The 71,657-nt window shown below is 34.5% G+C and overlaps 4 protein-coding genes and 1 long non-coding RNA gene across 7 annotated transcripts; 3 read left to right on the top strand and 2 right to left on the bottom strand.

Annotated features, from left to right (window-relative positions):
* Positions 1–15,126: 15,126 nt before the first annotated feature.
* LOC112759193 (uncharacterized) lies at positions 15,127–18,470 on the bottom strand. Of its 2 annotated transcripts, none has more exons than XM_072219610.1 (13): positions 18,111–18,470; positions 17,850–17,992; positions 17,654–17,758; positions 17,435–17,518; positions 17,224–17,339; positions 17,043–17,144; positions 16,847–16,960; positions 16,583–16,642; positions 16,395–16,461; positions 16,189–16,242; positions 16,031–16,105; positions 15,908–15,943; positions 15,127–15,318 (listed from the first exon to the last, which is right to left on the bottom strand). In XM_072219610.1, the coding sequence occupies exons 1-13, from the start codon at positions 18,256–18,258 to the stop codon at positions 15,205–15,207; spliced, it is 1,218 nt and encodes a 405-aa protein (XP_072075711.1). In that variant the 5' UTR covers positions 18,259–18,470; the 3' UTR covers positions 15,127–15,204. The 2 variants fall into 2 exon arrangements, with proteins under 2 accessions (XP_072075711.1, XP_025663795.2); XM_025808010.3 differs by having other exon boundaries at positions 17,850–17,948; positions 18,121–18,470.
* Positions 18,471–39,027: 20,557 nt separating this feature from the next.
* Positions 39,028–46,531, top strand: LOC112755186 (SAGA-associated factor 29 homolog A). Of its 2 annotated transcripts, none has more exons than XM_025803120.3 (10): positions 39,028–39,654; positions 41,251–41,372; positions 41,824–41,917; positions 42,149–42,222; positions 43,229–43,305; positions 43,454–43,539; positions 44,379–44,432; positions 44,908–45,061; positions 45,251–45,264; positions 46,072–46,531. In XM_025803120.3, the coding sequence occupies exons 2-10, from the start codon at positions 41,252–41,254 to the stop codon at positions 46,172–46,174; spliced, it is 777 nt and encodes a 258-aa protein (XP_025658905.1). In that variant the 5' UTR covers positions 39,028–39,654; position 41,251; the 3' UTR covers positions 46,175–46,531. The 2 variants fall into 2 exon arrangements, with proteins under 2 accessions (XP_025658905.1, XP_025658903.1); XM_025803118.3 differs by having other exon boundaries at positions 45,201–45,264.
* A 534-nt stretch (positions 46,532–47,065) lies between these two features.
* Positions 47,066–49,195, top strand: LOC140180385 (uncharacterized). The gene is made up of 2 exons (XR_011874581.1): positions 47,066–47,221; positions 47,301–49,195. It is a non-coding gene; the product is annotated as an uncharacterized lncRNA (long non-coding RNA).
* A 5,924-nt stretch (positions 49,196–55,119) lies between these two features.
* LOC112755185 (protein SIEVE ELEMENT OCCLUSION B) lies at positions 55,120–58,656 on the bottom strand. Its single transcript, XM_025803115.3, has 7 exons — positions 57,933–58,656; positions 57,703–57,795; positions 57,114–57,568; positions 56,929–57,038; positions 56,700–56,842; positions 56,088–56,597; positions 55,120–56,010 (listed from the first exon to the last, which is right to left on the bottom strand). The coding sequence occupies exons 1-7, from the start codon at positions 58,143–58,145 to the stop codon at positions 55,333–55,335; spliced, it is 2,202 nt and encodes a 733-aa protein (XP_025658900.1). The 5' UTR covers positions 58,146–58,656; the 3' UTR covers positions 55,120–55,332.
* Positions 58,657–62,345: 3,689 nt separating this feature from the next.
* On the top strand, positions 62,346–71,097 carry LOC112755183 (SAGA-associated factor 29 homolog B). Its single transcript, XM_072220725.1, has 11 exons — positions 62,346–62,675; positions 63,688–63,731; positions 63,777–63,914; positions 64,146–64,219; positions 67,279–67,284; positions 67,865–67,941; positions 68,090–68,175; positions 69,015–69,068; positions 69,588–69,741; positions 69,927–69,940; positions 70,744–71,097. Exons 1-11 carry the CDS (start codon positions 62,346–62,348, stop codon positions 70,844–70,846), a joined length of 1,080 nt encoding a protein of 359 aa, XP_072076826.1. The 3' UTR covers positions 70,847–71,097.
* The last annotated feature ends 560 nt before the right edge of the window (positions 71,098–71,657 follow it).

The following is a 71,657-nucleotide window of genomic DNA, read 5'->3' as shown; positions in this document are numbered from 1 at the left end:
TCTGCTTGCAGTATGAACTCTTTCATAGCAAACCCATTTAATCTTTATTAAGTTTCTTTTGTGTTCAAGTTTCTTGATATTTTTATATTGATCTCCGAAGGTCCGTCGGTCATATTCTCCACATATGTTTGATGATGTTGTTGGAGAGAAGAAAGTTTTCAAGGTTGCAATTAATTCTGCAGTTGATCGAGATTACTCCGGGTACTTTAAAATTGTAAATATCTTTAGTCATAATTCGAAACCAGCTGCAACCAATAATTATATCAAAAGTATGATTCCTCACCCTATGTTAGAACATGTTCATGCAATTTTTTATTTTTTTTTCTGAATCTATGCGTCGGATACTTATTCTAATCAAATTATTCCAGGCAAGGCTTCACAGTCCCATTTTTCCACCAATCTATGACACCTATTTACAGTATGCAACTGGGGAAGATTATAAGACTCAAGTAGTGTGTGATAATTCTATTCAATCAGAAACAATTGAAGATATTATTACTGATCTTATTTCACCCAATCGCTGCTATTCTGATGCTGAGAACGTATATTTTTTCCTTATTTGCAATAAAATCTCTTAGATCATTCGTTTTTATTATTCTTGTTATATGATATGCTGAAAAGTTAGTAAATGATAGTTTTGTAAATTATTTGAAATTTGAAATGCTGTAATAATTTTTTCTTTGCTGGCAGGGTGGTTTCGTTTTTATTCTGGGAACTATATCATCTGTTTTGAAGAATCATAAGTGGTGGGTCTCAACTTGTTTATGTGGTTCTCTTGTGTCAGCTAATAAAAATATTTTATCATGTGATCTATGTCAGCTTCAATGCATTGATGCTGTCCCAAGGTGTTTTGTTCTTTAATTTTATTTTGTTTTGGCAACTAATTATTATTTCACTGTTTACTAAAATTTTCCTTGTTTTCTCATAGTTTTCAAGATTCTGCTTAAAGATTGTAGTGTCTCATACAAATGGCAACAATATATTTGTTCTTAAAGATCGTGAGGTCGTGCAAATAATAAAGACAAGATACTCGAGCTTTTTGGATAATCACCCAGAGTGGAATTAGGTTATCATCCAATTGTGGTTTTAATTAGTATATACATATAGATATAGTTGTTTGTATATTTTGACATTCCTAACGAAAAGATAAACTATTATTACACTATTTGTTAACTATTTTGTATTTTTTTTAGGGATCTTATTGCAAAGTTGTTCCATTGAAACTCATTTCAAGTCTTTTGCACAAAAAAGTTGTATTCATGGTTGATGCTAGGCCTGTGGGTTATGAGATGAATCGATCTGTGTATATTGTTCAACAAATTTGGGATGATGCCTCTGTTATTAATGTTTTTGAAGCTGCTGCTGTGATGAATGAGCATAAGGTCTGTTGTATAGTTTTTATAATTTGTTCAATTATTAGTATTTAAAAATATCAATAACTGAGAGGATTTCAATTTTGTTCAGATTCATGTTCTGGTTGATTCTATACGTGAAGTTGAAGATGCTTTCAGCCAATGTGAAAGTGATCATGAGCCTGTGGAGGGTCTGCATGCTTTTTAGTTTAATATGTTCAGATATTACTTTAAAATGTTATTTGATTTGTAATACTTAGTATGTTTTGAATTCTAATGTGGATATAACTATGATATTTATGTATTTAATGAAATTTCTTTTTAATTACAACAAAAGAAAATATGCGTTTATTTTATCAATTTCAAATGAATCGGTGGAATGATTAATTAATTATTAATCAGTACCCAAAAAAAAAAGAAAAAATCATAATCTGCCAAAAAGATATAGATCCTGGTTAATAGAATGGTTTTCATTGCCATTTTTAAATGTATTCAAGCAAAGGTTAAATTTAATTGTTACTAAAAATATATATGTTGTCTTCATTTAAAAATTTATAACATTTGAAATTGAAATTTAAATATGAAGTTAACCTTCATTGTTGCTGGTTTTATTTCCTTTTAATTACAATAATATTGAATTAATCTTATCCACTATAATAATGTTGGAATGTTCAGTTTTGGTTTATTTTGGTTTACTTACCTTGTTCGCTGCTGAATGGGTTGAAACATCAGAACTCATGTTCCTCGTAACTTTCTCCTTCTTTACCGAGACCTTAGCCCTACCTTTCTCTTTTCTCCTTTTGCTAGCTGTTGCCACTCTCGCCTTCCTGCCTTGATCTTCTCTGTGGGTGTTGTCATCCCGATTCTTCCGTCACCACCGTCAACCCAGTTTTCTTTATCCCATCCAATTCATGTTTCTGGATCCTTTCTTGGATTATCCTAGTTTTCTCTCTCTATGTACATTGTGCATCAAGGTTACCGACTTCGATCGACGTTTTTTTGTCTCGAACGACCTCTCAGAACAGTATTGGTATCATCATCGTATTTTTTATGATTTGTTTGCTTTTGTTTCAAATAGAATTCTAATTTACTAATTTTTATACTATAATCTGTTGGTAGATGAAGATGTATAAGAGATCAATTGAGAATACAGCTGGTTTTGGATCTAAAATTGCAACCCAGTTCTACTGAAAATGAAAATGGGGTCAGAAAATTTGCAAGAAAGTTAAGTTAAATAATTTTTCTTCTGATCTATTTGTGTATAAACTATGTTCAATTGTGATCGGTTTTTTCATTTTGCTCACCAACTTTTTGGGTGATTTCGTTTCTTTGTGAGTTTTTTCGGGTACTGAAGGAAACAAGGGATTCAAGTGGGAAGCATGCAAGGGACTATACCGTTTACACAGGGGCTCTTGGGACAGCATACTTCTTTCTCCTTTGTAGATTTTTTTTCCTGTTTGGTCTGAAGAAAATGGTGTCATTAAAATCTATGCTGATAAGAATCAAACTAGGATGTCAAGATTTCTTCAATTGAAATATCTCCAAAGCCTGTTGTTATTGGGAGCTCTACTATCTTTAAAAGCGAAGAATTTGAAAAAGGGATGCCCTTTTTTTGTGTTCATTTCTGTGTTAGGTTAAAAACAAAATTATCGAAGGGGAAAAAAGTGATTAGTTGAATTTGAATTAGTGTGGGTTGGTCTCAAATTTATCTTTTTTTTTTGTGTAGTTTTTACTTTGTTTTTCAGCTCTTTTGGAGTTTCAGCTGAGCTCTTCGGCATGATTCATAAAAGTTTCTAGCTTTTATTTTATTTTTATTTGGGTCAATCTAGATCATGTGTTCTATTTAACTACTCATATTGATGGGGAACAGTATAATTATATAGTCAAAGATAGCATGAATCAATAGGTATGGTTTGTTTATAGATAGATAGATACATGTATATAGATTCATAAATAGGTTGATATGACATAGCTATATATAGAGGTATGAGTATATGTAATTTAATTAGGTATGGACACATTAAATGTCATATGTCAATCAATCAATCAATCAATCTATCCAAGGACTTCAAGAGAAACGTATTTTACAAGCTTTGCCTTACAAGCTTGCTCATTTCTCTGCTATAAGTAGTGATGAGGTGATGGAGTATTGTGTTGATCTCTCAAAAGCTATCACTTGTTCCTTATTTGCCTTTCTTGTTTTGCATTCCCTTCCATTGAGATAAGACTCAGATCCAACACAGTTTTCTGTTGCCAAGATTTTTCTTTTTATTTTTTTCATCTACATTCTTTCATCTCTACTATTTATTATAAGATGAGTCTTACTATTGATGCTCTTGGGAAAATCTCTCCATGGAAGGAAGCTTGGAGTATTGAGGCTAAGATCTTGACCATTTGGGAAGATGCTAGGATTGTTAATGAAAATATGCAGAAACTCTTACATATGGTCTTGATGGATAAGCAGATGAATATGTGTGTGTGTGTGTTTGTGTGTGTGTATGTTCTATCAATAACTCACTTTTTAGTTAACTAAATTCTGTTTTTTAAAATTGTGTATGTGATAATTTTTAGCATGTAATATGTCATGGTATAATATTTATAAAGGCTGAGATGATTTTTTTCTTTTTTATTTTTCAGCACCACAAGATCCAAGCAACTGTTAAGGATGATTTGATCACAACTTTTATTCATAAGTTAAAAGAAGGAGATGTATTCATTATTTTCGACTTTAAAGTGATACCTAATGGTGGATTGGTTAGGGTTACAAGACACCGGTTTCGCATCCTTTTCAAGTGTAGTACCTTTGTTGTTGCAGCTTCAAGTACAGTCATACCTAACCCTAGTTTAAGTCTAACTTCTATGGACCAGATTCTTCAAAAGCGCATTGATTATGAGTACTTAATAGGTAAGTTTCACTTTTTCAAATATGAACCATTATAAAGGTGTTTTAAATTGAAATTAATAAGAATTCAAGGAAATGTCTCATGGTATTCTATCTGAGGGTTTAATCTTGTCTTCTATAATTTTACTAAACAGATTTTGTCGGGGTCCTTTGCGGATTGAAAAAGAGAAGGGATGTTGAGTGTAATGGAAATATATTGAAAGTTATGATCCTTGAAGTTTTTGTTGATGGGTATCGATTATCTTTCTATTTCTGATCCTTTTTTTAAATTACCTTATGCCTCTTTTTCTTGTTTTTTTACTGCTATTGAATTATTCTATTGTTGTCCATCCTTTCCTATAATCATTACCCAGAAAGAAAATCTCCTGCAATCTTGTTGGTGATTGTTCTGCTCATATAGACATGAATAGTTTGAAAAGGTATCAGAGACCACTTGCTGTAATTCTGCAATCTTTCAAGATCAAAGTCAATGGAGGTGAAGAGTTGTCCATGTTGGACATGTCTCAGTTTGATTTGTTTAAATATTTTTTTTCGAATGAATAGTTTCTTTATGAATTAATTTCTTCTTATTGTCTTTTGTGATTTGTAGATAAAGTCAGTCTCTAAAATGTGATCAATATTTCTCAGGTTTCCATCAATCCTGATATGCAAAAAACTATGAATTTTCTGAATCAGTTAGTTGTATTCAAATCTCCTTAACTTTTGTCTCTCTAAACTCAAAATTTGCGCCTTCCTCTCTCTCTCTCTCTCTCTCTCTCTCTCTCTCTCTCTCTCTCTCTCTCCCTCTATAACTGTCTTGTTGAAATTCTTTTATCCTAATATTAATTAATTTTTTTACATAGATACGGTATTGCAAGCCACCATTTCAGTAGACTCCGTAGTAATGATGTTGGGGATTTAGTATCTGTAATTGATGATGAATCTTTTGATTAGAAACTAATACGAACTATTGATAATCTTAAGGGAAACAATGAGGTGCGCACTATTAGTTTTTTAACATCTTTTAGTGCTATGTAGGAAATACCCGTGTTAATTGATTTTTGAATATTGTAGATATGCCTTACCTATTCAATTCATTAATTTTTTTTTAATAGGATGGACAATTCTTTGTGGTTGGAAAAATTAAGGAGATTGTTGAAGATCCAGAGTGGTGGGTCTTTTTTTGTGTTTACGGTCATCCTATTGTAGGTGATGATAATGTGTTCCATTGTCAGCTGTGGAGCAGAGAGGTCTAGCATTTTATGATCAGGTAAATCGAGCTTATGAGTTACAAATTTTCTTTCGTGTGTTCTAATTCAATAATATAAGTAGCCTTCATGTATCAGCCTCTTCTTAGACTCACAAATAGGTGAATCTCATATTTACTTTCTTTGTTATAGTTACAAGATTAAGATACTTGTTGAAGACAGGACTTCTTGTGGAATGTTTGTCTTGTTAGACAGTGCAGTCACTAAGCTATTAGGGAGAACCTGTTCTGATGTCTTTTTGTTGTTAGAAGATGAAATGGATGTATGGTTTATCCACTTAAATTTTATTGCTATATACTCTATGAATAACTATTTCTTATACTTCAATTTCGTCCGCTAATTAGTGATCACTTTTCAATATCTATGACAGAGAATTGAGCACCAGTACTATCCACAATTTTTTCATCAACTCATTGGAAAAGAAATTGTTTTCAAAGTTCAAGCAAAGAGGATTAGTACTCAGGGTTATTGCGGTACCTTTAAAGTCATTAATGTCATTAGTGATGCACGTTTTTTCAACAAACTTCACGCTGACCAGTGCATCAAGGTTGGTACTCTTTCTTTATGTTAGATATGAATTGGAGGAATCGTTTTTAGATATAGTTTGTTGATCCCCAGTTTCTAATTCTTTGGCTGTTGTTTTGAATGGTATCCTTTACATGCCAACATGATTTTGCCTCATACTTTAAAAAGTTAGTTGTGTTTTATAATTCATGTTTTCCTTCCAAATTTTAAGGATGTTAGTTCTGATTTGGCCTTTAGCCCAATATTTGAAGACTTCTCTCAGTATGGATAGCTTGGAAGTTATACCAACCAAGTCATCTTTGGTGTTCCAATACAAGTGCATACCATTAAAGAGATGCTTGCTGACATTCTTTGTGCTAAAATATATTCTTCTGCATAAAAAAATGTTAGTATTTATGTTTATGTTTTCAGCCATCTGAACTGTATTTCAACATGTGTAGTATGATAAAACATGTTTCATAATATACGAATTACTGTTTTTCTATAGGATCAGATTTGTTTTTTGATCGGTGAGATTATTGATGTGCTGAAACATCAGAAATGGTGGTACTGCTGCTGTTTGTGTAATGCACCCGTTTGTCATGTTGGGAATGTATTTTATTGTTATCTGTGTAGAGTTGAGTGTGTTGATGCCATACGAAGGTATCTATCTTATCTCTCAGAGTTGTTGGTACCAGTTTTATTTTTCCTTTTATTTCATCTTCTGCACATGTTTCTTAGTGTATATCTTTCTTTTGTTTACATTATGTAGGTATCGCATCAAAATTATTGTTTTCCATTCAAATGGCAGCAATATTTTCATACTTGAGGATGATGAGGTGATACAAATACTCAAAAAGAGTTGTTCAAACTTTTTGATAGACGAAAGAAATTCCTCCTAAGTAATCATTTTGGTTTTAATTTCATTTAATTGTCCTTCTTTTCAGTTTAGTATTTATGGTTCAGGTATGTGAATTTTGCTAATCTACCTTTTCTTTTTTTTTCTTAGTCAACGGATGATTACACTATTCCGAATAGCATGATTTCTCAGTTGATGAACAAGAAAATTGTCTTCATAGTGGATCCTAGACCTGTTGAATATGAATTGAATATATCTATTCACGTTGTTCGTGCAATATGTGATGATATTGATATTGTGAAGTTTTTGGAGGACTCCACCCGTGATAATCAACAACAGGTGATAATATTATTATGTAAATATGATGTTGAGTTAGTCCACTTTGTTTCTGATCGAGTCAACCTGAATTGGCTATATTGTTTTGTGTTTTTCATGTGTCATGTGTTAAGAGTTACTGATGTTATTCCTCTGTTGTTCGATTTAGAAATTTGATCTGGATCCCTTTGTTCCTCATTTTTTTTTCGAATTTAAGAATCCAGTTGAGTTTCATTCCAATGCAAGCATTCAATGTTCATCGAGCTCAAGTCCTCTAGTGGGTCAGGTTTCACCGATTTCTGTTCTCAACTGGAATTGTTGGGTATTTCTTGACCTAATGCACTTTGATTCTTTATCTCTTAGTAAACTATGTGAACAGTAATACATATATGCATACATATGTATCATTTAAATTTTTTTCTTTATTTGTTTAATATTTGTTTTATTAGTCTTCAAAGTTTGATCATACCTGATTTTTTTCTCATCTCATTTTTTTTGGCTTCTGTATTCGTTGTTCTTATATGTTGCTGTGTTCTCTATAGACGGTTAACCATGATTTTCATGCAAGAATTTCGTCCTCACAAGGTTCCAATTTATTTGGGAATCATCAGCCTCTCACTATTAGGGAAGAGCTTCGGAGTGCCTTTGGTCAATGTGAAAATACTGTTGAGCCTGTTGAAAGGATGGATAAGTGTAGTGGCTAATCATCAGTTTCATTACAATATATATAGATATCTATAATATAATTCCAAGTCTGTAAAGAATTGTCAGTACTTTGGTTAGTTCTGTTAAGTAGTTGGAAAATTGGTAAAGTATGTTGTGAATAGATCTATTTTGATATGTAATGTGAACTGATTCCCAGAGTTGTGATGTTTATGAAACTTATTGTTCTCTTTCGTATACTTAAATTTCTCTGTGTGAGTATGTTTCTCTGTGTTTTTGAATAAAGCATGATTATTATATATAGACATGTGCTTTGTTTGGTGTGTGTATATATATATATATATATATATATTGTTTTCTTACAAGTTATTAAAATGTATGCAATAATTTAAATAATGAACCCCAAAATCATTAAAAAAAATGTACTTTTTTCAAGCGTGTTATAATTTGTCTTTATTTTTTGGGATAAGTACGATTTTGGTCCCTAACGTTGAGGGCCAGAATCGAAATCGTCCCTCTTGTAATTTTCGAATTAAAATCGTCATTAAAGTTTTTTTCGTATTAAAATCGTCTTTTTTATTTTTTTTGAACAAAAATACCCTCACCACTACCAACATAATTACTTCCTCCACCACCACCACCACCAACACCACAACCTCCACCAACACCAACATACACCACCACCAGCACCACCAATACCACCACCAACGCCGCCGCCGTCCCCCTCTCCCTCCCCGCCTCCCCTTCCCAGCACCCCCACCCCCACCCCGCGTCACCCCCCCTCCCTGTTTTCCCTTCCCCTCCCACCCCGCGGTCACCCCCCCTCTCTGTCTCCCCTTCCCAGCACCGCCACCCCCCTCCCCGTCTTCCCTTCCCAGCACCCCCACCCCCACCCCGTGTCACCCCCTCCCCGTTTTCCCTTCCCCCCACCCCGCGGTCACCCCCCTCTCCGTCTCCCCTTCCCAGCACCCCCCCACTCCCACCCCGTGTCACCCCTCCCCGTCTTCCCTTCCCAGCACCCCCACCCCCACCCCGCGTCACCCCCCCTCCCCGCCTCCCCTTCCCCCCACCCCAAACAGAAACAGAGAAACAGAAACTCAAGTAACAAATTAACAAATTCAAAACAGAGAAACACAAAGCCAAATCAGAAATTCAAAGCACAAAGAAGAGATCTGGACAGAAGAGAGGCAGCGGCGGGACGGCGAGACTGCGGCGGCGGGACGGCGGCTTACCTTCCCCCTTCATCGTCATCATCATCAGAGTTCTGGAGGAGGCGGCGGCGGCGACCACGGAGGCTCCCTGGCGCCGTCCCCCTTCCCCCTTCCCCTCTTCTCTTCCCCTCCCCTCCCCTCCCCCTTCGTATACCATTTTCTTCTTCCACCCCCAACGCGTTTTTACGCGTTTTCTTTTTTATTTTATTTTATAATTTTTATTATTAAAATAGGAATAGGGGTAGTTTAGGAATAAAACAAAAAATTTTATTAAAAAGGACGATTTTAATACGAAAAAAAATTTTAATGACGATTTTAATTCGAAAATTACAAGAGGGACGATTTCGATTCTGGCCCTCAACGTTAGGGACCAAAATCGTACTTATCCTTTATTTTTTCTTCCCTTTTTTATATAAAGAAAGTTATTTTTCACTGTTAATAGGATATAAATTCAAACATTTTAAATAATTATCACTCTTACATACATTATTTGAATGAGTTTTAAAAAAGAAATTTTTTTTTGAAAACAAGGTATATAGGTTCAGCCCAGATATTTTGATAACAAACAAAATTTTCTAAAAATAGTAAAAAATAAATTTATTTGAATCAATATTAAATAAAATAAGTTTCAATTTTTTTTTCTTGCTAATATTATAGTAGATTTAGAATTATAGTTTGTTTTGGGCAATCTTTCAGATCTTTGAATTTCAATTTTAATACTTTATATGAAACTAGCTGTGCCTTCTTTTTAATTCTGAATACTTTTTTGTTTGTCTTTTCTAGTGCTACATTTTGGTCTTGATCCCTTGAATTTTCACTATAGTACTTAAGGAAATTAGAAACTGCTTTGACAATAAATTCTGGACATATTTGCTTTGAAATATAGTATTTTTCTTTCGATTGTCTGCAAAAGTATTCATTGGTCTCACTTTGGACTTATGTCAATCATAGGCTCATATGGATCTATTCTGCGGTACAAGAGCATTGAACGTTTGAAGCCTATTGAAAAACATTCACTTCTCGGTGCCAGTGGGGAAATAAGTGATTTTCGGGAGATTCTACGCTAACTTGATGAACTTATGTGAGCATTTTTCCCCCAAAGCAAAAATTGTTACGGAGTATGCACTGGAATTTCAAATTAGGGAAAAATAGAAGGTCTTCTTGATTAAATGATTTAGGTCTCTCTTCGCCACTTTCAAACCCTAACGCTTTGGCTCATCCACACTCTTGCGGGGATCACTCTCGAGCTTCAATAGAGCCACCTCAATGTCACTGTAAGTTCACGCGCTTTCTCTCTCTGCCTCAAAACCCTAGCCTTTCTCTCTCTCTAGGAACCTTTTATTATCCCCCTTCTTTTATGGCTCAATTTTTTTTTTTGCAAATCTATGGTTGATTCTGTCGCATTCTGCGTTGGGCGTGATTTTGGCAGCTCGTGCAGTCGTTTTTGTGTGTGGTGTGGTGAATTTGAATGCTGATTTTGGCAGCTCGTGCAGTCGTTTTGGGGTAAATTTGAGATTTTGGAGTGATTTTTGGTTTCGGGATGAGATTAGTTGAGGGGTAAGTTGGGGAAAGGGGGTAGTAATTGAGAGATTTTTGTCTGTTCTGCTTCCTCTCATTTTGGTTAGAAGTGGGATATTTTTTAAGAGTTAAGTGAAATTGTGCATAAGATTACATTCTTGGGTTTGGTTGTGGTTTCCTTTTCTCTGTCTCTTAGTTTTTGATTAGGTGTCTCTTAGGTATAATTGTATGCTTCTTGGGTTTCTGATGTACATGGAGGAGAGTTTGAATTATTGGCATCCCGATTGAAGTTAAGCTTCAGCACTTTCATATAGCTATAACTTCGATATGTACTGTAAAGAAAATGAAGGAGAAAGCTTTTTTAATGCAGATATTTTAAAGTAAGTAGATTATAAGGTTATGTGTAATGAGTGGGTTTTTTCTTCCCTTTAAATTTGATTTCCCGTGGATATGGATTCCTTGTGAGTTATTAATCTAGAAGAAATGAATCCGAGTGATGGATTTTAGTGCAGAACCTCAAAATGAAGTGTATGGATATCTCTAGAACTTATTGGGACAATTTTGAGACACTGAATGCTTAGAAGTTCGTGGATGAATGCAATCTTTGGGGTGGTTACTGGTTATGTATTTGCAACAAATGGTGGGTTTTGATTATTATGTATTTACAATCTTTGATTTTTTTGGTTCTGATTGTTAGTTAATTATGTGTTTTGAGAATCAATTTTATGCTTATTAGTTTATAGGAATTCATCATTAACATTAATTAAAACTATGTTAGTATATTTTCTAAGTTCTTCTTCTGATTTGATACATGATAAATAGATCACTCCCAATTTGGATTGCAGAATAGTTCAAGTACTGCTACAGGATGGGAACGAACGAATGGCACATCGAAAGAAGATCTAGCTTTGAAACTAAGTCGACTTCCATCGACGTTTTCTGTCCCAAACGACCTCTCAGAACAATATTGGTATCATCATTGTGTTTTCTATGATTTGTTTTATTTTGTTTCAAATAAATGCTAATTTACTAATTTTTATACTGTAATCTCTTGGTAGATGAAGATGTATAAGAGACCAATTGAGAATGTTGCTGGTTTTGGATCTGAAAAAGCATGTAGGAAGGTGTTTGGCCTCTGTGATATTAAACATCATAGGTCAACTGGTTTACTCATGCACCAAGAATCATAAGGCTGAATGGCGATGCATGCCTATAGAGAAGATCCAAACAGGTATACTGCTGAGCATTAGAGAAGATCTTTTCTTTGCTGCTTTTTCAATTTCATTGAAGTTTGATCTACTTTTCTATTCAATATATTTCACATTAACTTGTGAAAATTTTAATGTCAATTAAATATCGATGTTATGCCATCTATAATTTTTTTTTTTAATTCTTTCTTAGATATTTTTCATGTTGTAATTTAATTTTATTGGCTTTTCATTTATATGTAGGCCACATTTCATAATTTTTCGTAATCTCTAAAATATGTTGTATAGTAGTTTTCTAAAGTGGTTTCTTGAGTATTTTTCATAAATATACTTTTAATTTGTTGCCTTTTATTTTTTTTTTTGGTATACTTAGTTAGTTGGTTTCTTGGTTAAAAGTCTCAATCTTAACCTCTAATGATATCATTATGTGCTAATAAGAGGTTTTTAGCAACCCAAGAATATTGGCCCAATGCAAAAGAACGGATTTTCAGATTTCTCCTTTTCAATAACCAGGTAACCAAATATATTCTGGAATATTATATCATGCATGTTAACCGATTAAAGAGGTGGGTTAAATCTTTAACTTCGAATGCTTTGTTTTTAATTTATATTCAGTTAGTGGTCTTTTCTACTTTCCTCCTTTTGATAGTTTCTTTTGCCTGTTAGTTAACTTTGATTAGCTAACTCTGACTTCTTGATCTTTCTAATCTGAAATGAGTCTAGACTACAACAACTCTAAAAATATTAATTTTGATAAATTATCAATGTACATTCAAAATAAATAAAGATAATATTTACTAATCATACATATAATGATAGTGAATTTGAAAATCCAACATTTATTAATACGTGAAAACATGATTGGATGTTTATGTAGGTGTTTTGGTTTCAGAATCCATCAAGATAACAGCAATTTCTTTTTCATTATTTCTTTCAAAACTTCAGTATTTTTTCCTCGACATTCAAAAAGACCTGATATGTGTTTCTTACTTAGTTACCTATTTTTGTGATGCTCATTATAATGTCAGTTCATTTAGGTGATTATTGTTCTCTTTTGTTGCTCAGTTGGTAATAATGGTAGATTTAAATGTATATATACCTCTCTTTGCTAAATGATTATGTAATATTATGTGATCCATTTTTAGCATGCTTTGTTAGACATGAATTAACTTTAGGGAAAAAATTGAATATAGGGTGAGAGAGCTCTTCCCCCAACTTTTGTTTCAACTCATGGCGAAGAATTAGGGACAATGTTCTATGTCATTGATGAGCTAGATAATTGTTTAGTGCTGGAAGTGAGAAGAAACAATGGTCAGTTGCTTATAACTGACACCTCATTTGAACAGATTAGATCTTTCTATTTTATCAATAGAGGGGCATCTGTTCAATTTAGATATGTTGGTTTCGGAATTTTTTTTATTTCATCGTGGAATCACAAGAACCAGCCCATCCAAATTCGCCTTGATCCTGACTCATATGTGCCTGAGCTAATGGACCCAGAGACACTTGATAACGTATCAAGAGTGTTCCACATAAAGTATACTAGGATTGATGAGGGCCCATCACCTGATGTGATGGTTCTATCTGGGTCTGAACCATCTGATGATGAGTTTTCATCATATGGTGATGAAAACAATGCTGAAGATGGGACATTGGAAGGGGATAATCCGCATAATCCCATAGATTTGTGTGGTGCAAGCACTTTATCAATGGAGGTCAACGAACAAAGTAATGAGACAAACGAATTTATCTGACCATGGGTAATGCTAAATGTAATTTTTTTTGCTTGTGTTTTCGATTTTAATATCATGTTATAGATCGGTATTTTTTAATGTGGTGACTAACATGTGTAAAATATCCTGAATCAGATACACTCCAGATGTTTATTATCAAAAGACCATCACAAATTCGGATCTGGGTCAATCTAGACTGGTAAGTTGATCTTAAAAGAGTGATTTCTTTATTTTTTTTCTTCCAAACTTATTAAATATTCTTCCTAAATCTGTTATTCATTGGGTATGAAAATACTATGTTTATCTTAACTATGAATTATTCATTGCAGTATCTGTCTTCGAAATTTCTTCATATCTCAAACTATCAAGAGATGGTTCGATTTGGATGATCACTGGTCCACATTCCAATGTAGAGAAGAATGTGTTCTTTTTCCACTTACTCAAGAGTAGAGGAAGAGATGGAGAATGGAAGTTTAGGGTCGGGTGGAATGAATGTTGTAGAGTATACAATTTAAAGGATGGGGACAACATTACCTTGAAACTCGACTCGCTACCTAACCGCCAGATAGAGTTGTCGATTCAACGATGTTAGGCCTCCTATGTATAACTCTGTTTGATAGATATTTTGAAGTATATGTTAAACTGTTTTCGACATATTTTGTTTTTTGATTAATGAACAAATTTATATATGTTATAAATATTTTCTTTTGCTGTCAATAGATATCTTGACAATCTATGTTTTTAAGATTATCCATAAACTACATCTCTCTTGGACTCTTTTTATCTTTTTTTTAGTGTCTAATAATTTTTAATATATTTTATTATCTTAGAAAACATGTTATACTATTTATTGACATATTGAATAATTGTTGTATTCTATTGTGATATTTTAATGTAGTGATAATTTTATTATTATCCAAATTTAATACAACATATGTGTCTTTATAGAATATATTTTAGTTATATTCTTAGTATTTTCCTTTTAAAAACCTTTAAATTACATGAACTTCGTGCAATGCACGGGTTATCACGCTAGTGTAACAAGAATATATGTAATATATATAGTTTAATCTTCATAGTTAACCCCAATTGAAATTATGACAAATTTATAAATTAATATTTTAGCCAAAATTTAACGGTAGTCAATGAATTCTTTTTTTTTAATTTCATTTGCAAATTTTAGCCATAATTTTAACTGTGCTAATTACTATTATATTGTGTCTAGCTAAAAGCCTCCACAATTTTAAAAATCGTTGCTAAAAAAATAACCGTCACAAACTATAAAACTAACGATCCGATTAATCGTAGTCCTATATTAGTGGCTAATTTATGTTAGTCACGATTTTATAAAATTTTAACAATATATAACTAAATGCCAATTTTACTGGCTTTGTAGAATACATTATGAAATTTGCTTGTCTATCTACAGATGAATGTATGATCAATTCTTTGATTTTTGTTCATGGATAATGCGTGAAAATAAACGAAGTCTTGAAAAGCCCGAATGTATACCAAAATGTTGCGTCCTATTTACATGAAAGAACGCAGTCACACATCTATGGAGCATGCAGGAATTATGTCTCGTAAAAAGGTATTTAATAAAAAGAATGGAATAAAAACGTGACTTCTAGTTCTATGTAATATTGTAATTTTCGAAGCTACTTTTCTTTTGCACAGTCATCCCCTATGTCCCTAACTACCTGTCGTGTTCCGTGGAATAATTCCCATTGCCTGAAAATAATCTCTCTCTGCATTAGCCATACGATCTTGAAACAATGTCCATTCTTTATGACACCTTTCTCTCACCTGATGCAAAATAATAATAATAATAATAAAGATTTAATTAGTGACACGAGTTAACTTTATTAATACGTTTATTATGAATTTTGCTAACGTGTATTTTAAAGATATATGTTAAACATATTATAAAAGAAAACATTTTATAAAAATTAATTTTTTTATGTTTTTAATATATTAAATATATCAAAATCATTAAAAAAGTTTTGTTATTATATTTTTAAAATGTGGCCTAAGAACACAAATTAGTTAAATTCAAAAACATTTTAATCTTACATGTTAGCAATACCCCCAATAATAAAAACCGATAACTCAATAAATATTCTCTCTTAATGCATATCTATAAAGATGTAGCATGAATGCCAAGATGTTTCAAATTTCGATGCATATAAGTTTAAACATTTGCATAAATAAAATTTTGTCCATTCATATAAGACATATATGAATGTAAAACAATAAAGAAAAGAAAAATAAAATTTTGTCCATTCATATAAGTTTAAACATCTGCATAAATAAAAAAAAATGGAAAAAGTTTTACAAACACAGACGTATATGAATGATCATAATCCAATTGTGGTAGGAAGACATGCATACATACCCCTTCCCATGGTGCTCTACCATCTTCTGCGTGCCCCTATTGAAGAAAACAAAGAAAGGACCACTTAATCCATGTAAAAGCAAGTGTTGTGATTTGGAAGAAACATTTTAAAGCTTCATTCACCTGGTTCCCTAGAGATGGAACACTTTGATGGACAATCCACTGAGTATCAACAACTCCAATATTCTCATGAGGAATCTGCAACCAAGCACAACAATACTTAATTTTCACCCAAAAATTCATATCAAACAAACACAAACTAGCTTGCTAGCAATAATAACCTTAACGCATCGTCTTAGAGCAAAATCAAGGCCCCATCCATGAATTAGATCATTCTGCGGCACATAATACACGGAGAATAATAGATAATAAGTACTAGTACTACCACTGTTAAAAGCGTAATTATCATTATTTGATATAATTTTATAGTGATAGTAAGTAAGTAATATAATCTATGCTTATATAGATACAAAACTTAGACATAAACCTGTATCATATGCCATACACAACGCCATGCATCTGAAGAAAAGACAGGAGCCATAATCTCCACAAATCTGATAAGCATTTAAAGAATCAAAAGAAAGAATGAGGATATATATATATATATATATATATATATATATATGCAAGATGGAGAATGGAAGAGAAGAAAAGTTGCGTATTGGCTTTGCTTACCCAGCACAAGGTGGCAAATGTGGATCACTACATTGCCACCACCCGCCATCATCAACCATCCTACACCATAGTTTCAGGGGAGAAAGAATAATTAATAGTTTAGCATCACGCTTAATGAACCAAAGGTAAAGAAATATGGTTTTCACAAAGTAGTATAACTGATTTATTTAACTCACATGTAGGCAACTTCATTGCCTTTGTTATTGAGGATGATAAAGAAGACAGAGGAAACATATCTAATATAAAAAAAGGTTTTCCACTTACTTGTGGACTTCACCTTCATCCTTTTTCTTTGTCATCTGCCATGTAAAACTACTAATTGGATCTAGACCGGGCTGTGATATCTCCAAGTTATGTTTCTTAACCATTTTTAAGTACCTGGAACAATAATGAAACTCAAATTTACGAAATTGTCACTAATACCTATAGTAACATACAAGATGAGTTTCTTGAGACTTACTCCTCTGCATCAAAATGTTCCAAACCTAAGTCCTCATCCCAAATAAAGATATATTCATAAGGAGCCACGATGTGAGGATGCAAAAAACGTTTTGCGTACCACCTTGAAACAAATTTTAAGGTTGTTCATATAAAAAATGAGTTTATAAGAGGTAAAGATCCATAATGCATCCTTTACCAACCATTTAGTTTGCTTGATTGCAGAGATATGGACAGCTCTCTTTGCCCATTCAAATTCATCCCACTCACTAGCCCGCCCATCATAGTGAAACAATACAATTGTGAAGTTTGAAGAGAACTGTGATAATCAAAGAGAGGCACCAAAAGCAATGGTTAGTGGATGAGCACAGATTACAATACATATTGATGATGGAAGGGAGAAACTGAAATTACCTTTTGCACTGCAGCATTAATGTTGTATCTTTGATTATATCCAACAGTGAAGGTTACAAGATACTTTGGCTTGACAATTAGGTCCTGCAAGTGCCACCTCCATCAAAAAGAGAGTCAGATAGGCGAAGATAAAACTGTCAATAGCTCATATTGTCATATATATGAGTGTGAAGCATTTTCCTTTTGTTTTTCACAAAATGTGCATATAAGTATACACACCTCACTGGGTTGGCCCCATAATCGACGAAGAAAGAAATCTGACTGAGGTTTGATTATACCAGGAGGAAGCCTTTCAGCTCCTCGAGGATTTGTAGCTACCCAGATCTGCATCAGAGTCAAAATTATTTACCTTATCAGTGCAATGCTGGTGCCTATAGTTTCCAACATAAGTGTACCATCATCAGTAGAACCATACCTTTGTATCACTTATGTTGTGATGCGCATGCAACATGCTTTTGTTTCCCTTCAATGAAGCCCATGCATCCCAGATTGATTTGGTTGGAAATCCCGTGTACTTATCATTAACATATGTAAGATCAAGGCATGGAAAGAGAGTACATAGATGACAAAAATCATCTAATAAAATTTAGAACTTATGTGCAAAATTCATTACATTAATTTAATAATATAGTTTGTGTATATAGATATAGAGAGAGAGTGAGAGAGAGAGACAGAGTGGGAGTCACCTTAACTAATGATACAGTTGGAAAAGATACTCCTAGAGAAAATCCAAAAACAATTCCAACTAAAGCTGCTAAAGTAAGCCTCATTGTCTCGTTAATATTTCCACTACCACCAAAAAAAAAAGCAAAAGAAAACATCATACATATATATATATATAATGCAAGGTACTATTCCAATCATGTTTAATTTCTCCTCCCTCTTTCTTTTTTACCCTTTCAAGGAAAAAAATCCATTACATATATAAGCATATCATATCACGTTAATACAGAATTTACACCCAAAAAATATAATGCAGACAGTATAACCTGAACTCGTGACATTAAAGTTACACAGACAATTCAAATTGTTAAGACAGAAAAAAAATTACAAAGAATATTCATTCCATGTGAAAAATAATGGAAGTCTTACCTTCTCATGGGAGTTCCCATATTATCATTCACTGTCTTCTATGGCATCTACCATTAAGTATCTCTCATTTTGGGGTTGAATCTGTATATGGTGTCTTATATACCCTTGAAATTAAAATACATGTCAAAAACATGAGAAACCCAACTTGATTATCACTCATGACATCCATAGCCATATGATATCTATAACACAGTGAAGCTGCTGATGAATTTGCAGCATTAATCCCTCACCTGAATCTACTAAGCTAGAACATTTATAGTGCTCCAAAATTATTAAAACGACAAAAAATTCTCAATTACTAGTAGCTCTTCACGGTAGCAAGGGCAGATTAAACATTGAATAGCTAAATATTCAGAATACTAATACATTTGTTATTATAAAGTGTAGTACTGTTATGATGAGTATTCTATTACTGTGTGTAAAAGAAAATTGTGCAAACATTATTGTTCATACATAAATAGCATGTGCATGGGAAAAAAAACCCTCTTTCGTTCTTAGACTTGGCTGAAGAATTTAAAAGTGCAAAACACGGTACACGAGTAGGGTAAGCGAATATATATGCATGACTTTGATCACAGATATCAAAAGAAACCATACACTAGTCACATTGCTTGAATTGAAAAAAAATTAAAAAAATAAATTAAAATAAAATTGTTGCATAGATCATAAACGTGATGACAGAAAAGAAATTATGATCATATTACGAATATATAAAAAAGAAACACACACACACAAACATAAGCGAAATGCAACATACCGCAAGGGATTCTTGCACGTAATTTGGTGTTGTCACGAAAGCTACGTGGAGAGAGAATTAAGAAAAGGATAAAATAAAGAAGGAGTATTCTAAATGGTTAATTAACAATGCAATTAGGATTATATGGTGATTTGAGGGGTTGCAGGTGATTGGGATTGGTTGGAGACGCAAAAATGCTTGCTTTCATTGTTTTTGTTTCTCACAGTGGACAGTGTCGGCGTGCATGAACGAATGCTTAGTCGATGAGGCCGAAGATAGAAAATAATGTAACGTGAGAAGTGTGTGTGCGCGCTTTTATCAGTTTATGGATCAAATGGAACGTACTGTGTTGTGGAGTTGAACCCTTTTTAGGGTGGGCCAACACTACAACAATAGGCCCCGCCTAACTCAATTGAAATTCACAATATTAATTATTATCTCATCATATGGATATGGCTTTGTTCGCCTTTCAAATTATGGGATAGGAAAAATTTGGCCCCTAACACTGCCACAATGGTCCCCAATCTTTTAATTACTTTCTTATAAAATTAAAAAAAATAGTCTTTAATTTTTCTTAAAAATAATATATTTAAGAGATTAAATTGTCTCAAATTCTAAAAGATAAAATATTAAGTTATAACTCAAATGATACAGTCTCATTTTTTCATTAACTAAATTGACAGTTCTTACAAAATAAGTTATAAAATAGTGTTAATAGACATTAAACTAGTACCTCATGGAATAAGAGTGATAAGTTTACCGTCCTTCTCTCTCTCAAATGCAAATTTGATTAAATTATATTTATAAATTAAAAAAATTATTAATTACAATATATTTTTTCATCCATTTTTATAATCTCTAAATCTCCGTACAATAAAAACTTGAAGTGCAAAAGTTTAATTAGATACAAAACTATAAAAACAAAACTAAAAAGAAAAACTTATGAAAAAAAGAAAAAAATAGAAATTTATATAATTATATGATTATTTAACTATGATCAGATAAAAAACTAGTGATTTAATGGTGAAACTAATGACCAATTATATAATTTCGCTCTTTCTTTTTTGCTTTTTCCTTTACTTATAGGTAGAGAGAAGTTATTATATACATTATATAACTATAAACACTATAGAAAAATCACTCAAAATCATCGGATTTTACATAATATTCGACTGAAATAATTATTAAGTTGGTATGTGCTTTGAGTCTCGTAGTCTTAAAAGGATTTAAAGACATAATATCTAAGATTTTAGGTTAGTGTATGATCAAATTTAAATCAACATTTAATTTGGAACACTTAAAAAAATATCTATTTGTACACTTATTCAAATAGTAATAAAAACTCTCAAATTTTATTAATGAAAGGTACGAGACTCCACATTTGAGAGTTTGAGACTAGAAAAAATAGGAATCATACTTCAGAGAGTGAGAAAATGATTTTATTGCCAAAGAATCAATTACATGAGTGTATATAGTTGGATTTGGTTTACTTGTTGTACTAGTCACAATACTAACTATTATTAGTTACAACTGATATCTATTCTTATTAACAACAATTAGTTTTTAACTAATTCTCTTTCATCCTCCCTCAAACTCAGGCTGCTAAAACTTTTTAATCTGCGTTTGTCTCTAAATTCCAAAAACTTATTCGAAGAAATAGCTTTGGACCTTTGGTCATAATATCTACAACTTGCAAATCACCTGGAATATGTTCCACTCAAAGAGTCCCCTTGGCAACATGGTCTCTAAGAAAATAGAGATCCATTTCAAAGTATTTTGAATGAGAATGCTGAACTGGATTGGCTGCCAGGAGTATTGCTTCTTGATTGTCTTAGTGAATCACTAGTACTAGTAGACTTATGTTGATTTCAAGCAAAAGCTTCTTGATTGTCAATAGTTCAGTGGCAAGGCTAAAAACTCCTTTGTATTTAGCTTCGGTGCTAGAGCGAAAGATCGAAGTTTACTTTTTTGATGACCAAGAAATGAGACTCGGACCCATATAGATACAGAAACCTGCCGTGAATTCTTTGTCTTCCATATTAGACACACAGTCCGAGTCGGTATACCCTAAAATGATAAAATCTGAGGCCTTTTGGAGATGTAGTCCTAAGGTACTAGTGCTCTATAAATACCGTAGAATGCGTTTGACAGCTCTCCAATAAACTTCAGTTAGCGCTTGCATAAATTGACACACTTTAATTTGTTAATTGCAAATGCCAATTCAGACTGAGTAATAGTGATATATTACAGACTGCGAACGATGAATCTATAGAGGCTAGGATTCTCAAAAGATGCACCATTGGTGGAGGTTAATCTAAGATTTAATGTCATAGGTGTTGGTAATGTCTTACAATCTTCTCAACCAGCTTTCTTTATCACATCAAGAATATACTTAGATTGTGTGAGTAAGAGAGCATCAAGGTTTGGCCTCCCTTCAATCCATAAGAAATAATGAAGATCCCCTAAATCTTTGAGTGAAAAGCAAGCATTTAAGCTTTTAACCAAGTCTGAAATTGTAGCAGCTGAGCTATCCGTTACGATAATGTCATCCACATAGACAAGCAAGAAAATTGTGGAGTTACCTTTGGTTCTGTGAAAAAAGAGAAACATCTGATTTGGTAGCTGTAAAACCAAGGCTGATAAGAGAGCTAGTGAGCTTAGTGAACCATGCTCTGGGTGCTTGCTTCAACCCATACAGGGATCAAGTTAGTTTGCACACCATTTTATCATTTCCAGCTTTATATCCAAATCAAGTTAGTTTTCACACCATTTTATCATTTCCAGCTTCATATCCAAATAGCTGCTTCATGTAAACTTCTTTCTGCAACTCCCCATTCAAAAATACATTATTAACATCAATTTGCTTGATTAGCCAACCCTTTGACAAGGCGAAAGTCAACAAAATTCTAATTGTTATTAGATGAATCATAGGACTGAATGTCTCTTTGAAGTCAAAATCAGGCCTTTGGTGACAGCCAAGAGCAACGAGCCTTGCTTTGTACTTGTTAATAAAGCCATCCGGGTGATCTTTCATTTTAAACACCCACTTATTTCTGATTGCTCGACGGTTTGGAGGAAGCTCAACAATGTTCCAAGTGTTATTTCTCATCAATGCTGCATATTCTTCATTCATGACTTATTTCCAATGAGGAATGATCAGTGCTTCCTTTGGTAACTTTGGTTTAAGAGGTTATATGATGCAAGTGAAGGTGTTGGGTTTGCTGTTCCCAATCTTTGACCTTGGTCGCATTGGGTGTGTGTTGGTTGTGGGATGAAAAATTAAAGGAAAAGAGGTAGTAATTGGATCAGGGTTGATTGTGGATGAATCTAATGTTGGAGTTTCATGGGTTTGTGGCTGGTCTACAATGGTTGTTGCTGGTTTGGATAGTAGTGTAGGTGTAGGTGGATGGAGTTATGTAGTTGGTGTAAGAATTGGGGGTAAGGGCTGTATTAATAGAATTGAAGGCACTGAATGATGTTGTATTGGAACTGCCGGAGTGAAGCCATAACTCTTGTCTTTGAAGGAAAATACTCTTTCTTTAAACACAACATTTCTCGTGATGATGATCTTGCCTGACTTGGTGAGGCACTTGAATCCCTTATAATGTGGGGATGGTCCTAGGTAAACATAGGCCTCTGATCGGAATTCTAACTTGTCTTTGTTGTACGGCCTCGTGTGAGGGAAGCATAGGCAACCGAATACCTTAAGCATTGATTAAGATAGAGCTTTTCCAAACAGTCTCTGGGATGGTGAGTCAAAATTCAGAACTGAAGTGGGGAGTAAATTAATAAGCTGAGCAGCTGTCACAAATGCCTCTCCCCAAAATTTCTTGGGAAGACCAGCTTCAGCCAAAAGTGTCAACCCTATTGTGGTAATATGCTTATGTTTGCGCTCTGATGTGTTGTTCTGTAAGAACTCGGTTTTCGGTAAACAGATTTTCTGGCCATTTTAAAATTTATTTCGCAAAATTATAAACCACAGCCTAATAAGAAATAGTGAGGCTGGCCCAATAGTAAAAAAAAAACAAAATTAAAGAAAAAATAATAAATTAAATAGAAAAAGAACATTAATAAGGTCAAAATTGATTTTATGAGGGTAATTAATCCCTCTAAGTCAAGTTTGACTAGTAAATAATAAATATTAGTTTACCATTAGTTTATTTTCCTCACTAGAGACTTTTTGAGCCGGAAATTCACTTTTAGTGACGGTTTTGCGTGCGCCAAGAAAAATTCTTGTAACCAAAAACTTCGAAACCAGTGGCAAAAATAATTTCTACCTTAGTAATTGTGTCCCATGATTAATATTAGCCATCTATTCATGATTTATTTCTTTAAAAATAAATCTTAGCCATTAACTATTTTACCACACGGTAAAATTTACTCCAAACCGAATTTCTGACTAGTATTCCGCAAACGACTCTTAGAGGTCCAAAAAAATCTTCTTACTTGCCACCCAAGTAACTTGTCTCTCCTTCTCAGCCTCTGAACTGAGACTATCTCAGCCTTTCATCCCTCTCTGTTATATTTTTAACCTTGAGTAACTAACTGTGGTTAACTGTGGATAAGCTCGACACGCAAGTGCAGACCAAGCTTCCTCGTTTTCACGCCCCTTATTCATTGAAGCCCAGCCCTTGACTACGAAAATTTCAGCCACTTTTATCATCATAAATTTAGCAAGACTTTGATTTTTTATTTAAGGAAGCATTGACCACAAAATTCACAAAATACTTTACACATTTTTAGACTCTTTTGACCGAATTCTTGAGAGAGAAAGAGAGAAAATTCTTGCACCTATTATCTGCGCCCCAGCCCATATTTCAACTCTCATTCCATTTTTCTTAATGTGTTCTTTAAGGACTCAAACCATACAAGCACAAACTCTTGCCCGTTTTCCCTAATCCTTGCGTTTATATCAAAATTTCAGCTAGGTAAACTCTTGTTCTTTCTCCTTTTCTTTTCTTTTTTAAAAATGGTAGCCATGATGAATTCTTACTCTCCTCCATGTACAGAGAACTCCTCTAAAAGCACTCATGGAGCACACCTAAGGAGTTAGAGAGATTCGAGCTCAAAGTGATTAAATTTCGACGTTTTTGCGACACTTTCGGCCAAAATAAAATTGCACCATCACCAGCTGTGCTTCTGCCACTGTGTGCATATTTTCTAGTATGTGAAAGGTTTAATAACTGAATTACATAAGAGATGCAAATTGGCGAGATCTTCTTTAAATTTCTAGCCTTGGGACTAGCGAGCAGTAGTAGCATTACCGAAGGGTTAGAGCGACTTTTTTTACTTCCACATAGCACTTCCGTATTTCTTCAGCTGCCAAGGATCACCACCAGTAGTTATAATAGTAGCAGTGGTGGTAGTAGTCTTTGCCATCACTTTGTATAGACTTTTAGAGGGTTAGGTGCTTTTGTAAATACCTATATAAAGAAGTTAGAACGGGTCCCAGACTAGAGTGACTCTTGTGAGTCGAGGCCTATTAGTATAAATATGGAGTCTGTAAATATTTTCATGAATAAGAAACGACGTAACACGATGTGAATTATGATGTACTAAATGAGCCTTCGGGCATATATGTATGATATTACTATATTTTCTGTATTTTCTATGTTTCATGTATATATTATCTATTTATCTAATACCTATTTCGTTATATCTATATATCTGACACGCGATCTCGACTAGTGCTATAGGCTCATATGTATATATTTAATATAAGGTCTAGAGTCTTTAAGAAAAGCCCTGAAGTAGCGCCTGGTGGCTAGCATCAGTCATGACATGTTGGAAGTTGGGTCGTTACAAATTGTATCAAAGCAGGTCGTCCTTGGTAGAGCCTGGGGATGGACTGACCATGCTTCACCACATGCTCTGCTTGTGTATTTTCATGCTACTAGGGTACCTCTAATGATACATTTTGCATGATGGTCTGAGAGCATTCATTTAGGAAATGTTAGCACTTAAATTAGATATGTTAAGACAGATCACCTTAACGTTGATCGTTTGGTGTTAACAGGACCTCAATGTCTGCAAACAAGTGTAGCCCCCGTCAATTAAGTCCAAGTTTCGAGTTGGCATTTGACTCGGTCGCCTTGTTAGAATCTATGAATGCAATGGCTGCAGTTGTGCGCGATTCCGTCGCTGCAACCAATAGAGCGGTGGAAAGAGTGGAAGACAGCAGAGAACGGTAATGGGAACGGCCATGAAAATGGAAATGTATTGGAAAATAGCGTACCCGAGGGGGATAGGCCAATGACTTTGGCATCTTTTCTTAAAGTTAATCCTCCCAATTTCTTTGGAACCACCAACCTGACTGGGACAGATGATTGGTTTCCTACCATAGAACAGGCTCTGTAGGTGTAACATGTCCCTGAAGGAGAATAATGGAATTTGCCACTTACATGCTGAAAGGGGATGCACAACATTGATGGCAGGGAGTAAGCCAGTTGTTGGGACAAGGAGGCATTGAGATCACTTGGGCTGACTCCGCACTGAGTTCTACAAGAAGTATTTCCCTCCGTCCACTAGCACTGCCAAGGAGTTGGAATTGCTTCATTTGAGACAGGAAAGCATGATGGTGGCTGAGTACTCCTAGATATTCGAGGACGTGTGCCTATTTTCGAAATTGTGCCATGGAAATCTTGCAGAATATGAGGAGTGAAAATGTATTAAGTATGAGAGAGATCTCAGGGAGGAGCTATTAGCCTTAGTGGGTCAAATGGAGATAAGGAACTTTGCTGAATTAGTCAATAAGAGTCAACTGGTAGAGGAATGTTCAAAGAAGTTGGCAGTTGCAGGAGCAAATCATCGAGAGGCTGCACAACAAAGTTTCGATCGGAGACTAGCCCCTCGGGATAGAGATTTCAAATCTAAATGGTAGCAACAGCACTGGAACCGAGCTGGAGGCGACCTTCCCATTCGTTTCAATAGTAGTAATAATAATCATGACCTAGGATGGGTACAGGGAGAACAACCTCAGCAAATTCAGGATGGCCTCATATGCCCAAAGTGTGGGAAAAGTCATGGCGGTAGGCCTTGCTAGTTTGGTACAAATATATGTTACTACTGCAATAAGGAGTGACATCTAGTAAGGGACTGCCGCAAGAGGATTACAGATAGGGCCTCTAGACCCCATCAACAGGGCAGAATTTTACCGTGACTAATAACAAGTGCCACTAGACCCAGGCACTTCTCTTGAGGTGAATGTTACGCTAATTAAGAACCTTAAACATAACATAAGACATGGATGTTCGTATAATTCCTTGTGCATAGCTGAAATTTTTAGGGCAAAATTTTCTTTAAGAAGGGTAGAATGTAAGAACCCGGTTTTCGGTAAACATATTTTTTGGCTATTTTAAAATTTATTTCACGAAATTCTAAACTACAACCCAATAAGAAATAGTGAGGCTGGCCCAATGGTAAAAAAACAAAATTAAAGAAAAAATAAAAAAATTAAATATAAAAAGAACACTAATAAGGTCAAAATTGAATTTATGAGGGTAATTAATCCCCCCTAAGTCAAATTTGACTAGTAAATAATAAATATTAGTTTACCATTAGTTTATTTTTCTCACTAGAGACTTTTTGAGCCGAAAATTCACTTTTTAGTGACGGTTTTACGTGCGCCGAGAAAAACTCTTGTAACCGAAAACTTCAAAACCAGTGGCAAAAATAATTTCTACCTTGGTAATTGTGTCCCAAGATTAATATGAGCCATCCATTTATGATTTATTTCTTTAAGAATAAATCTTAGCCATTAATTATTTTACCACACGGTAAAATTTACTCCAAACCGAATTTCTAACTAGTATTCCGCAAACGACTCCTAGAGGTCCAAAATCTTCTTACTTTCCACCCAAGTAACTTGTCTCTCCTTCTTAGCCTCTGGACCGAGACTATCTCAGTCTTTCATCCCTCTCTGCTGTGTTTTTAACCTCGAGTAACTAACTACGGTTAACTGTGGATAAGCTCGACACACAAGTGCTGACCAAGCTTCCCCGTTTTCACGCCCCTTATTCATTGAAGCCCAGTCCTTGATCACAAAAATTTCAGCCACTTTTACCATCATAAATTCAGCAAGATTTTGATTTTTTTTTTAAAGAAGTATTGACCACAAAATTCACAAAATACTTTACACATTTTTACACTCTTTTGACTGAATTCTTGAGAGAGAAATAGAGAAAATTCTTTCACCTATTCTCTACGCCCCAGCCTATATTTCAACTCTTCTTCCATTTTTCTTTATGTGTTCTTCAAGAACTCAAATCATACAAGCACAAACTCTTGCCCGTTTTCGCTAATCCTTGCGTTTATATCGAAATTTCGGCTAGGTAAACTCTTGTTTTTTTCTCCTTTTCTTTTCTTTTTTAAAAATAGTAGCCATGATGAATTCTTCTCCTCCATGTATAGAGAACTTCTCTCGAAGTACTCATGGAGCACGCCTAAGGAGTTAGAGAGATTCGAGCTCAAAGTGATTAATTTCGACATTTTTGCGATACTTTCGGCCAAAACGAAACTGCACCATCACCAGCTATGCTTCTGCCATTGTGTGCATGTTTTCTAGTGTGTAAAAGGTTTAATAACTGAATTACATAAGAGATGCAAAATGGTGAGATCTTCTTTGATTTTCCAGCCTTGGGACTAGCGAGCAGCAGTAGCATTACCGGAGGGTCAGAGCGACTTCTTTTACTTCCACACAGCACTTTCATGTTTTTTCAGCTGCCAAGAATCACCAGCAATAGTTATAATAGTAGCAGTAGTGGTAGTAGTCTTTTCCCTCACTTTGTATAGACTTTTAAAGGGCTAGGTGCTTTTGTAAATACCTATATAAACAAGTTAGAACGGGACCTAGACTAGAGTGACTCTTGTGAGTCGAGGCCTATTAGTATAAATATGGAGTTTGTAAATATTTTCATGAATAAGCAACGACGTAACACGATGTGAATTCTGATGTACTAAATGAGCCTTCGAGCATATATGTATGATATTACTATGTTCTCTGTATTTTCTATGCTTCATGTATATATTATCTATTTATCTAATACCTATTTCACTATATCTATATATCTGACACGCGATCTCGACTAGTGCTACAGGCTCATATGTATGTATTTAATATAAGGTCTAGAGTCTTTAAGAAAAGCCGTGAAGTAGCGCTTGGTGGCTAGCATTAGTCATGACATGTTGGAAGTTGGGTTGTTACACGTTTTGCTGATGAATATACGGGCAAGAAAACTTGTGCTGAATGCCTTTACAACTCAAATATTTTGTTAAAGCAACATATTCTTGTGCATTGTCTGATTGAATTGCTTTAATTTTAACACCTAATTGGATCTCAACAATTTTCTTAAAATGCATAAAAATAGTGTGCACTTGTGATTTGTGATGCAATAACTAAATCTAGGTAAATCTAGTGTAAGCATCAATGAAATGTAAGTAGTAGCGAGCATCATTTATTGTTGGTACAGGGGCTAGGTCCCAAATATCAGTGTATACAAGCTCTAATGAACTAGTGAACTTGGTTATTGAATCAGGGAATGGAAGCTGTTTTGATTTACCTAAACAACAAGAACTGCAAATAGAATTTGGGTGTTTGAAAGAAATGTTACAGGATTTCAAGATTTTAGATAAAATATTTATGGAAGGATGCTCTATCTCAAGTGCCAAAGCTTGAATGTAGCATTATCCTGAACAATAGTGATATGTGCAGTGGGTGAGATTCGATTTTTATTAGAACCAAAATAGTAAAGTACACGATTAACTAATCCTCGGAGAAGAGTCTCCTTAAAATCCTAGCATTTTACATAAAAGCCATCATCATGAAATTCTATCCATACTCTATTGTCAGTCACAAATTTATATACACTAATAAATTCTTTGTCAAATCAGGCACATGCATCAGTTTATGTAGTTTAAAAGTATGCGAAGAAGAAAATGGTTTGAACAAAGAGTTATCAATATTAGAGATTACCAGAGCATTACCATTTCCAACTTGCACTTGTTCATTTCCTCTATAAGGTGTATATTCTGGCAATTGAGATGCCTCTGGCATCATATGATGCATAGCATTGTAACATTTACAGTTTCATCTAATTGTACACCTATTGAAATCAATGCATCCATAGTTTTCTTTATATCTAACAAGTAATCAGCTATAGATTCCTCTTTCTTTATGCAATTCAGCTTGTTTCTTAATTGATTTTCTTTAGCTCTAGTTTGTGAAGCAAGGAATGTCTCTGACCTTTTCCACACTTGACACACAAAAGTACAACCAATCATTCTTGAAGTGATCGATGCACTCATCGAAGCTAGGAGCCAAGACTTGAGCAACACATCCTGCCATTTTCAGATCTTGTATTCTACAGAGGGGTTTCTATTTCTTCGATCTTCTTCAGAGTTGAACATGATTGGTATATTGACTCCAAAAATGTGATCTATCAGCTCGTAACCTTCAATCGTCGATTTCGCCTGGTCTTTCCATGGCAGATAGTTGTTGTCATCAAGCTTGAGTCTGATCGAGGTGGAGAATGCGTGAACCACTGCTGAATTTTATGGATTCGCCATTTTCAGAACCCTAAAGCTCTCATGCCCTAAAAGGTATCAGACTCCATACTTGAGAGCTTGAGACTAGAAAGAATAGAGATCAGAATTTAGAGAGTGAGATAATGATTTTATTGCCAGAGTTAATTACATAAGTGTATATATATAGTTGGATCTCGTTTGCCTGTTATACCAATCATAACACTAACTACTATTCGTTACAACTGACATCCGTCCTTACTAACAACAATTAATTTCTAACTAATTTCCTTTCAATTAAGGGCTAGACATAGGCTTTTTGAGTTGATCTAATATACTTGTATGTATAAATCTTCTAGATCTTGCCTCTCTTAACTTTCAAATTTTCATCTAGGCTTTATTTAGAAGTTATTTTAAAATGGTTCTCAAGATTTTTCTATAACTTATAAGTGTTTTTACAATTGATAAGAGTTCTACTAAAATATCATAAATTGTTTTATATAATTTGTTAACCTCACAAATAGTTTTAAAATATCTTTACCAAAATTTTTTGAACATTTTCTCACATATTTCATTTTCTATTAAATTCTTAAATTTAATAAACTTTTAAAGTTGATTTATTTGGAAAAGAGTCAGCACAATTTTATTCTCTCTCCATCTATTTTTCTTTCTCTTCACTTCACCATCAGTTTTTTTTAGTTAAAGAATCAATTCTTATAGTTGAAAAGTATTTATTTTTAATAAATTAGTTCAACAATCAATTTTTTTAAAACAATCCATTATTTTCCTTTTTTTTGGCATTCTCCGTATTTTTTATTAAAATGTTTAGATTAGTGCTTTTTAAAACCTTTGTTTATGAATCAATTTTACATGTTATAAAAACCCATATTTTCAAAAAATTTTAATGCATGTATGAAAGAGATATTTAGGGCTTGTTTGGGTGAGCTTTTAAGAAAAGATCTTTTTTCGAGTTATTTTTTTTTAAAAGATCTTATATAGAAGTAAAAGTAATTTTATGTTTGGATATCTCATGTAAAAAGGTCTTTTTATCTATCAATTATGTTTGGGTATAATAATATAAAAGTACTTTTTTTGTTTATTTATTACATGAAAAACATCTTTTTTTTTTAAGGAAAAAAGATCTTTTAAAAAAAGATGTAAATTACAGCTTCTCAAAAAAGATCTTTTTTTTATTTTACTAGTACTTTTACTTTTACTATTAAAAATTTGTCAAACACATTAAAAAATAAAAAAAAAAATTTCATTGAAAAAAAATATTTTTTTTAACAAAATAATGGCGCCCAAACATGCACTTAACTTATGATTCTTAAAAAGAATTGTTTGAGTCCTATATGCTAAGCACTTCATAACTTGAATTTGGCTTTTTTGTTTTGTTTTTTTTTTTTGTTATTTTTGTTGTTGCATGATACTTAAACTCTAATATTTATCAAAATACACATAGACACATGCATGTATGTGCACGCAGGCCACAACACACATATAAAAAGAAAGGAGAGAAGAAAAAGACATAATGAATTAGAGACATAGAAAAAAGAGGAGAAAAACAATTAAAAGCAAAAGAAGAAGGAAAAAGGACAAAAAAAAAATAAAAGAAGACGTTGAAGAAGAATTAGGAGTGAAACAAATAAAAAAAGATGAAAATATATAGAATGAGAATAGATTCTCTTAATTTTTTCTTTTAGTTAAGTATGTCAAGTGTAATTTTTATTATTCAACACTTTTTATATATATATATTTTTTAATTTCACTTAATGAATGTACGATGAGAAATTATATTTTACAACTTCACTTGAAAAAAGTTTTTTGAAAAGAGTCATTTGCTATGCAAAATACTCAAAACTGAGGAAATATATGTAAGAAATGAAAAAAAAATAGATCTGTTTGATTGGACATATATAACTACAAAAGATAAAAGACATATTTTATGTTTACATAAAATATTAAATAGTATTAATGGTTGGATTTGAATAGATTATTATAATTAATTAATTAATATTAATGAATTAGGTAAAATAAATTAGGAAAATTAATCTCAATTTCTAGTAAACAATTTTATCATTTTATTATTAATTTTATCTTATGATGTACGGACTTACACAGCACGACACATGACACATAAACACGCGAATTTAAAATTCTTATAAGATCCAGGGACACGTCGTATATATAAAATATAAAAATTTTTTAAATAAATTATAATGATATTTTGATATTTTATTGATATTAAAATATAAATAATTTTTAATGTCTTTTTTAATTATATAAAATATTTAAAATATTTTTAATAATTAATAATATATATTATTTCTAACTCATTTTAAGAATACATGTTAAGAATAAGGTTTAACACGTTAATACGTGATGGTATTTAGGTGTGTCCAAACGTGTTTGAAAATTTTATTTTTTATTTTTTATTAAGATACGGTTGAATACAGAAAACACACATACATGTCAAACAAATATCGATGAATGTCGTGTCCAAAAATGTCACAAACACCGACAAATAAAAAAATGCCCATATTTCATAGATTTTATCATAAACTTCCAAGCAACGTTCAATTAAAAAATATATATTTTTTACTATTTTTATCCATTTGAAGCAAGCTTTTAAAATGACTAAAAATTTACAAAGAAAGGTTAAACTATGCTTTTTATTTAAAAATAAATAAATATAATCTCAAAAACTATATCAAGGTTTTGGATTTGTAAGTAATAAAAAAAATAAAATTTAACTTTATATCTATAAAAAATAAAATAAATAAAATTATCTAATTTTTAAAAAATTATTTAAAATTATTAAATTATTATATTTTTAACCTAATCGAATTCTGAATTTTTAATTCACAGCTTTTCACCATTACCACACCCACTAGAAGCCACCAACAGCCCCCCCCCCCCCCCCCCCAAATCTATCCTACCTTACCCCTTCATGTCATCACCTGAGATCAAGAAGAACGAGCGAAAATGGGTTATTTCATGTCGAAGAAGTAGAAGAAGATGATGATTGTTGCGCATCGCCACCATCAGAAGATGCAACAGCTCCATTTTTTGTTCAATGTTTCTAATTTAAATAATTCATCGAAATTCTTTTTTCCTCCACCTTAAAGCGCACCGTCTTTATAATAAATTTTTTAGTTTTTTCAACTTAACTTCACTGTAAATCAAAGTACAAAGTACAAAATTTTGTGTATGAGATAGGCTACAGAATTTGAGATCTATTATACGATAATATCTATTCATAAATAAGGACTCTTAGTGTGTGTGATTAAGTTTAAAATCTATATTAGAATTATTAAATTATGTTCTTCGAGATAAGTAGAGATTCTCTTTAAGGTAAAAAGATGACGCACTTAAAAATATTCGTGTAACATTTCGCTAGTTCTTTTAAGATTTCTTGAAATCATACGGAAATATTAATACAGAAAGATTAGAGAAAATTAAGATGAAAAGAATGAATATTCCTATTATATTTATCTAACTGTATGTTAAAAGAGAAGTGCTACTACACATACAAGTCATTTTAGTTTACAAGTCATACAAGTTGGGCCAAACCTAATAAAAAGAACGTTCATCCATACGAGCGTGTCAACACGTGCGCTACTTAATAGTTTTCATAGCGCGCTTCTTCTTCTTCTTCTTCTTCTTCTTCTTCTTCTTCTTCTTCTTCTTCTTCTTCTTCTTCTTCTTCTTCTTCTTCTTCTTCTTCTTCTTCTTCTTCTTCTTCTTCTTCTCCTTCTTCTTTGCGTTTCTCCTCTTTTTTTCTTCATGTGTTTCATCTTCATTGTCGTTTTTACTATTGTTGTTATTTTTTTTTGAACAAGTGAACTCAACACAATAAAGTGGAGCGACAAAGTCACAAACAAAGTCTCAAACATAAAAAACAACCAATCAAAACCTGAAAATAATCCCTAGTGTTATCTCCGGCAATGCCATCTTCTTCTCCTTCTTCTTTGTGTTTCTCCTCTTTTTTTCTTCATGTGTTTCATCTTCATTGTCGTTTTTACTATTGTTGTTATTTTTTTTTGAACAAGTGAACTCAACACAATAAAGTGGAGCGACAAAGTCACAAACAAAGTCTCAAACATAAAAAACAACCAATCAAAACCTGAAAATAATCCCTAGTGTTATCTCCGGCAATGCCATCAACAACCAAAAGGATCCAAACTACACCATTCTCTGTAGCTGGTCAAAGATCTGAGAGACACCTCTTCCACTCCGGTTTCCTTGTTATTAAAGATCCGCCTATTCCTCTCTAGTCATACATTCCAAATAACTCTCGGTCCACCTTTTAATCGAATTTCCGGAAATTTCTCAAACCATTTTACGTTCAATAGAACTCTATCAATACGACTGTAGGAGCGGCCTCTGAACCAAGTAAATTTTCGATCATTCAACAGTAGGTCCACTAACTGCATATCTTGAACTCAATCCTTGAACTCTTCTGCCGATGCTGTAACCTGTCCTGACTTTTCTTCTTTTCAATCTGTATAACCTCATTAAAGTCTCTCATATATCATATAACATATCAGACCTCGACCTAACCCAACTACAAAACTCAGTTCCTCTCATACAGCCAGTTTCTCCGATTTAGTATGAGCACCATATACTAAATAGAACGTATAATTGAACTCATTTTTTAACAGTACTCCTTTAACACATAATCATCTTTCCTCTTTGTAACTATTATTTATTTTAAATTGCATGTCATCCCACATTGATAACAGACCCCCGAATGTGCCTGCCGACTTTACAAACTCCCACCCTACAGCATCGCTCCCCCAAATACGCACTACATCAAACTTAGTCACAACTTGCATCTTAGTTTCAACCAACCCTAACATATTCACTTTTGCTTCTTTTTTAGTTCTTTCACCATACTCAATTTTCCAACACCCCCTAACCCCTTAACAATTCAAGAACTAAAACTCATTTTAAAACTCTTTTACACACCTTTTTGAGATTTTTTGGTCTGCATCTTCGTGCCTTTTCTTTCTGCTTTGCTAATCTCCTCTTCTGTGCTAAAGCCTCATTCTGTTCTCGAAGAATTGCCATGATATCATCTTCATCGTTGTACTGCACGGCTTCTGATTCAACAGCCAGCTCCCACGTCTTCCTATTTTTCAGCATCTGCTCCTCTCGTTCTAAATCCTTACCATCATTGTTCCCTGGATTTTCAACACTAATGTCCCTGACACTCCCAGCCCCGATACTGCCTTTATCAACCCCTGCACCGTTCAAAGTTAAACCGTCTACAGGTGCGTCATCTCCACCTATAACAGGACTAACTTTCGGACTAGCACCATTTTTTCGAGGCACTAGACAATGTACCGCCGCTTCCATGTCAACATCACCGTCCATGAAAGAACGTAACCCCGCCATCGCCGGCGTTGAGTGATACCCTGACGAAGACACAATCTCCAATAGGGGGCGTACCTCCGGTTGAAGATTACAGGCAGCATACACCGCTACAGGCCCGACGGCACCGTCTCCTCCACTAGTCCGTCGCTCCTTGCTAGCTACGAGCTTTCCCAAGCTTCGTTGATCTGTTGTGGCATCACACCCTGAGATCTCCCCTTCAACTTGATAATGAACCGCCGCGCATAACCAGGACTTGGAGCAACTTCGACCTAGTCAACCCTCGCCCGACTCGGATTCACCAGCCCACCTCCTATAGCTGCATCAGCATGAATGTTAGCATGATCTGGGCTTTCAACTAAGAAAAAAAAGTCCAAGCTCTCTCCTTTGGCACACCTGTTACAATAAACTTTTTTGGGTCTACTAAGAAGCCTGCTTTGGGTTTCTGTTAATCCTTATTCTTTAACCCATCATTATTATAATCATAGCTAATTATTTTTTCTGATTCAGCATCATTAATCATCAAATCATTATATCCCATAAAATCCTCACTACCCTCTAAAACAGGATCATCTGTTTCCCTTGCTGTACGAATTTGAATTAAATTACAATTACTCCATTCATTCAAAATATCCTCTAAAATTACTACTCTACCCTTATCTGTTTCTTCCTCCCTTGGCACCGCCATCACCAACTCAGCCACCGGATCTCTACTTTCCACTTGTACCATAGCGCTTGAACTGCTAGCAACCATCTCGCAAGCTTTTGGGAGATAAGGATTACCTACCTCTTCATTCTTGCACTCCACTCCATAACTCTCATGACCAACCTCTTTAACCAGGACATCGAATCCGCTAGTACCAATTGTGACGTGAATCCACTCGTTGATGATGTCCATGATACAAGTATCTATTTGCACCCGTTCCACACTGAATGAGAGGCATGATTCCATGGCTTTGTCACATCTAATAACTTCTCCCTATTGGCTTCCTATTATTCTGAACGTCTCCGTTGACCATGTACGCAGAGGAACACCAAAGCACTCTAACCATACCCTTCGAGTTTCACTGCGCTTCTCCTCATCCCATCTCCATACGCTGTAAAAATTTGTAGTAGGTTGTTCATTTTGAACGTGTAAGCTTTTTCTGCACTCAAGACACTATCAAAAGTCATGAGTGCCTTGTACGCTCCTAGTTCTTGTACTTGCACAACTTGAGAAAAATTCTTCCCAGTCATATACTTCAAAGAAGAAAAGTCTATAGCCTTTGTCGTCCCGCCTATTAGACTCCTCTGTAACCAGTCCAAATTCTCTTTTGCCACCAGAATTTTCATCTTCTTCGTTCACCCATTGCCATGTGGATTCTCTTTTTTTCCTTCCTTCCTCGTCTCTTCCACATTCTTCCTCGGGACTCTTGTACTTTCCTCATGTTGAGTTTGAATCTTGACACTATTTTGGACGACACCCGCCTCATGAATTATCTTTCTATTCTCCCCTTCATTCGTGCGTCGATACCTAACTTCTCCGACTGAAATAACCTTCCTTCGTAACCTCGTTCTATTCATCTCCGCAATAGCCTTCAACGCTCCACCCTTTGTTGTATACCGGATGAACGCAAACACGTGAGTATTACCATTTTTTATTTTCGTGAGAGATAGATATCATTTATACGTCCAGTCCAGTTGAACAAGTGGTACAACTTCCTTTTTGATATATCTACAGGAAGATAATCTACAAAAATAGAGAACGATTCATTTTTCAAATGACAGTACTCTTCTCGATTCTAAACCCTCATATCTCTACTAAATTGCTAATTCTACCCCTCCCGGTGTTTCCCACCCATTCTGGCCCTCTCCCCTCTCGCTCTCTCGTTCTCTAGTTTTGTTAATAAGCATTCTAAGGAAATTACTATTGTTGTTATTGCTGCATTTTTCTCCTTATTCTCTTTCTATTGATTTTGCAACATTATGTATTGGTTTTTTGTTTGATTTTTTCCTCCCAAGAAGAATGATGAGAATATGAAATAAGAAGATGAAGAATAAGAAGCAGCAGAAGATGAGAAGGAGAAAGAAGAAGAGTTTTAAATTATGCAGAAGAATAAAAATACATCCAAATATCTTCGTATTACACTCAAATATCTTCGTGTTACACCCAAATTTGCTGCAAATACAAAAAAATATTTCTTCTAATACTGCACTTTTTTTTCCTTATTTCTTTCTTTCTTTTAGTTAAATGACTGTAAGTTCATCCTCTTCCAAGTAATATTATATCATTATGTGTTTCTTCTTCCTCTTTGTTTGATTTTTTTGTTTTTTATTTTATTTAAGAGAGTAAAACAAGAAGAAACTTAAGAAGGTAAACAAAAAGAAAAAGACGAATAAGAAAAAAAAGAAAAAGATGGTGATGATGAAAAAAAAGAAGAAGAAGCAACAGAAGATGAGGAGGAGGAAGAGGAAGAGTTTTAAATCATGCAAAACTTATCAGAATAAAAATACACCCAAAATTCTTAAAATACACCCAAATATTTTTGTGTTACACCCAAATATCTTCGTATTACACCCAAATTTGCTGCAAATATAGAAAAATATTTCCTCTAATGCTGCATTTTTTCTTCTTATTTTTTTTATTTCTTTCTTTCTTTTTAGTTAAATGAATGTAAGTCCATCCTATTCCAAGTGATTTTGCAGCATTACGTATTTCTTCTTCTTCTTTGTTTGATTTCTTCTTCTTCTTTGTTTGATTTTTTGTTTGTATTTTTGTTAAGAGAGTAAAACAAGAATAAACTTGAGAAGGTAAAACAAAAAGAAAAATATGAATAAAAAAAAAGCAGGAGGAAAAGGAAGAATTTTGAATTATGCATAACTTATCAGAATAAAAATATACCCAAATATTTTCGTGTTATACCCAAATTTGCTGTAAATACAGAAAAATATTTTTTCTAATGTTACATTTTTTCTTCTGAATTGAATCATATCTCAGCCATTTGATTGGATTCAAAACAAAAATCAATTTTGTTCTGATTCAATTGATAATCTGAACATGAATTATTCATTATCTTTAACAACGAGATAATTGATGATGGAGGAGAAAGAGAAAAAGAAAGGAGAAGAAGAAATTCCAATAAAAAAAAAAGAGGAAGAGGAGGAAGAGGAAGAGGTAGTATTGATGACAACGATAATGAAGAATAAAAATAAAGAAGAAGAAGAACGTGCAATAACGATATGGAGCGCATGAATATAAATAGAGTTGAAAAAATTTGTATGAAAAAAACGTTTATATGTGAAGATTAATTCATGTTGAATATCAATTAATAATTATATATATATTTTTGAATAGTTTAATTAAAGTATCAATAAAGATGTGCAAACGGGAATACGGGATGGACTCGAGCAGTCAAGTTAGATAGGTAACCGGCTATTATTGGTTAAGTTTTCTTGTAAGTAGTTAAAGTGTTAAACACAAAAGATAAAAATGCAAAAAAATGCCTAAATTGCAAGCAAATTTTACAAAAATAAAATAAAACAAAACGATGAGTAATATTAAAAAAAAATATTTTTTAATTAATATTGTTTATTTTTTAAATTATTTTATTTATTTTAATCTTTTTAATTTTAATTTTAAATAATAAGCTTAAATCTTAAATTTAGCTGTTAGTTACCTTTTTTGTTAAATAAAAAGTTATTTATACATTATTAATTATTATATATTTGTGTATGATTATGTGTAGTTTAAGTGTTTAATGGTTGTCAATGAATAATAGCTCAAATGATATATAGTCTTTTGATACTCAATTAAGAAATTGCGGGTTCGAGTTTTGTATGTTTGGTAAAAAAAAAAAAAAAGTGTTTAACGGTTTTTAACGTGTTTTTCTGCATCTGAAGACTGATTTTCTAAATTGATACGTGTGTATTTCAAGTTGCAATGCCTCTGTTCGACGATCTTCGTTGAATCGTTTCTGGTTTGGTTGGAAATTTTAATTGTCACAGCTCTCCACACTTCACCTGATTCGATCCGTCATCATCTCCATCCTCATATTCGATCTTCTACTCCATTTTTCTTGTAAGACGACGATGATTCGTTCGAACCCTAAGCCCCTTTTGCACCTCCTTTTGTTGCCCTTCTTTCTTCACCGTCACTCTTCTCTCTTCAACGTCGCTGTTGCTCAGTAATCTCTCTCCACCTGCTGCAACCTCTGAGCTCGTCGCCGATCTGCTCTCTTCTATTCTTCTGTGCCTCTCTCCGCCGCTGCTCTGTTTTTGCTGCAAATCTGCTCTGGCCGCCGATTAGATATCGCGGCAGCTCTGCTCTTGCCGTTGCTGCTGTGCTCTCTGTCGCCGCCGGTCAATTCTCTCAATCTGTCTGCTCGCTTGTAGATTTCTGTGCCTACGCCGCTGCTCTGTTTTCGCTGCAAATCTTCTCTCACAGCCGTTCAGATCGCTGTCTCTGCTGTTCTTTCTGCTTGCGCAATCTCCGTCGCTTCCTCGTACTCGCTCGCCGCCGGTCAGATCTCTCCTCCGATCTGCTCTCTGCTAGTCCTTTTCTAGTCTTCTGTGCCTCTCTCGAGATATTGTTTTTCTGATTACTTGATCATGAATTATTGAATATTGATGAGTTATGTGCTAACATATATGGATTAGTTCAATTTTTAAATTTCTTTGTTCATCAGGCTATTTTATTAGATTAGTTTTGGTTTTGCTCTTTATGAGATGAAAATTCAGTGTGTCATTAAACCTGATTAAATTTAGCAGGAGCTCTTTACTCTTTGTGCTTAGTTCTGCCCAAATAGAGCCTTAATTTGCTTGCGTGTGAATTAACATTCCGGAGGCTTAATTTGCTTCTATTTTGCTTGTCATTTTCGGTTAATTAAAGACAAATGGAAGGAGGAAGGCCTTAATTTGGTTCTGTTGTGCTTGTCATGTGCGCTGTATAATAGGATTTGCTGCATCTTGATAGGCCATTTCCCCTGAAATTGCTTGCTTTCGTTCTGCTGTAAAAATAATCGGAACTCTCGTCATTTGAAGAAATTTCAATCTACATAAACATAATTAGTAAGAGCAATATGGACGGATCAGTTTGGTACTTGATTTGCTATTGTTTTGTGATTTTCTGTTTCTATTGCTGAGTGATGTGGTGTTACTGATTCGGTCATGTGATCCTGAATTCAACTGTCATTTCTCATTTTTGCTTCCGAACCTTGATTTGCAATTGTTGCATCTGATTCTAATACCAAATTTCTTACTTGACTTTCTAGCAATGATACAACAGAAAACTATTTGAATTTCTCACACACTTCCAATAAAGATTACACAATATGAACTCTTGAAACAATAATTTCTCTTTTTGAGCTTGAAGGACTTCCTTTTATAGGAATTTGCATACTTGAAAAAATGTTATACCCTTGTTATCGGTAATGTTAGTGGCTGAGAAAGAATGTTATACCTTTATTGCACTCTCCTTCCCTTCAAGCAGGCTATAATGAAAGGAATTGAAATAATTAGTATATTTGGAAGAGAAAATTATGAGTGTTGCTCAACTCCCTTTATATAGCCCAATACTTATCCTTTATTTGCTATTGTTATGGGACATGGTCTTGTTGAATGGATGTAGGTGAGTGGTGAGAACATTTCAACTATGGCTGTAGATATATTGGCTTTGATTTTCAACCACAGTAGCCAGTGGTCAATGACACATGCCATGACAATAGTAAACTGTAAAAACATGGCAAGGTTTTTTGGAGAGATTGGTGGCTGTAGGAGGGAAACTCATGTAGGTGTTTCTAAACCAAGCATGCCCAAAGTTGTTGAAAACATACCACATCAGCCAAATTTCCGCACCTATGGTTGTTCTTCTAAGGAGAAGGAAGATTTCCACTTTTCTATTGCCACATCAGAACTACTTATAATATAAAAAATTTAAAAAATAATCAAATAAAAAACAAAGGTCTCTTGAGCCTCAACTCCTTCCCCTCTTCCTCTTTCTTCCCTATCCATGGCACATCTAACTCATCCATGAGGCTACTAATTTCCTTAGTTGATTCTGCTATATTATTTCTTTGTATTTTTTGTTTTGTTTTATTTTGTTTTTCTTTCCAATCAGAATGATGTCGTCTTCAGACATTACTGGAATCTTGGATAACTCAAAGGAGCTTGATCGGTTAAGGAAAGAGCAGGAGGATATTCTGCTTGAGATCAACAGGCTCCACAAGAAGCTTCAAACAGGTCAGTCAGTCATTTTCTTTCTGTTTCTTTAGGTGATGTGTCTTGATCCATTCTGCGATTCAATAAATGTCGAAATCAGTCATTGCTTCTTTTTGCAATTCTAGTAATTGCAAATTTTATTTCTAAATAAAATTTCCACTTTAAGGCATAAGCTTAAATGTCAGGTGTGCTTGCCTTTCTATATATATATATATATATATATATATCATTAATTTTTTGAATGTTTTAATTTTTGAACCCCTTTACTGGTGGCTCAGTCAACAATGATTCTTGGATGCAAATGTGTGTTTTGATATTGATACTGTGATACTAATATAGAGAGACATTCAGATATTGGGAGTGATCATTTCTGCTGAGAAATTGTAGTTAAATATGGTATAAATTTTAAATTAAAAATTAATCATTAGTTTTCGGGTACAATTGTTGATAGTTTCTTCTAATTTTGATGCAGCTCCTGAAGTAGTTGAGAAGCCTGGGGATAATTCATTAGCCAGGCTTAAAATTTTGTATACTCAAGCAAAAGATCTTTCAGATAGTGAAGCACAGTATGTTTATTGTATATGGCTCTGAAGCATTTTATGTAAATGGCATTTTCTTTTCTGTTCACTGATTCATTGTAATCACGAGTATGTATTTTCTAAAACTGGATTGACTCAACTATACTGAGCAGTTCCAGCTTAAACATTTCCATGCCATAATTGATTGTTTCAAATGCATCTTTTTCTTTTTCAAATTAATTTATTGTTGTTGATTGTTGATTTGGTTTTTGGTTTCAGAATTTCCTCTTTACTGATAAACCAACTTGATACACTACTGCCTTCAGGACAAGGTCAACCGCGAAGAAGAATAGGTGTGTCTCAAGTTATTGACACATCAATTTTTTTATTGAAAATGTTGCTTATGTTGTCTTCTTTTTGGTATTTTTAACATATAAAATGTTTGTCCGTTGATTTAAGCTTATAGTCTTATACATTATAATTCATCCATAATTAGAAATAGATGCTTCAATATATATATATATAGGCACAGGGTAAATGAATGATTGGCCAATATTATAGAACCATGGCAAGTATCTAAAGCATTAGACCATAGCTTTTCCATGGAAAGGAAAGTATGAAAAAATAAAATGAGAAGAGTGATAATATGTCTTTCAATCAACCAATCTTTGTGGCTTATTATATGTCAAATTTCCCTAGATTTGTTCAAAGAAGTTGCAGATTCTGATTGTATAGGATTTTCTTTTTTCTTTTGTTTCCTTTTTCTTTTCCAGGGAAAGGTAAAAGTCGACTGCTTTGGATACTCATCAATATAGTTGACGTCTCTGCTGCCATTTTCATGAATCTCATATAGTCAAAGCTACAAGAAGGGAGGAAAGGGGCAGGGAGGGAATGTTAACCTGTAACTTTAAATAAAAAGTTGAAGATAGTGTGTTAACTGATCCAATTTTTAATCTATTCCTTTTCTAAATATATGGTGGACGGAGAATGGTTTGGAAAGCTACGTAGGGTTCATCTACAGTGATCAATGATTTAGCATTGCTGCTTAGACAACTTTTAACTCATTAAGCAGAATGCTTTTGCATCCTCTTGTTAACCCTGGATAATTCATGATGATGTATTGCTTCCCCAACATTGTGCTAATGGCATTCAGTTATAGTATGGAGCTTTGCAAGCATGAGAATCAAAATTTGTTAAGATGTAAAAGGGTTCATGAAATACTTCAGTTGATGTTATATATTTTTTTTGCACCTATTTTTGTCTTTAATTACAAACATAAATTGCATTATTATGACTTAAGTTTCAATGAGATGTCATTTCTTTTTTAAAATTTTTGTGCTTACCGTTACTATGTTACAGAAGGTAATGAGCAGAAAAGGAAACGAGTGAAGACCGAGTCAGATATTTCTAGGATGAGCAATCTTAAGGGTGAGCAGGTATGAAGAATTTCCACGGAGTTTAACTGATATAAATCATTGAACATCAATTTCTGTTTTATTTGTTGATAAAATTTATTTTTCTAGTATGATTCATCTGAATGTTGTGCTTCACTAGGTTAATTTGTTCTTGCTTCTCACTTCTTAGGTAGCAGCTAGGGTCACACCACGTAATGCTGATAAGGATGAATGGTTTGTTGTTAAAGTGATCCATTTTGATAAGGAATCAAAAGAGTAAGTGTACATTCTTTACCTAAGTTGTCAAGTATTATGTTCAAGCTATAAAAAATCAATTTACATTCAGCTTGCATAATATTAAAATTTGAAAATATATTGCCAGATGGCTTTGATATGATATGCTATATAGTTTAGGATACTATATATCATGAATTAAGCTCTAACAAATGCATATTGAGCTTATTCTAGCCAGTGAAAGAATATTGTTTAATGACAAATTGAGTTATTACAGATTATTAGATTTATAATTTTATATGCTTAGCATAGTTCTACTACCAAATGAACGTATAAACAAGGTTCCTTGTATTTTTATTGTGTTTATTCCTATCTCTGAGTTTTTGTTATAGTAGATAAATTCGTTGATCCTACAATAAATTATGGCATATTGTTTCCCCAGGAGGATAATGTACTATATCTTGTCAAAAAATCTCCCAACTTTCTGAGTATCTGCCAAGGAGTAACTAATATTAAGGTGTTATGTAGCACAACCCTGTTAATACCGGGCTTGGTGATTCTGTTATTTTATTCTCTGATATGCTTGCTGAGCCCCTAATTTGCCTAGATTCAGCCTTTGATTACAGTACAAAGGTCAATCATGAGCTTGATGTTAACTTGAGTCTGCTTGGCTGTACTTAATTGAATGAGTTGTTATTTGACCATCTTTAAGTTGTTGGAAGACGTTACATTTCTCGGTGTTAGTTGCTATTTCTTGTGTCTGTCTGGTTTCAAATTGTTGATGCAGAGAATAGTACCAGTGGGACATTCAATCTTTTTGTAATTGCCCTTATCACCATCATTTTGTTGTTTGCTGAATCTTTCGCAACATGATTTTACAGAGTTGAAGTTCTAGATGAAGAACCTGGTGATGATGAAGAGGGAAGCGGCCAAAGGTAACCTAAGAGAAACTGTTTTGTTTTGTTTTGTTTTTAAATCGTGTGAATACCATATTTTTGTCTTAACATATCTAATAACTAATATAGTATATATTTGCATCAATAAGGACTAGATTGCATAAGAAAATAAAAAATATTCTGCACCAATTAGAAAAAGATTGCATTAAAATATAAATATAGAAAAAAAATTCTGTACTTTTTTGTACTTTTTTTGCTCTCTTTTTCCAATGCCCACCGTGATCCCTTCTCTTATTTCTTTTGTGATTTAGGTCCTTATTTGCTTTTCTTTTCATCTTATTTTGTTTTCAAAAAGTATACAGAAAAATTCCGAAGTTTAAACCTTTTAATAAAATCCATCAACATATGATTTTTCCAATTTTTAGAAGAAATACATTGGTTTTGATAGTGTTCTGATAGTGTCCTGTTTGTGTTGCTTTTAACCTTAACATGGGTTCTTTTCTGCTCCATTCAGACAATACAAGCTTCCCATGGGGAATATAATTCCTTTCCCAAAGAGCAATGATCCTTCAGGTGCTCCGGATTTTCCGCCAGGCTCACATGTTTTGGCGGTCTATCCTGGAACTACTGCACTTTACAAAGCAACAGTTGTACATGGCCATCGCAAGGTAATGGTTTCTTTGTTTCCATGTCAAAGGGATTATTTCTTGTTTTTTCATCTAACTTACAGTGAGTTGTAGTGTCTATAATTCCTTCCTAGATAGATAGAATTCTGTTGATGCTGACATGCTACTGAGTACTAACCAGCAATATTGTGCATGTTCTGGGGCAATCTTTTTCATTTCACACTTGTGCAGAGGAAGACAGACGAGTAAGTATAGACTTTATGGAATATGTAATTCTTTAGTTCTAATAGTAAATATAAATTTTGGTAGGAAATCATTTGGCACTATATCTTGGCAAGCATTCATATTTATTATCCCCTTTGGTGGGGTCGGTAACTATAAACAATGGACATGCATCTGAGAGTTCATTTTGTGTGTAAAATAAGATAGGAAAAAGACAAGAATAAGAAGAAAACAGCATTTGATAGCATGAGGCTGGTTCAAATTTCAACACCATATATATATATATATGTTTTTTTTTTTCTTTTTTTTTCCTTGACAAGAATACTATATGTTTAGTCTTTGGTATTTTACTGCATAATATAATGTTATCGAAGTTGTATTTGTTCTAATTATTTAAGTATAAGTTCATACCAAATTTATTATTTTATTATTTTTATTTCCAATTATAATTGATATAAGATTTTACTAATTTTTCTTCTGTACTCTTATAATTTATATTATTGATTATTTTACACTTTTATAAATTACCAAAATTGAAAGAGTACAATACTTTCTAAGTTATTCTTAATCTTACATGTACTCATCATCTTCACCTTTTATGTAAAATGAAAAGAAAGAAAATGTGCTAAATTAATTAGACAGTTATTAGCATTGAAAATTTGAAATATGATTTGTTGACTTCAAGTTTGCAATGATCTATTAATATTGAAATAGTACAATATTTAGTATTGAAATATTATTGATTTGTTGAAGTATTCACTCCTCAACTGCACTGTTGACTATTGTGTTGTCACTGTGTTATGGTTGTTAACTTCTGACGTGTTTGGCAGCTATGTGTTGGAATTTGATGATGATGAAGAAGATGGGTCTTTGCCTCAAAGGACGGTTCCCTTCCACAAGGTGGTTGCTCTGCCAGAGGGTCATCGCCAATGAATTTAAGCAATTTAGGGTTGGTTTGTGAGTTGGGTTAAAAAGGGAGAAAATGAAAGGTTTGTAATGTAAATTTTAGACTAAATGCTCCGAACTCCAAAGCCAAACTTATGAACAACCCTTATAGTTTGTGTATAAAGTAGGAATGGCGTTGTTGCTTTACGTGCTGGTTGTGTAATATGATTTGTTATATTCTCATTTTTGTGTAATGATCACTGACTAATATACGTTTGGATGGGAAAAAGGTTTGGATGGGAAAAAGATTTTCTTAAGCGAGGAGATTGTAAAGTGATAAAATGAGTAATTTAATTAATTACTATTGAATTTGTAAATTTTATTATATGAGTTTTATTATTTTAATTTCAGAGTGGTAATATATTTAATTTTTTTACTTTACCAACTTCACTTCAGCAGAATTTGATCGAGAAGAATGAATTGTATTTTATTTGTGCTGCTATTGCAATGAAAATATCCAAAATATAGTTGGTGAAAGCTTTATAATCTTTAATGAAGTAGCTTTTCTAAAGATTTTTAAATTTTGGATAATAGTCAAAGCAGTTTGCACATGTCAATTTAATCTTGAGTAATACTATAGGGTTATTAAAATTTAGGATTAAGTACTTTTTTCGTCCTAAGGTCTCGGGCGAAAATTAAATTTATACCCGATCTTTTTTTATTATTAAAATCATCCCTAACGTTAAAAATGTTTTAAAATCATTCTTTCCTCTATTAAACAAAATTTTCTGACACATTTGCCCTTTTTATTGTTATTGGTAGTTGAAGCATTTAATGACTAAAATAATTTTTTTTTTCTATAACTGATTGGAGAGGGTGGGATTAAATCAAAATCTCACCCCAAACCAACGTAATCGAGCGACTGCTAGGGTTCGCGAAGCTGGGTGGAGCCATGGCTGCCGAGAGCTCATGATCGTCTCGTAGTCGGTCGTCTGCGCAGAAGAGGGAACTTCTCTGTGGACATGGTGAGAGACCCGTGCTAAGAATTTCGAAAACGAACCTGGGCGACGATTTTGAGGCTGTGTCTACTATGAGGTTCGTTTTTTAAATTTTTGTTCGTGATTGATGGCAATGTTTTCTTTTTTTGGGTACTGACTCTGGTGGGATGCTGTAGATTAAAGAAGAGTGTGAGTTCTTCCGATGGACAAACCCAGAAGCAGAGAGTGAAGATCCGTAGGTTGCAAGGATGAAGAGGAAAGTTGCGGCCCTGAAAGCAAAAGTGAGGGACATTGAGTGGAAGTTCAAGGTTGCTGCAGTGTTGGGCACGATTGGATGGGTTGGTTTAGTTTTGTTCTGGTTGAATCAGAAGCAGGGGTTACCTTGTGTAATGCCACTGAAATATGCCTGTTGGACCTCTTCCTACCTCTAGTTGCAGATTGCATAGCAGGTTGTGATGAGCACCTCTAAATGTGTCCCCTCCTAGACAAGTGGGACTGGCTGCTGTCCTCAGCTTCATCAGATCCTTTCTTCCTCTTCTTGACTGGTCTGTGGCTAGGCTTTCGATAGGGAGGCGGCATCACATCATCAAAGTCCGTCTTTTTCCACAAATCTGGACCATTTAGAGGGTTGATCACCGAATTATAGCATTTGACATAGGCAGACTTCTTGTAACAGTCATCCCCCTTCTTGTTTGCACTGCATACACTGTTACAGTGTCTTTGAATTCCTCTCTTGAAGCATATACAGTTCCAACCTCCCATTTACAACTCGTCATGTCTTTAACATCTTTGTGAATCGGATACCAAGTAGCTTCATCATTATCATCATCTTGTCTATCCTCCTTATCTGAACCACCACCAACTTCATAATCCAAATCCACTTCCTCACTATTGAAGCCTTCCTCATCACTGAAATCACCGTTCACAACCCCTTTGCCTTTATCAACTCGATCACCATCCGTAGCACCTCTAAGTTCCTCAAACCCACTCTCATCATCGTACTCCTCTTCACTATCTGTAAACTGAACATCATCTGCACTGTCAACCTCAAGATTAGACGGAATAAACTCCTCATCATCGCTATCATCGTCACTGTTTGATTCAACCCGTGCATTTTCAGCCTCTACATCCGGGTACAATTTATCTCCTTCATTAACCTGCTCCGCATTGTCCCTTTCCACCTGTTGATCCTGTTCACCCTCAAAGATCACAAACTGATTCCTAGTATTTTCCTCTGTTTGGCCCTGTTCACCCTGTCCGCCAACATCAATATACCCTACTTCAGGAAAACCTTCAGCATCCTCAACCTTATGCACCACAAAAAGCTCAACATGACTCTTCAACTCCACTATTCTACACATCTCAAGTACATCTCTGTCACCTGCAAATAACTTCAGATCCTTCTCTAACCACTCAAAACTTGGATCCTTATACCACAAAGTTGAAATGTTTTTCTTTGTGTACCCAAACTGTCTCACCTCAGCATATGCCTCAAATACAGACCATCAATCACTCTCAACATCTTCGATCAATGTCTTCTCTCCCCGTATATACTTCAATGTCCCATTGTTATATCCAAATCTTCCCCATGGTAGACATTCTGGTTAAAGGTTCCCATACCTTAAAACGAAAAAATAAAAAACCATAAATCAAACCCTACCAGTTTTTGGAAACTACCGAAACTAATGGTGCATACATACTTGATTCGAGATTACTACAGTGAAACGACCTCCTCCCACACTCTTGCCAACGCAATCCAAATACAATAACGCTACTCCTCTGGTGACGACGAATCTCTATTAGGGCATCATTGAAGGTGAAAGATCAGTTTTCAAGTGTGCAACGTAAATCAGACATTGAAGCCCTTTCGTGAGAAGAAAATGAAGTGTTAAAGGCTTCAGGGGCAAAGGTGTCCAAAAATTTTGTTTAATGGAGGGAAGGATGATTTTAAAGCATTTATGAGTGTTGGAGATGATTTTAATAACAAAAAAAGTCGGGGACGAATTTGATTTTCGCCCCAGAACTTAGAGACGAAAATAGTACTTAATCCTAAAATAAATTATTTTAGTTATCAGTTACTTATTAATGTTTAAAACAATAGGATAAAATATGTTGTTAGATTATTGGAATAAATATACTAGACTAGAAAAATTAAGTTAATAATTAAAAATAATAAATTTTGATTGCTCTCTAACATTTTTCTTTAATCTTCAAAGATTGAGTGTCTCAAATTGATTCTTGAATAGAAAATTAGATGAATTTTTTATTAATTAAATGATGATATATAATATAATTATTTTGTAACAGATTATTATGGAAAGATTAATTTGACTTATTATTATATTTTATTTTTAGGTATTAATTTCATAATTTGAGATATTTAATATTTTAAAAGCTAAATTAATGAACTTGTGATCTTTTAGACATTATTTTGACTATTAGCCCTTTTAAATTTCTATTTTACGTTGCATGAGTTTTTAATTTCTAACACCAGAGAGGCGAAGAAATTTTAAACAGACCGCACCATAATCAGAACAAATACAGTAACATGGAAAAGTTTGTACCTGTAAAAAAAAGCATGAAGATAAATTATATCTCATGTTATTATTCAGGTATACTTAAGTGAAAAAGACCCCACCTACCCTAACAGAGATGGATTTATTAATAATTTAATATAGCTGTGTGGGGCTGTGGGCAATGTCTCCATTAAAATTTTGTAAAAATATTAGAAAGTACATATATATAGTTGTATACTAGTATATATATGCCCATATTATGAAATTTACAGCATCCATGCCTATAACTAACACTAAAACACATGGTAATAGTATTATCTCTACAAATACATGCTACACTCCTACAAGCGTGACCCATAAAGCTTTTCACATGCATATTACACATTTCACGTGTTGGATTTTTGGGTTCCCTTCCTATGTAGAGAAAAAGTTCAAATACTAGTATCCAAATTCATGAATAGTTGAAGTGGCTGAGGTGAGTTAGGGTTGAAAGAGAGAGAGGTCATTTTGAAAGGAGAACACCAAACACTAGAGAGAAAAGAAGAGAGAAAGTTATTTTCGCACATACACAAAGCTGTCTCTGTAAATTGGTCGCTGCAGATTCATTAACCGTTGGATCGAGCTTAAATTTGAACAGTGTATTCTACACATCTGGTTCTTTGATTTCACTGTTCAGATCTTCGATTCAATGTCTAGATGGAGATATTTGGCCACGCACAGTAGCTATGTTTTTGTGGTATTTTCATCTTCTTGTTCTTGTTTTGTAAGTTTTGAAGCTTGAGTTGTTTGGCTTTTTGTATGCACGTTTTGTGCAGTAATTTGTGACTCTCTTGTACCCTATTTTTCATCATAGTGAAGCAATATCCTGGTCTTGGTAACTCGTGATTTTCACTTCTCTCATTGAGGAGGTTTTTCACGTTAAAAATCTTGGTGTGTTAGCTTGTTTCTAATTTCTGGTTTATATGATTTTTCCGCTGCTATTGGGTATTATTGTGCTGGTGTTAATACTTGTTGTGAGTGGATATTGTTGCTCCTCTAATTCTTGCAAGTAGAAAATTGTGTGTTTTATTCTTATTAATTGGTATCAGAGCTCAGTTTTGGGTATTTGGTTATAACTTGCTTGAAAGATGGAAGCAAATAATTCTACTAGGATGATAAGTTTGAATGGCACTAATTACTATCTATGGAAAGGCAAAATGAAAGATTTTTTGTTTGTCAAAAATCTACATTTACCCGTATTTTCTACACAAAAACCAGAATCTAAAACAGATGAAGAATGGGAGTTTGAACACCAACAAGTTTGTGGTTTTATTAGGCAATGGGTGGATAATAATGTTTACAATCACATTGCTAATGAGACTCGTGCTAGGGCTTTGTGGAATCAAATTGAATCCTTGTATGCTTCCAAGTCTGGCAATAATAAATTGTACTTGTTGAATATGTTGATGAATTTGAGTTACAAGGATGGGTCACAAGTATTAGATCACTTGAATGCATTTCAAGGGGTTCTGGATTAGTTGTCAAGCATGGGAATCAAGTTTGAAGATGAGATTCAAGGATTGTGGTTGCTAAATACTCTACCAGATTCTTGAGAGACATTTCGTATCTCTCTTACTAATTCTGCTCCGAATGGTAAAGTGAGCATGCAACTTGTTAAAGGTGGCATTTTAAATGAAGAGATGAGAAGGAGGACACAGAATTCTTCGTCACACTCTGAAATGTTAGTCACTGAAACCAGGGGAAGAAATCAGAATAGAGTTCAAAAGGGTAGAGGTAAAAGCAGGAGCAAATCCAAGGGAAGATACAAGAATGTTGAGTGTCACTACTGTCACAAAATGGGTCACGTTAAAAAATATTGCTATCTTTGGAAAAAGGAAAACAAAGGTAAGCAAGAAAAGAAGGATGATAGTGGTAATGATCGTGTATTTTCTATTTCATATGATCTTCTTACTGTTGATATTGCTGATTATGAGTAAAAGGTCAATCTTATTTCTCATGATGAGTTCAGCTGGGTAATTGATAGTGGCGCCTCAATACATGTTACACCGAAGAAGGAGTTCTTCACTTCTTATACTCCAGGTAATTTTGGAGTGCTTAAGATGGGTAATGATGGCTTGGCCAAGGTTATTGGTGTAGGAGATGTTTGTCTTGAGACTAATATGGGAATGAAGCTGCTACTCAAAGATGTTAGACACGCTCCAGATGTTCGCTTGAATTTGGTTTCAGTTAAAAGGCTTAATAATGAAGGCTTTGTAAACACTTTCGGCTTTGGACAATGGAAGCTTACTAAAGGTAACTTAGTGGTGGCTCGGGAAAAAGGTACTTCAAGTTTTTATATGATGCATGCCATGATTGCAAAAGGTAGTGTGAATGCGATTGAAAGTAAAGAAGTTTGTAGCTTGTGGCACAGACGACTTGGTCATATTAGTGAAAAAGGACTTAATTATTTGGCTCGAAAAGATGCTCTTTCAAGTTTGAAGAATGCAGAGTTGGAGAAATGTTCTCATTGCATGGCTGGCAAACAAAGAAGATTATCCTTCAAGAAGCATCAACCGTCAAGAAAATCAGACTTCTTGAAATTGGTGCACTCCGATATTTGTGGTCCTTTGAAGGTACGGTCTTTTAGCAGAGCTATTTACTTTATTACTTTATTGATGATCATTCAAGAAACCTTTGGACTTATGCTTTGAAAACAAAGAATCAAGCTTTGGAAAAGTTCAAACAATTCCAAGCTTCGGTTGAGAGGCAAACAGGTAAAAAGCTTAAATGTATTCGCACTGATAATGGTGGTGAGTATTGTGGACCATTTGATGTGTATTGCAAGCAGCAAGGCATTAGGCATGAAAAGACACCTCCTAAAACACCTCAGTTGAATGGTTTGGCAGAAAGGATGAATAGAATGTTGATTGAAAGAGTTAGGTGTATGCTTACTGAAGCTAAGCTACCTAAATTCTTTTGGGGTGAAGTGCTACTTACAGCGGCTCATATGATTAATCTGAGTCCTACAATTGCTTTGGACAATGATGTTCCGAATCATGTTTGGTCGGCAAAGATGTCTTGTATGGTCACTTGAGAGTCTTTGGATGCAAAGCATTTGTTCATGTTCCAAAGGATGAGAGGCCCAAGTTGGATGTGAAGACAAGGCAGTGCATTTTTATTGGATATAGTCAAGATGAGTTTGGTTACAGGCTTTATGATCTAGTTGAAAAGAAGCTTGTAAGAAGCCGTGATGTAGAGTTTATTGAAGACCAGACCATTGAGGACATTGATAAGGCAAAGAAGAGTCAATCACAAGAGAGCAGTGACGTGACTGATGTAGATCCAATTCAGCCTTCTTCTTTGTCAGAACTAGCAGAGAATCAAGATCAGGAGCATATGCAGCAAAATGAGCCTTTGGTTCTTGATGACCAGGAGATGGGAGATCCAATTGATGGTCCAGTTGATGATGATGCTGATAATCAACCTGAGCTACCTGAAGATCCACCAGGTTTCTATCCTAGGAGGTCTACTAGAGAGCGACGACCTTCAACGAGGTATCCTTCTAGTGAGTATGTAAGTATGTAACATTTACTGATGGATATGTGACCTTGACTGATGGGGGAAAACCTGAATGTTATGCGGAAGCTATGGAAGGTGACGACAATAAGAAATGGTTTGATGCAATGCAGGATGAAATGAAAATCTTGTATGATAATCAAACATTTGAGCTTGTGAAGTTGCCAAAAGAAAAGAAAGCTTTGCAAAACAGATGTGTTTATAGGTTGAAGCATGAAGAAAATTCTCAGTGTCCAAGGTACAAGGTTAGATTGGTAGTCAAGGGCTACAGGCATAAAAAGGGAGTTGACTATAATGAAATCTTTTCACCGATTGTGAGAAGATCTTCTATTAGGATTGTTTTGAGTTTGGCTGCAAGTCTTGATTTAGAAATAGAGCAGATGGATGTGAAAACTGCTTTCCTTCATGGTGATCTTAAGGATGAAATTTACATGGAACAACCTGAAGGCTTCATGGTAAAAGGCAAAGAGGATCATGTTTGCAAACTGAAGAAGAGCTTGTATGGCTTGAAGCAAGCTCCAAGACAATGGTACAAAAAGTTCGAGTCTGTTATGACAGAACAAGGCTACAAGAAGACTACTTCTGATCATTGTGTATTTGTTAAACATTTTGTTAGTAATGATTTTATTATCCTTTTGATATATGTTGATGACATGCTTATTGTTGGTCAGAATGCTTCTAGGATTGATATGTTGAAGAAGCAACTTGCAATGTCATTTGCAATGAAGGACCTTGGGCCGGCAAAGGAGATTCTTAGTATAAGAATCGAGCGTGATAGAAAGGAGAAGAAACTTTGGTTGTCACAGGAGAAATACATAGAGGCCGAGTTTATTGCCATTATCGAAGCGTGCAATGAGATGTTTTGGATGAAGAAATTCTTGAAAGAACTCGGGTTTAATCAAGGGAGGTATGTGTTGTTTTGTGATAGTCAAAGTGCTATACATCTTGGTAAAAACTCTACTTTTCATTCTCGATCCAAACATATTGATGTGAGGTATCATTGGATACGTGATGTTTTGGATGCTGAGTTGTTAAAACTTAAAAAGGTTCATACTGATGAGAATGGTTTTGATATGATGACCAAGGCATTACTAAGATGGAAGTTTGAAGTTTGTTGCTTAATCGTCGGATTGGCGGTTACCTCCATATAGTCGTGAGGAGGAGATTTGTTGGGTTTTTGGGCTCCCTTCCTATGTGGAGAAAAAATCCAAATGCTAGTATCCAAGCCCATGAATAGTTGAAGTGGCTGAGGTGAGTTAGGGTTGAGAGGGAGAGGTCATTTTGAAAAGAGAACACCAAACACTAGAGAGAAAAGAAGAGAGAAAGTTATTTTCGAACATACACAAAGCTGTCTCTATAAATTAGTAGTTGCAGATTCGTTAACCGTTGGATCAAGCTCAAATTTGGACAGTGTGTTTTATACATTTGGTTCTTTGATTTCACCGTTAGGATCTTTGATTCAATGTCTGTAGCTGGAGATATTTGGCCACGCACAGTAGCTCTGTTTTTGTGGTATTTTCATCTTCTTGTTCTTGTTTTGTAAGCTTTGAAGCTTGGGTTGTTTGGCTTGTTGTAAGCACGTTTTGTGCAGTAATTTGTGACTCTCTTGTACCCTATTTTTCATCATAGTGAAGCTATATCCTGGTCTTGGTGACTCGTGGTTTTTACTTCTCTCATTGAGGTTTTCCACGTTAAAAATATTGGTGTGTTAGCTTGTTTCTAATTTCTAGTTTATGTGATTTTTCCGCTGCTATTGGGTATTATTGTGCTGGTGTTAATACTTGTTGTCAGTGGATATTGTTGCTCCTCTAATTCTTGCAAGTAGGAAATTGTGTGTTTTATTCCTATTATCATGAGAAAATGAATGAATAATGTAGTGTAAAAATGAATTCTGATGTGAAGAAGAGAAAAAAAAAATGAAGAATTAACTGAAATGAAATTTTATTGAATAGTACAAAATACTTAGTGGGTTTAAGGTCTCATGTTGATACCAATGGCATAGCAAGAGGCAAGTTGTAACACAATGACATAATAAAATTGTAGGCTTATCTCCCTGTATAGGTATAGCTAGGGAAATCTTATTACATCAACAAAAGTGAAACACAAAAGGAATAATATAGCGAAATTTGAATGAATCTCAAATGGTAGGAGGGGCTAGAGCACTGACAAGAAACGCCTCGTCGACAGTTTCATCATGGCAGCACTGGAAAGTGGTGAGCATGTGCATGTAGCGGCGGCACTCAGGGCAGCGGAGCTTCTCCGGGATCCTCCCCATTGCGTGGGAGAATTCAAACCTACAACAAGGGTTATCGACTGCATGGAGCTTCCCATAGTGATCGCGAAAACCTGGCTCAAAGCCATCCCTCTCAGCATGCACCCTCCAAATGTCCTCATACTCCATCAGAGTCTGCAATCCTGTGTTGGCATGTCCATTGACTATGATGCGAGATCCTCTTGCGAGAACAATCCAGCCGCCCATCTTGTCATAGCTGAGAAGCCTCTTCACTTCCTGCATCACCAGGTCAGAGTCGTCGTCCGCTTGCTTCAGCTGGATCTTGGAGAACAGCATGCTCTCCAGGCGAGTCCAGAAGAACCATATCATGCTGTGTTCTTGCCAGCTATGACTTGGCAGCTTCTCACGACTTATGGTGTCTAGAACTTTCTGCACTTGATCGCTTTTGTTGCTCTTCCCCACATATACCATCTCTAAGTTTATTTGTGATGCCACCGCAACCCTGCGAGCTTCCCTCACGAATTTTCTAACCCAATCAGGGTCATTCCCTCCATATAAGAAGATGAATTTATCATCCTTGATCTGTCCAAATATCAAAATTAATCATGATTATAAAAAACCAACAAGTCAAGAAAGGCTTTTAATTATGTTATGCTCACCCAGTTCAATATTTCAGAGTCAATGCCATCCACAAGCAGTTCAAGTCTCCAGGTCTCTTCCTTCCACAGAGCTTCTTCTCTAGCGCTTGTGAATGGAAATGCAGCACTTCCCCAAATCCACATCATGTGAATAGCATTAGGACAAGCAACCCTCCCTTGAGGATCAAGAACCACAAGAATTGGCTTATTCTTGTACTTCCATTCCCTCTGGATGAACCAGATCACCGGCTTGCTTATCACCGAAGGATGATAAACAGAGAACCATGGCATGGTTAATTGCAGCTCCTCAAACTGCCTTTGCTTTCTCTGTGTTGATTCACCTTCATTCAGGTCCAGAATTGGGATCCATACAAGCTCATATCTATTTTCATATCTATTATCAAGCCTTGATGATGTGTGTGCCCTTGATTCATTATAGATTTGTTCAAGGATCAGAAGCTCATCATGGGAGAACTCCAACCCTGAAATCAGAAGTAACACATTCTTCCTTCTCAGTGGTTCCAGGCTAACCTGTTTGGTTTCAATTAAATTACACCAATATTAGCTTCACCAACTTGTCAAAATACTAGTGCATCATCATATATGCAATTACAATGTTGGAAAAAATGTAACCCTTTTCTTGGTTGCACCATCATATAGAGGTAGAGTATCGTCCTTCGCAGAAATCAAAGCCTTGAGAACCTTCATGTTGTCAATGTGGGGTGTCGTGAATAATTCGCGCAACATTTCATAAGCTTCAGAGTCCATTCTTTTCTCTGCATTCAATGTTAAACTTAAAATTAGCAGTCATGATCCAAAGAATTTCACTAAATGTATCCAATTGAAACTAAATTAATTAGACCAATCTGTCTGCAGCAGCTATCCAGATTCTTCCTTAGATGTTCAAGTATGTTCTTAAGCTTGTGAGCCAATGTAGATAGCTCCCATGACTCGGTAGTTGATGGCATGAACCTGGAACAATGTTTACTTAAAATGATGAAACAAACACAAAATAAAAGAAATGGAGAACTGAAAGGGAAAACATACTCAAATCCAAGTGTATCTAGGCTTGCAAGCAGAGTTGCGCAGGCGATGATACCCCTGACGCTCCAATAGGTGGCAATGGGGATATGGTTAGAGGCAATGTTGTATGCTGTTGTGTCTTGAGCAATGTAGTGTCTTGGCAGACCATTGAACTTAATGACACACCTTGCCGCCTCCAATATGACCTTAACTAGTTCATTCAGGGCTTCAAACCGGGGTCGCAGCATGCTTACATGCTCCATGTCCTTGATGTTTAGAACTTTCTTCAGATTGGCCATGGATCTTGCAAGCTGGTTTGTTAATTGCATGTCTGCAAGAAGCCAGAATCTACCATATTTCAGAGCAAAAGCAGCCAAAGACAGCACCAACTTCACATCCCACTCATATGTTTGAAGCATATCAAATATTACAAGTGCTCTAGAGTGTGCATCTACACCCGCAAGAGACTTGTACGAAATCTGAAATTTTATTGTACCTTTCATATTGTTAAAATAATGATATATCCTAAAAATTTCAAGCAATGTTATCAAGTGTCAAATTTAATACAAGATCATTGTTTTTGTATAGATTGTCTAGGTTATTCTTGAATCACCTCAGAATCAATTCGATTAATCTCCTCCAGCAAGTTGGTGTAGCCAGGTTGATCGATCACATCTTCGATCTGGTCAACATGCGCAAGCGCACCCTGAAAGAAAGCAGAGTCACTTAGAAGATAGATAAACAAGAAAAAACAATAGAATTGCATGTTCGCAGATGCAACATTTTCTTCGCAATTTCATAAGCAACTAAGGTTTCAAACTATTATTAGAATTAGTATCATACCGTGGAAACACCTTCAGTACTCAAGGTGGAACGTTTAAGAATATCCTCAACAATATGGAGAAGTGGCTTGGCATCATATTCTAGACCATCAGGTTTATGCTCAGCCACTATTTTCTTCACCAGAATGCTGTCATCAGACAATGCCGTCCCCGGCATGGGCCTTTTGCCTCTCAGCTGTTGTTTCATAGCAGCCAATTTGCCAATGTTATCCATCTTGTGCTATAGAAAAACAAAGACGCTAGATAGGAGGCAGAGAACAAAAAACAAGGCTTCTGGTTTTAGCTGCCATGTTGATAGGCCAATATATAATACCCAGAAAGGAATAAAGCAAACATGAATCCACTTCTTTTCTTTCACCATAGTTTAAGGTGTTGGAACGTTAAGAAGAAGAAAGACTTTAGCTTCTTCAGTCTTGTGTCCTTACGCTTCACTCACTTTAGTATGTACCAAGTTAATGACACATGCAGTGGCAATACTACACTTTAGTAGCATACAGTAGCTTTTACAAATGGACCAATGGTCTCAAAGGACAATATCTACAGCTATGGGAAAACCAATGGCTAAATCCTGTGGTGTTACTTGAGATTTGCGGTATGCACCAATTTGGTTTTGAAGTTCCAATTGTACTATTATCATAGTTGAGATTGAGCTCCGGATACTAATAGTCCTTTTCTTTCAATAATGACTCGGCAACTAGAGTGATGAGCCGGAAGTCTGGCACTATCTGTGAAAAAATAATAAAGCTTATTTTAGAAAATATATAAATAAATAATAACTAAATAAAATAAAAGGTAATAAACAATCTTAGTTTATAACCTTAGAATTTTAATAATTGAAAAATAGAAGAATTATATACCTCTATTTAACGGATGGTTCATATTGAAGAGACTCACCTATAAATTGAGTTTTTCTTTAATTCATTTCAATCAAGTCATCCAGATAGAATAACATAATATTTCTTTGAGTAGTTTACTTCTATATATATAGAGAGAAGTGTGTTCTCCTTTTGTCAAGAGAGAGTATTATTGTAGTCTCCTTGTGATAGAGAGAAGTTGTAATTCTCAAAGAAAGTTATTCAATTGTTTCCATATTTTATACAAATTTCTAATTTTTCATCTCTATATTTTGCTGTGTCATTTGTCTGGTACCTAACAGTGGTATCAGAGCCTAAGGTTGCTGATTAATTTTTTTTTTCCGCTGCGAGTTACCATCTAAAAAAATTGGCAGCAAAGTATTAAATTCCAAAATTCAGTGGGAGTAATTTTTTCATATGGAAATTGAAAATAAAAGCCATTATGAGAAAAGACAATTGCGTGACAGCAATTGAAAGTAGACCCACTGGAATTACAGATAAAAAATGGAAGGAGATGGACAACAATGCTGTTGCAAACTTACACTTGGCACTAGCTGATTCAGTTTTATCAAGTGTAGCAGAGAAAAAGACAGCAAAGAAAATTTGGGATGCTCTCACCAAATTATATGAAGTCAAGTCACTTCACAACAAGATATTCTTGAAGAGAAGACTTTATACTCTTCGAATGAGTGAATCCACATCGGCAACGGATCACATCAACAATCTAAATACGCTATTTTCCCAACTCTCATCGTTGGAATATGCCATAGCGGAAAACGAACGTGCAGAGCTATTACTTCAAAGTCTACCAGATTTATATGATCAGCTTATCATTAACTTAACTAATAATGTTTTGACTGATTATCTTTCTTTTGATGACATGGCTGCTGCGGTTCTTGAAGAAGAATCTAGGCGCAAGAATAAGGAAGATAGATTAGAAAGCTCAAAACAAGTAGAGGCTTTGTTGATGACAAGAGGGAGATCAATGGAGCGTGGGAGTCAAAGTAGACCAAAGTCACAAAGTAAGAAACAGGTCAAATGCTACAATTGTGGAAAGAGAGGACACTTCAAGAAAGATTGTTGGAATAAGAAGAGCATAGAGAAGATTCCAGAAGGATCAAGTTCTCAAAGATGTGTTGCGAGCACCTCTGATGATGAAGAAATCCTGTATGGCGAAGCAACAATTGGTTCTAAAGGTAGCAAACAGCTCACTGATGTTTGGATTGTTGATTCAGGAGCAACATGGCACATGACTCCTCATCGTGATTGGTTTTGTACATATGAACCTGTCTCGAAAGGATCGGTGTTTATGAGAAACGATCATGCCTTAGAAATTGTTGGAATGTGTACTGTCAAAATAAAAATGTTTGATGGTTCTATTCGTTCACTTCAAGGGGTAAGACACGTGAAAGGCTTGAAGAAAAATTTTTTGTCGATTGGGCAATTGAATGAACTTGGCTGCAAGACCCATATTGAAGGTAGGATCTTGAAAGTTGTTAAAGGAGCTCTTGCGGTAATAAAAACAGAAAAGATTGCAGCAAATCTATACATGCTTGTGGGAGATACTTTGCAAGAGGCAGAGGCATCAGTTGCTTCAACAAGCCAAGAAGAAATGACGATGATATGGCATTGCAAACTAGGCCACATGTCAGAACGAGGCTTGAATATTCTTGTAGAACGTAATCTCATTCCCGGGCTCAAATCGGTAAACTTACCGTTTTGTAAGCACTGCGTTACAAGCAAACAACATAGATTGACGTTTGGTAGATCAACTGCTCGGAGCAAGCACATATTGGAGTTGATTCATTCTGATGAGTGGGAATCGCCGAAGATGTCCCTAGGAGGAGCAAAATATCTTGTATAATTTATTGATGATTACTCTAGGAGGCTATGGGTGTACCCGATCAAGAAGAAGTCAGACGTGTTTGCGATGTTCAAAGAGTTCAAAGCAAAGTTAGAACTTGAATCTGGAAAGAAGATCAAGTGTTTAAGGACAGATAATGGAGAAGAATATGTCGATGGTGATTTTCTAACATTTTGCAAGCAAGCAGGTATTCAATGGCAATTCACAGTTGCATACACGCCTCAGCAAAATGGTGTAGCAGAGCGAATGAATAGGACTTTCCTAGAAAGAGCACGAGCTATGTTACAAACTGTAGGTTTAGCTAAGTCTTTTTAGGCAGAAGCTGTTAAACCGCCTGTTATGTGATAAATCGGTCACCATCAACTGCAATTGGGTTAAAGACACCAATGGAGATGTGACAAGGTAAGCCACCTAATTATTCTTCTTTACATATATTTGGTTGTCCTGTGTACGTAATGTACAATTCCCAGGAAAGAACAAAGCTGGACCCAAAGTCTAGAAAATGTATATTCTTGAGTTATGCTGACGGAGTTAAGGGGTATCGCCTGTGGGATCCCACTGCCCGCAAGGTAGTTGTCAGTAGAGATATGATATTTGCAGAAGATGAATTGTAAAAGGAACAAGAAAATGACAGCACTGTTAAAGAGATAACCACTATTCAAATAGATAAAAAATGCAGAGAAGGTGATATTTCTGAAGCAGAACCACAACACGAAGAACAAGAAGCAGAGGCCAATGACATAGAAGTTCGTCGATCCACTCGACAAAGAAGAATACCATCATGGCACTCAAATTATGTTTTGACAAACCATGATGCATATTGTCTTTTGACAGAAGATGGAGAACCAACAACTTTTATGGAGGCTATGCGCAATCCAGACGCTTCTATGTGGATCACAGCAATGCAAGAAGAAATTGAGGCATTACATAGAAACCATACCTGGAAACTTGTTGAACTTCCAGCAGGTCGGAAAGCCATTGGTAACAAATGAGTTTACAAGATCAAACGAGATAGTAATGATCAGGTAGAACGATATCGTGCAAGATTGGTTGTCAAGGGATATGCTTAGAAAGAAGGTGTTGACTTCAATGAAATATTTTCTCCAGTGGTGAGACTAACTACTATTAAAGTAGTTTTGGCTATGTGTGCTGCATTTGATTTACATCTAGAGCAATTAGATGTAAAGACTGCTTTTCTTTATGGAGAACTTGAAGAAGAGATATATATGCTCCAACCAGAAGGTTTTGAAGAACAAGGAAAAGAAAGCTTGGTTTGCAGGTTAACTAAATCTCTGTACGGTCTAAAGCAGGCGCCAAGGTGTTGGTACAAGAGATTTGATTCTTTCATTATTAGCCTTGGATACAACAGACTTAGTTCAGATCATTGTACTTATTACAAGAGGTCTGGTGATAATGATTTCATCATTCTGCTGTTGTATGTGGATGACATGTTGGTGGTAGGTCCCAACAAAGATCAAATCCAAGAATTGAAGGCACAGTTGGCTAGGGAGTTTGATATGAAAGACTTGGGACCAGCAAACAAGATTTTAGGGATGCAATTCACCGAGACAAAAAGGATAGGAAGATTTGGCTATCGCAAAAAAATTATTTGAAGAAGATCTTGCAACGCTTCAACATGCAAGAATGTAAGCCAATTTCAACCCCACTTCCTATGAATTTTAAATTATCCTCAAGTATGTGCCCTAGTAGTGAAGCAGAGAGGATGGAAATGTCTCGAGTACCGTATGCATCAGCGGTGGGAAGCCTTATGTATGCCATGATCTGTACAAGGCCAGATATTGCTCAAGCAGTTGCGGTGGTAAGTCGATTTATGGCAGATCCGAGTAAAGAGCATTGGAATGTTATTAAGAGGATCTTGAGATACATCAAAGGGACCTCGAATGTTGCATTATATTTTGGAGGATCGGAATTCATTGTCAATGGATATGTCGACTCAGATTTTGCAAGTGATCTTGATAAACGAAAATCTACTACAGGATATGTGTTCATGCTTGCAGGAGGAGCTGTGAGCTGGCTATCTAAATTACAAACTGTTGTAGCTTTATCTACTACAGAAGCTGAATATATGGCAGCTACACAAGCATGCAAGGAAGCTATTTGGATCCAAAGGTTGATAGAAGAACTCAGGCACAAACAACAGAAGATTTCTGTGTATTGTGACAGTCAGAGTGCCTTGCACATTGCAAGGAATCCTACCTTTCATTCAAGAACAAAACACATTGGAGTACAATATCACTTTATTCGGGAAGTAGTAGAAGAAGGAAGTGTTGATATGCAGAAGATTCACACGAAAGATAACCTAGCAGATGCCATGACAAAACCAATCAACACAGAAAAGTTTGAATGGTGTAGATCCTCATACGACCTATAGAATACATGAGCAACATGAATTTTAAAAATTTATCAAAATTAGCTTTAAGTGGGAGATTGTGAAAAAATAGTAAAGCTAATTTTAGAAAATATATAAATAAATAATAACTAAATAAAATGAAAGGTAATAAACAATCTTAGTTTATAACCTTAGAATTTTAATGGTTGAAAAAGAGAAGAATTATATACCTCTAATTAACGGATGGTTCATATTGAAGAGACTCGCCTATAAATTGAGTTTTTCTTTAATTCATTTCAATCAAATCATCCAGATAGAATAACATAATATTTCTTTGAGTAGTTTTCTTCTATATATAGAGAGAGAAATGTGTTCTTCTTTTGTCAAGAGAGAGTGTTATTGTAGTCTCCTTGTGATAGAGAGAAGTTGTAATTCTCAAATAAAATTATTCAATTGTTTCCATATTTTATACAAATTTCTAATTTTTCATCTTTATATTTTGCTGTGTCATTTGTCTGGTACCTAACACTACCTTGTTTCATTGAACAATAGTAGAATGATGTCATTTGTTTTGATTGGACGATAAAAGCAAATGACTAGTTTTCAACCCCTTTACTGGTGGCTCAGTCAACAATGATTCTTGGATGCAAATGTGTGTTTTGATATTGATATTGTGATACTAATATAGAGAGACATTCAGATATTGGGAGCGATCATTTCTGCTGAGAAATTGTAGTTAAATATGATATAAATTTTAAATTAAAAATTAATCATTAGTTTTCGGGTACAATTGTTGATAGTTTCTTCTAATTTTGATGCAGCTCCTGAAGTAGTTGAGAAGCCTGGGGATAATTCATTAGCCAGGCTTAAAATTTTGTATACTCAAGCAAAAGATCTTTCAGATAGTGAAGCACAGTATGTTTATTGTATATGGCTCTGAAGCATTTTATGTAAATGGCATTTTCTTTTCTGTTCACTGATTCATTGTAATCACGAGTATGTATTTTCTAAAACTGGATTGACTCAACTATACTGAGCAGTTCCAGCTTAAACATTTCCATGCCATAATTGATTGTTTCAAATGCATCTTTTTCTTTTTCAAATTAATTTATTGTTGTTGATTGTTGATTTGGTTTTTGGTTTCAGAATTTCCTCTTTACTGATAAACCAACTTGATACACTACTGCCTTCAGGACAAGGTCAACCGCGAAGAAGAATAGGTGTGTCTCAAGTTATTGACACATCAATTTTTTTATTGAAAATGTTGCTTATGTTGTCTTCTTTTTGGTATTTTTGACATATAAAATGTCACGGCCCAAAATGAGCTATGACTGTCGCTCAGGAAAATAATCCTATAGCAAGCCTTATATACTCAAATATAAATTGAATAAGAAAGTTACAAATATTTTACAAGTTCTAAAATAAATAGTTATACATTTTTAACAAAAATTAAAATAATTAAGAATGGTTGGACCCTGCCTGTGTTATATGGAGCATATATACATCTAAGAACTCGTCAACGAATAAGTACTCATTGCAGATTGTTATATCTTGAATAGAGAGTCTCACATAGACAAGTAATTGTTTCTGAAAAATGTTTTTAGAAAAAAAACGGGGTGAGTTTTGCAACTCAGTGACTAGACAATACATCTATAATCGACATGAGACCATATAAACATCATATTAAAATAATTTTAATTAGAAAATAATAATTGATAATAATAAGTTAATCAATAAGGGAGTTCTCATACAGAAATCAAATCAAAAGTCCACACTTGGGCGGCTTCACCTCAATGAGTAGCCCTTTCCTCTCGTGTGTCCTAACAGAATAACAGATCTAACGTGTGGCCTACACGTTAGGCTAGCAACACCCCTGCTAGCTGGGGTCTGAGTTAGATGCATCTAAGTTAACGTCATAACCGCCGTTAACTACGGTTTTCTAATACGAGCCTTCCAAACCAATTCAAAACATATAATTTCAAATACAACAAATCTTTGATCTTTCCAATATATAAGGTATCGAATCAAATCAAATCATATTATACTTTCTCATCAGAATCCTTTCCAATCATACTTTTTTTTAATCAAAACACATTTCAAATATATTTCACAATCTTTAAACTAAGTGAATACCAACAAATACTTCAATGCTTCAAAAACAGATATTCAAGTAAACGCAAACATTTTAGAATAATGCAAAACTTTATCAAAAATATATATGGTCTCAAAAACAGATATTCAAATAAGATCAAACAATTTAAAATAATGCAAGACTTCATCAAAAATATATATGGTCTCATGTATAGTTCCGAAAGTATAAACTTCATAAAAAATGAATTATTTAATTTTAATAAATCAATTATTCTAATCAATTTAAAACCGTTCTAGACAAATATAGTGAGTATAATTCAAAGATCATAATAGATATATGCTATGAAGCACGGATTCTCCTATGGTGCCGGCGTATCCGTGTCGGACACGAATCCGACACCGACACTCGACGGATACTTCAAACGAGCGTATCGGTGACGTGTCTTCTTGCGATACAGAATTTTGGTGAAGCTGTCATGAATCCGAACGAGTACGACCCGATTTTGTGGTTTTATGGCTCAATTAACCGATTTTTTTTTTATTTTAAAATATTTTAAAATAAAAACAAATCAAAATTTAAATTTAAAAATAAAATAATTAATAGAAGCAGAGTTGATGACAATAGTCCAGATCTGAGTGAGGTTTCATATTTATCTTTAGATGAACCAAACATAGAAGTTGTGGTATTTGCGGATGATGGACTTGGAGGAGAAGAAATTGATACATTTTCTATTAGCAAGATGGTAAGAGTAGTTTAAAATTTTTTATTTTTTTAATAATTGCATAATTTTTAGACTTTTTTATGCAACTATATTTCCTCTTATATTTATAATATGATATTTTATTAATTTAATATATTATTTAAATTTTAATTTACAACGTATCCTAAACGTGTCATATCCAATATTTTATAAAAAGAACGTGTCGACGTATCCGTGTCGTGTCGTGTCTGTATCGCGTGTCGTATCGGTGCTTCCTAGGATATATGTCAAAATAATTATAGATGCACAGTCAAACAATTATAAATGTAAAGCCTACTCACAACTTGGTTCCGACCGAAGATACCGAATCGGGAGTGTCAAAATTGGAGGATTGACGTAGAATGGAATGAATGAGCGCAGAATTTGGATTAGGGCAACGACAAGGTGGAGCTGCGATAGTTTGGGTTATTGTCAGGAACGGTTCAGCTCCAGCGGCACCAACAGCTCCATTAGCAACCAAGGTTCACTCGAACGGCAACCGGTGACGAAACATCCCTCTATTCACGATGGCTCCTCTCGCACGTTCTGTTTCTCTCTCTTCGAGCTCTCTCTTCTCTCTCAACAATGGCGACGACGACTTGGCAAGGCGGCAGTTGAAGCTCAACAGTGACGGAGACAAGGCGCAGCGGCTGTCCTTTCTCGTCTCGTCTCTCGTGCTCGTCCCCTCTCTCGGACGCATCTCTCGGTTCTGGCCTCTGATGGCGACGCGACGGCAGCGAGCTGGACGCAGCTGGCGGTGACGTGACGGGACACGAATGGCGAGCTCCAAGCCGGCAGTGACAAGGCATGGCTCTCTCTCTCTCTCTCTCTCCTCGCGTGGTGGCTTGGTGTGGACAGCTCCCTTCTTCCTCCCTTCACTTCTTGCGATCTCCCCTATTCTCTCTTTCCCTTTTCTTTCTTTCTTTTTCCGTGGAGTCTAGGTGTGTGTGTTGTGGGGAAGAGAGTGTGAGGCGAGTGAGAGTGTGTGCGGCGGTGGGAGGTGAGTGAGAGAGTGTGGCTAGGGTTAGAGAAAGAAGAAAATAAAAATCTAGGAGTGGGTCCCACCGGCTTATCTATTTATTTATTTTTTTCTGGCTATTACATAAAATGTTTGTCCGTTGATTTAAGCTTATAGTCTTATACATTATAATTCATCCATAATTAGAAATAGATGCTTCAATATATATATATATATATATAGGCACAGGGTAAATGAATGATTGGCCAATATTATAGAACCATGGCAAGTATCTAAAGCATTAGACCATAGCTTTTCCATGGAAAGGAAAGTATGAAAAAATAAAATGAGAAGAGTGATAATATGTCTTTCAATCAACCAATCTTTGTGGCTTATTATATGTCAAATTTCCCTAGATTTGTTCAAAGAAGTTGCAGATTCTGATTGTATAGGATTTTCTTTTTTCTTTTGTTTCCTTTTTCTTTTCCAGGGAAAGGTAAAAGTCGACTGCTTTGGATACTCATCAATATAGTTGACGTCTCTGCTGCCATTTTCATGAATCTCATATAGTCAAAGCTACAAGAAGGGAGGAAAGGGGCAGGGAGGGAATGTTAACCTGTAACTTTAAATAAAAAGTTGAAGATAGTGTGTTAACTGATCCAATTTTTAATCTATTCCTTTTCTAAATATATGGTGGACGGAGAATGGTTTGGAAAGCTACGTAGGGTTCATCTACAGTGATCAATGATTTAGCATTGCTGCTTAGACAACTTTTAACTCATTAAGCAGAATGCTTTTGCATCCTCTTGTTAACCCTGGATAATTCATGATGATGTATTGCTTCCCCAACATTGTGCTAATGGCATTCAGTTATAGTATGGAGCTTTGCAAGCATGAGAATCAAAATTTGTTAAGATGTAAAAGGGTTCATGAAATACTTCAGTTGATGTTATATATTTTTTTTGCACCTATTTTTGTCTTTAATTACAAACATAAATTGCATTATTATGACTTAAGTTTCAATGAGATGTCATTTCTTTTTTAAAATTTTTGTGCTTACCGTTACTATGTTACAGAAGGTAATGAGCAGAAAAGGAAACGAGTGAAGACCGAGTCAGATATTTCTAGGATGAGCAATCTTAAGGGTGAGCAGGTATGAAGAATTTCCACGGAGTTTAACTGATATAAATCATTGAACATCAATTTCTGTTTTATTTGTTGATAAAATTTATTTTTCTAGTATGATTCATCTGAATGTTGTGTTTCACTAGGTTAATTTGTTCTTGATTCTCACTTCTTAGGTAGCAGCTAGGGTCACACCACGTAATGCTGATAAGGATGAATGGTTTGTTGTTAAAGTGATCCATTTTGATAAGGAATCAAAAGAGTAAGTGTACATTCTTTACCTTAGTTGTCAAGTATTATGTTCAAGCTATAAAAAATCAATTTACATTCAGCTTGCATAATATTAAAATTTGAAAATATATTGCCAGATGGCTTTGATATGATATGCTATATAGTTTAGGATACTATATATCATGAATTAAGCTCTAACAAATGCATATTGAGCTTATTCTAGCCAGTGAAAGAATATTGTTTAATGACAAATTAGGTTATTACAGATTATTAGATTTATAATTTTATATGCTTAGCATAGTTCTACTACCAAATGAACGTATAAACAAGGTTCCTTGTATTTTTATTGTGTTTATTCCTATCTCTGAGTTTTTGTTATAGTAGATAAATTCGTTGATCCTACAATAAATTATGGCATATTGTTTCCCCAGGAGGATAATGTACTATATCTTGTCAAAAAATCTCCCAACTTTCTGAGTATCTGCCAAGGAGTAACTAATATTAAGGTGTTATGTAGTACAACCCTGTTAATATCGGGCTTGGTGATTCTGTTATTTTATTCTCTGATATGCTTGCTGAGCCCCTAATTTGCCTAGATTCAGCCTTTGATTACAGTACAAAGGTCAATCATGAGCTTGATGTTAACTTGAGTCTGCTTGGCTGTACTTAATTGAATGAGTTGTTATTTGACCATCTTTAAGTTGTTGGAAGACGTTACATTTCTCGGTGTTAGTTGCTATTTCTTGTGTCTATCTGGTTTCAAATTGTTGATGCAGAGAATAGTACCAGTGGGACATTCAATCTTTTTGTAATTGCCCTTATCACCATCATTTTGTTGTTTGCTGAATCTTTCGCAACATGATTTTACAGAGTTGAAGTTCTAGATGAAGAACCTGGTGATGATGAAGAGGGAAGCGGCCAAAGGTAACCTAAGAGAAACTGTTTTGTTTTGTTTTTAAATCGTGTGAATACCATATTTTTGTCTTAACATATCTAATAACTAATATAGTATATATTTGCATCAATAAGGACTAGATTGCATAAGAAAATAAAAAATATTCTGCACCAATTAGAAAAAGATTGCATTAAAATATAAATATAGAAAAAAAATTCTGCAGCAATTTTCATTTTTTTTCTTGAGGCACGATGCCTCTTTCTTTTTTCAGTCTTTTGTACTTTTTTTTGCTCTCTTTTTCCAATGCCCACCGTGATCCCTTCTCTTATTTCTTTTGTGATTTAGGTCCTTATTTGCTTTTCTTTTCATCATATTTTGTTTTCAAAAAGTATACAGAAAAATTCCGAAGTTTAAACCTTTTAATAAAATCCATCAACATATGATTTTTCCAATTTTTAAAAGAAATACATTGGTTTTGATAGTGTTCTGATAGTGTCCTGTTTGTGTTGCTTTTAACCTTAACATGGGTTCTTTTCTGCTCCATTCAGACAATACAAGCTTCCCATGGGAAATATAATTCCTTTCCCAAAGAGCAATGATCCTTCAGGTGCTTCGGATTTTCCGCCAGGCTCACATGTTTTGGCGGTCTATCCAGGAACTACTGCACTTTACAAAGCAACAGTTGTACATGGCCATCGCAAGGTAATGGTTTCTTTGTTTCCATGTCAAAGGGATTATTTCTTGTTTTTTTGTCTAACTTCCAGTGAGTTGTAGTGTTTATAATTCCTTTTTAGATAGAATTCTGTTGATGCTGACATGCTACTGAGTACTAACCAGCAATATTGTGCATGTTCTGGGGCAATCTTTTTCATTTCACACTTGTGCAGAGGAAGACAGACGAGTAAGTATAGACTTTATGGAATATGTAATTCTTTAGTTCTAAATAGTAAATATAAATTTTGGTAGGAAATCATTTGGCACTATATCTTGGCAAGCATTCATATTTATTATCCCCCTTTGGTGGGGTCGGTAACTATAAACAATGGACATGCATCTGAGAGTTCATTTTGTGTGTAAAATAAGATAGGAAAAAGACAAGAATAAGAAGAAAACAGCATTTGATAGCATGAGGCTGGTTCAAATTTCAACACCATATATATATATTTTTTCTTTTTTTTTTTCCCTTGACAAGAATACTATATGTTTAGTCTTTGGTATTTTACTGCATAATATAATATTATCGAAGTTGTATTTGTTCTAATTATTTAAGTATAAGTTCATACCAAATTTATTATTTTATTATTTTTATTTCCAATTATAATTGATATAAGATTTTATTAATTTTTCTTCTGTACTCTTATAATTTATATTATTGATTATTTTACACTTTTATAAATTACCAAAATTGAAAGAGTACAATACTTTCTAAGTTATTCTTAATCTTACACGTACTCATCATCTTCACCTTTTATGTAAAATGAAAAGAAAGAAAATGTGCTAAATTAATTAGACATAGTTATTAGCATTGAAAATTTGAAATATGATTTGTTGACTTCAAGTTTGCAATGATCTATTAATATTGAAATAGTACAATATTTAGTATTGAAATATTATTGATTTGTTGAAGTATTCACTCCTCAACTGCACTATTGACTATTGTGTTGTCACTGTGTTATGGTTGTTAACTTCTGACGTGTTTGGCAGCTATGTGTTGGAATTTGATGATGATGAAGAAGATGGGTCTTTGCCTGAAAGGACGGTTCCCTTCCACAAGGTGGTTGCTCTGCCAGAGGGTCATCGCCAATGAATTTAAGCAATTTAGGGTTGGTTTGTGAGTTGGGTTAAAAAGGGAGAAAATGAAAGGTTTGTAATGTAAATTTTAGACTAAATGCTCCGAACTCCAAACCCAAACTTATGAACAACCCTTATAGTTTGTGTATAAAGTAGGAATGGCGTTGTTGCTTTACGTGCTGGTTGTGTAATATGATTTGTTATGTTCTCATTTTTGTGTAATGATCACTTACTAATATACTTTGAATGGGAAAAAGATTTTTTTAAGTGAGGAGATTGTAAAGTGATAAAATGAGTAATTTAATTAATTACTATTGAATTTGTAAATTTTATTATATGAGTTTTATTATTTTAATTTGAGAGTGATAATATATTTAATTTTTTTATTTTACCAACTTCACTTCAGCAGAATTTGTTCGAGAAGAATGAATTGTATTTTATTTGTGCTGCTATTGCAATGAAAATATCTAAAATATAGTTGGTGAAAGCTTTATAATCTTTAATGAAGTAGCTTTTCTAAAGATTTTAAATTTTAGATAATAGTCAATGCAGTTTGCACATGTCAATTTAATTTTGAGTAATACTAGAGGGTTATTAGGGTTAATTACTTTTTTCGTCCCTAAGGTCTGGAGCGAAAATCAAATTCGTCTCCAACCTTTTTTTGTTATTAAAATCATTCTCAACGCTCAAAAACGTTTTAAAATCATCCTTCCTTCCATTAAACAAAATTTTCGAACACATTTGCCCTTTTCATTGTTACTGGTAGTTGAAGCATTTAATGACTAAAAAAAAATTGTTTTTTCTATAACTGGTTAGAGAGGGTGGGA

The sequence above is a fragment of the Arachis hypogaea genome, chromosome 16, assembly GCF_003086295.3.
Source record: "Arachis hypogaea cultivar Tifrunner chromosome 16, arahy.Tifrunner.gnm2.J5K5, whole genome shotgun sequence".
In the NCBI taxonomy this organism is placed as follows: Eukaryota; Viridiplantae; Streptophyta; class Magnoliopsida; order Fabales; family Fabaceae; genus Arachis; species Arachis hypogaea.
Note: the sequence above shows the minus strand (reverse complement) of the source record. Positions and strands in the feature narration are given on the sequence as shown.

Excerpts from the sequence above, each read along its gene's own strand:
- LOC112759193 (XM_072219610.1), bottom strand. The coding sequence starts at position 18,258 with ATGATGTTTTCTTTTGCTTTTTTTTTTGGTGGTAGTGGAAATATTAAC. Across the intron at positions 17,519-17,653 it reads TATGGGGCCAACCCAGTGAG|GACCTAATTGTCAAGCCAAA; the intron begins GTGTGTATACTT and ends TGGCACTTGCAG. Across the intron at positions 16,961-17,042 it reads GAACATTTTGATGCAGAGGA|GTACTTAAAAATGGTTAAGA; the intron begins GTAAGTCTCAAG and ends TTATTGTTCCAG.
- LOC112755186 (XM_025803118.3), top strand. The coding sequence starts at position 41,252 with ATGATGTCGTCTTCAGACATTACTGGAATCTTGGATAACTCAAAGGAG. Across the intron at positions 42,223-43,228 it reads TCAACCGCGAAGAAGAATAG|AAGGTAATGAGCAGAAAAGG; the intron begins GTGTGTCTCAAG and ends ACTATGTTACAG. Across the intron at positions 45,062-45,200 it reads TTGTACATGGCCATCGCAAG|CAATATTGTGCATGTTCTGG; the intron begins GTAATGGTTTCT and ends AGTACTAACCAG.
- LOC112755185 (XM_025803115.3), bottom strand. The coding sequence starts at position 58,145 with ATGGATAACATTGGCAAATTGGCTGCTATGAAACAACAGCTGAGAGGC. Across the intron at positions 57,796-57,932 it reads GTACTGAAGGTGTTTCCACG|GGTGCGCTTGCGCATGTTGA; the intron begins GTATGATACTAA and ends GCTTTCTTTCAG. Across the intron at positions 56,843-56,928 it reads TAGCTGCTGCAGACAGATTG|AGAAAAGAATGGACTCTGAA; the intron begins GTCTAATTAATT and ends CATTGAATGCAG.
- LOC112755183 (XM_072220725.1), top strand. The coding sequence starts at position 62,346 with ATGTGCCCTAGTAGTGAAGCAGAGAGGATGGAAATGTCTCGAGTACCG. Across the intron at positions 62,676-63,687 it reads TCATGCTTGCAGGAGGAGCT|AGAGACATTCAGATATTGGG; the intron begins GTGAGCTGGCTA and ends ATACTAATATAG. Across the intron at positions 63,915-64,145 it reads CTTTCAGATAGTGAAGCACA|AATTTCCTCTTTACTGATAA; the intron begins GTATGTTTATTG and ends TTTTGGTTTCAG.